The sequence below is a fragment of the Somniosus microcephalus genome, unplaced genomic scaffold (assembly GCF_052327205.1).
Source record: "Somniosus microcephalus isolate GS21.2 unplaced genomic scaffold, FLI_Smic_1.0 scaffold10, whole genome shotgun sequence".
NCBI lineage: Eukaryota > Metazoa > Chordata > Chondrichthyes > Squaliformes > Somniosidae > Somniosus > Somniosus microcephalus.
In genome coordinates, this window is record NW_028225197.1 from 1,729,315 (window position 1) to 1,800,781 (window position 71,467).

At 49.0% G+C, this 71,467-nt stretch overlaps 3 protein-coding genes and 1 pseudogene across 4 annotated transcripts; all 4 read right to left on the bottom strand.

Annotated features, from left to right (window-relative positions):
- Nucleotides 1-3,031: 3,031 nt before the first annotated feature.
- On the bottom strand, nt 3,032-25,733 carry LOC147083980 (uncharacterized; annotated as a pseudogene). Its single transcript, XR_015075942.1, has 5 exons — nt 25,399-25,733; nt 24,366-24,532; nt 11,440-12,749; nt 4,084-4,150; nt 3,032-3,514 (listed from the first exon to the last, which is right to left on the bottom strand). The product of XR_015075942.1 is annotated as an uncharacterized LOC147083980 (transcript).
- A 908-nt stretch (nt 25,734-26,641) lies between these two features.
- LOC147083981 (histone H2A type 2-C-like) lies at nt 26,642-27,757 on the bottom strand. The gene has a single exon (XM_085980003.1). It carries the CDS (start codon nt 27,309-27,311, stop codon nt 26,802-26,804), a length of 510 nt encoding a protein of 169 aa, XP_085836129.1. The 5' UTR covers nt 27,312-27,757; the 3' UTR covers nt 26,642-26,801.
- Nucleotides 27,758-30,448: 2,691 nt separating this feature from the next.
- LOC147083982 (histone H1.3-like) lies at nt 30,449-31,341 on the bottom strand. The gene has a single exon (XM_085980001.1). The coding sequence runs from the start codon at nt 31,339-31,341 to the stop codon at nt 30,610-30,612; it is 732 nt and encodes a 243-aa protein (XP_085836127.1). The 3' UTR covers nt 30,449-30,609.
- A 13,896-nt stretch (nt 31,342-45,237) lies between these two features.
- On the bottom strand, nt 45,238-47,103 carry LOC147083983 (uncharacterized). The gene has a single exon (XM_085980002.1). The coding sequence runs from the start codon at nt 47,085-47,087 to the stop codon at nt 46,452-46,454; it is 636 nt and encodes a 211-aa protein (XP_085836128.1). The 5' UTR covers nt 47,088-47,103; the 3' UTR covers nt 45,238-46,451.
- Between the last annotated feature and the right edge of the window lie 24,364 nt (nt 47,104-71,467).

A 71,467-nucleotide genomic window follows, 5' to 3' on the forward strand; every position in this document is an offset into this window, starting at 1 on the left:
TTTACAATCTATATTAATGACCCAGATGAAGGGACCGAGTGTCATGTATCCAAGTTTGCTGATGATACAAAGCTAGGTGGGACAGTAAGCTGTGAGGAGAACACAGAGAGTCTGTAAAGGGATATAGATAGACTGAGTGAGTGGGCAGTAAGGTGGCAGATGGAGTATAATGTGGGGAAATGTGAGGTTATTCACTTTGGTAGGAAGAATAGAAAAACAGAATATTTTTAAAATGGTGAGAAACTTTCAAATGTTGGTGTTCAGAGAGATTTGGGTGTCCTCGTGCAAGAAACACAGAAAGCTAGCATGCAGGTACAGCAAGCAATAAGGAAGGCAAATGGCATGTTGGCCTTTATTGCAAGGGGGTTGGAGTATAAGAGTAAGGAAGTCTTGCTACAATTGTACAGGGCCTTGGTGAGACCACACCTGGAGTACTGGGCACAGTTTTGGTCTCCTTATCTAAGGAAGGATATACTTGCCTTGGAGGCGGTGCAACGAAGGTTCACTAGATTGATTCCTGGGATGAGGGGGCTGTCCTATGAGGAGAGATTGTGTAGAATAGGCCGATACTCTCTGGAGTTTAGAAGAATGAGAGGTGATCTCATTGAAACATACAAGATTCTGAAGGGGATTGACAGGGTAGATGCTGAGAGGTTGTTTCCCCTGGCTGGAGTGTCTAGAACTAGGGGGCACAGTCTCAGGATAAGGGGTCGGCCATTTAAGACTGAGATGAGGAGGAATTTCTTCACTCAGAGGGTGGTGAATCTTTGGAATTCTCTGCCCCAGAGGGCTGTGAATGCTGAGTCTTTGAGTATATTCAAGGCTGAGATCGATAGATTGTTGGACTCTAGGGGAATCAAGGGATATGGAGATCGGGCGGGAAAGTGGAGTTGAGGTCGATGATCAGCCATGATCTTATTGAATGGCGGAGCAGGCTCGAGGGGCCGTATGGCCCACCCCTGCTCCTAATTCTTATGTTCTTATGGACTTTCAAAAGGCATTTGATAAAGTACCACACAGGAGACCTACTCGGAAAAGAGAAGCACATGGTATTAAAGGGCTGATGGTAATTTGTGTATATAATTGGCTGAGGGATAGGAGACAGTGAGCAGTGCTGAGGGATGTTTTTCTGACTGGAGGGAAGTATGCAGTGGGTTCCCCAGGGGTCGGGATTAGGACCATTGCTTTTCTTGTTATATATAACTGACCTGGACTTGGGTATAGGTGTACAAGTTTGAAGTTTACAGATGATACAAAACTTGGCAATGTAGTAAATAGTGAGCATAGTAGTAGCAGACTTCAGAAGGACAGAGACAGACTGTGAAATGAGCAGACACAAGGCAGATGAAATTAAATGAGGATAAGTGTGAAGTGATGCACTTTGGGAGAAACAACAGGGAGAGGCCGTATAATCTAAATGGGACTATTTTGAGGGGGTGCAAGAGCAGAGGGACCTGGGGGTCCATATTCACAAATCTTAGAAAGTGCCGCGGCAAGTTGGTGAGGCGGTTCAGAAAGTGTGTGGGATACTTGGCTTTGTAAATAGGGCCATTGAATACAAAAACAAGGAAGTTACACTAAACCTTTACAAATCACTAGTTAGGAACATAGGACAGGAGGAGGCCATTCAGCCCCTCGAGCCTGTTCCACCATTCAATGAGATCATGGCTGATCTGTGACCTAACTCCATACACCCGCCTTTGGCCCATATCCCTTAATACCTTTGGGTAACAAAAACCTATCAATCTCAGATTTAAAATTAACAATTGATCGAGCATCAATTGCTGTTTGTGGAAGAGAGTTCCAAACTTCTACCACCCTTTGTGTGTAGAAGTGTTTCCTAATTTCACTCCTGAAAGGTCTGGCTCTAATTTTAGTCTATGCCCCCTAGTCCTAGACTGCCCAACCAGCGGAAACAGTTTCTCTCAATCTACCCTATCTGTTCCCCTTAATATCCTGAAAACTTCGATCAGATCACCCCTTAACTTTCTAAATTCTAGGGACTACAACTCTAATTTGTGAAATCTCTCCTCGTAACTTAACCCTTGAAGTCCGGGTATCATTCTGGTAAACCTACGCTGCACTCCCTCCAAGGCCAATATATCCTTCCTAGGCTGTGATGCCCAGAACTGCTCACAGTGCTCCAGGTGTGGTCTAACCAGGGTTTTGTACAGCTGCAGGGTTTTGGCCTCAGCTGGAGTCTTGTGTACAGTTCTGGGCACCACACTTTAGGAAGGATGTCAAGGCCTTGGAGAGGGTACAGAGGAGGTTCACCAGGATGGTACCAGGGATGAGGGACTTCAGATATGTGGAGAGATTGGAGAAGCTGGGATTGTTCTCCTTAGAGCAGAGACGGTTAAGAGGAGACCTAATAGAGGTGTTCAAAATGATGAGGGGTTTTGATCGAGCAAGTAGAAACAAACTGTCTCCTCTGGCAAGTGGGTCGGTAACCAAAGGTCACAGATTTAAAATAGTTGCTAAAAGAACTAGAGGGAAATGAGGAGAATTGTTTTCACACAGAGGGTTGTTAAGATCTGGAACGCACCATCTGAAAGGATGCTGGAATCAGGTTCCACAGGAACTTTCAAACGGTGATTGGACATGTAGTTGAAGAGGACTAGTTTGCAGAGTTCTGGGGATAAAGCTGGGGTTTGGGACTAAATTGGACAGCTCTTTCAAAGAGCTGGCACAGACACGATGGGCCGAATCACCTCCTTCTATGCTGTTAGATTCTATGATCAGTGTGAAGACGCTGGTGTCTTTTAAGGCTCTTAGAACTTTTAAAGCTCTTCCCACAGTCAGAACATTTGACAGATCTCTCGTCAGTGTGAACAAGCTGGTGTGCCAGCAGGTTGGAGGACCGAGCGAATCCCTTCCTACACACAGTGCAGGTGAATGGTCTCTCCCCAGTGTGAAATCATTGGTGTCCATTCAGCTCCCGGGAGCGTTTAAAGCTTTTCCCACAGTCAGAACATTTAAAGGGTCTCTCGTCAGTGTGAACAAGCTGGTGTGCCAGCAGGTTGGAGGACCGAGCGAATCCCTTCCCACAGACAGAGAAGGTGAACGGTCTCTCACCAGTGTGAGCTCGCTGGTGTCCCTTCAGCTCCCCAGAGCTTTTAAAGCTCATCCCTCAGTGGGAACATTTAAATGGTCTCTTATCAGTGTGAGCAAGCTGGTGTCTCAGCAGGGTGGATGAAGCAGTGAATCCCTTCCCACACACAGAGCAGGTGAATGGGCCCTCCCCAGTGTGAACTCTCTGGTGTATCTGGAGCTTGGATGACTCTGCAAATCCCTTCCCACACACGGAGCAGGAGAACGGTTTCTCCCCAGTGTGAACTCGCTGGTGTGTATGAAGGCTGGATGACTGAGTGAATCCCTTCCCACATTCAATACACGTGAACGGCCTCTCCCCAGTGTGAACTCACTGGTGTATCTGGAGTTTGGATAACTCTGCGAATCCCTTCCCACACACGGAGCAGGTGAACGGCCTCTCCCCGGTGTGACAGCGTCGATGGGTTTCCAGATGGGATAGAAACATAGACACATAGAAGATAGGAGCAGGAGTGGGCCATTCGGCCCTTCGAGCCTGCTCCGCCATTCAATGAGATCATGGCTGATCATTCAAATTCAGTACCCTGTCCCTACCTTCTCCCCATGTCCCTTGATCCCTTTAGCCTCAAGAAATATATCCAACTCTTTCTTGAATATATTTAATGAACTGGCCTCCACCGCCCTCTGTGGCAGAGAGTTCCACAGGTTCACCACTCTCTGGGTGAAGAAATTCCTCCTCATTTCAGTCCTAAATGTCCTACCCCTTATCCTTAGACTATGACCCCTGGTTCTGGACTCCCCGACCATCAGGAACATCCTTCCAGCACCTAGTCTGTCCAGGCCTGACAGAATTTTATAGATTTTGATGAGATCCCCTCTCAATCTTCTAAACTCCAGTGAGTATAAGCCCAATCGACACAATCTCTCCTCATACGTCATTCCTGCCATCCCAGGACTGTGAGATGGGCAATCGAATCCCTTCCCACTGTCCCCACATTTCCACCGTTTCTCCGTGGTGCGGGTGTCCTTGTGTCTCTCCAGGTTGGACGATCAGTTGAAGCCTCGTTCACACACAGAACACGTGTACGGTTTCTCCCCGCTGTGAATGGTGCAATGTTTTTTCAGGCTGTGTAACTGGTTAAACCTCTTTCCACAGTCAGTACACTGGAACACTCTCACTCGGGTGTGTGTTTTCCAGTCACACGGATGTTTGAAATCTTTTCCCACAGACAGAAGAGACAAACGTTTGTCCTTCCATATTCAAAGGTCAATGATATTCAGGTCCTGATGAATGGAGTGACTCTGTCAGATCTTGATGTGATGTTTGGTTTGAGTTTCCCGTCTGTAAATCCTGCCCTTCTCACACCCTGTAAAAGGAGTTTACAAAAGCCATCACTGTAAATACAGGATAGAAATTCAGAACAGACAATTCTAGTTTCTGTGGAACATTCTTTCCTCTCTTGTTCCCCCAAAGCTGTAAATCCCCGTCCCACACACTCTCCCTCCTCCCTGTGCTGAAATCCAAACCCATCGCACCATCTCCAACATTTCTTTCCTCCACTCCCAGTTTTCCCCCTCCCTTTACTCTGGTTGGGTTCAGTTCTACACCCGCTGTGTGCAGAGTGAGAATAAAATCAATGAGTCAATGATTGTCTCTCCTGGTCACGGGGAGCCTGAAGCCCCGCCCACTCGTTGCTCCTGTACCAAGATGGCCACGCATGCGCCGTGCTGCAGGTGGAACCAGTCGGTCTTTCCTCCACCAAGATGGCGGTGCGTAACCCGGGCCTGTCACTGAGAAAAAGCCTCACAGCTGCCGTCCGATGGAACATAGACCAGGCCGCTGGATCTCATTCGGGCCTAAGGCCATTCTCCAACTTTATAAACCCTGCGGCATGGCCTACCCGCAGTTTATTAATCTCCCGACCCCGCTCCTGCCGACCAGCTGCTCCGCCCGGCGACCGCGCAGGACTTTCTTTGTAAAGTTGGTGAGGGACACGTGACTCGGGCCCACGGCCTGATTGACGGGAGCTTCCGACCAATAGGGTGCGAGCGGGGCGGGGCTGGAGGAGCGAGCCGGCGGCGGGTCCTCCAACCAATTGGGGAGCCTGAGGGGCGGGACTTGCGCCGGCTGATTGTCTGATCCGCAGGGCAGCGAGTTTCTCCAGTCCCTTGTTCAGGGCCCGGGGCCAGGGGAGGCTGTGGGCCTTTATTCCCCTCATTGGACACAAGACTCTTTGGCTCACAACACACCGGCTCAGATTGCAATTCAGACTTCTTAAATTTATGAATAAAAGCAGATAAACCTCGTGCTTCTGTGGCACAAACTTTTTAATATTTGGGAGTAAAAGTACAAGTTTTTTTCCCTCTGGGGAATTTATTAGTTTCAGGAAACAACAACAACCACTTGTATTTATAAAGCGCCTTTAATGTAGTAAAACGTCCCAAGGCTGTTCACAGAATCGTTATAAAACAAAATTTGACACCGAGCCACGTAAGAAGACATTAGGGCAGATGACCAAAAGCTTGGTAAAAGAAGTCGGTTTTAAGGAGCATCTTAAAGAAGGAGAGAGAGATGGAGAGGTTTAGGGAAGGAATTCCAGAGCTTAGGGCCCAGGCAGCTGAAGGCACGGCTGCCAATGGTGGAGCAATTAAAATCGGGGATGCTCAAGAGGCTGGAAATAGAGGAGCGCAGATAACTCGGGGGGTGTGGGGCTGAAAGAAATAGGGAGGGGCGAGGCCATGGAGGGATTCACTCCACATGGCCTGACCTTGGTCATCTTGTCGATCTTACATACTGCTTATGGATAACAAGCTGGTTACAGGACAGAAAACCGAGAGTAGGGGTTGGGAGTAGCTACTCAGACTGGCAAAAGGTGGGAAGTGGTGTTCCACAGGGATTACATAGTAACATAGAGATAGGAACAGGAGTAGGCCATTCGGCCCTTCGAGCCTGCTCCGCCATTCAATGAGATCATGGCTGATCTTCGTCTGAGATCATAGCTGATCTTACCAGTTCAGTACCCCGTCCCCGCCTTTTCTCCGTAACCCTTAATCCCCTTAGCCTTCAGAAATATATCCAATTCTCTCTTGAAAATATTTATTGAATTAGCCTTCACAGCCCTCTGTGGCAGGGAATTCCACAGGCTCACCACTCTTTGAGTGAAGAAATTCTTCCTCATCTCTGTTTTAAATGATTTGCCCGCTATTTTTAGACTGTGGCCCCTGGTTCTGTGCTCCCCGGCCATTGGAAACATTCTCTCTGAATTCAGCCTGTCCAGGCCTGCCATAATTTTATATGTTTCGATGATATCCCCTCTCAATCTTCTAAACTCCAGTGAGTACAAGCCCAAACCATTTAATCTCTCTTCGTAGGTCATTCCCGCCATTCCAGGTATCAGCCTGGTGAATCGCCGTTGCACTCTTTCCATGGCAAGAACATCCTTCTGCAGATGGGGCGACCAAAACTGTACACAATACTCCAGATGCGGTCTCACCAGCACCTTGTACAGCTGTAGTAAGGTATCCCTATTCCTATACTCGAACCCCCTTGATATGAAGGCCAACATACCATTTGCCTTCTTAATCGCCTGTTGCACCTGCATGCTCTCCTTCAGTGACTGGTGCACAAGAACACCCAGGTCCCTCTGCACTTCCCCATCTCCCAATCTATTGCCATTTAGATAATAATCTACCCTCCTGTTTTTACCCCCAAAGTGGATAACCTCGCATTTATCCACATTATAGTGCATCTGCCACGTATCCGCCCATTCCCCCAACCTGTCCAAATCGCACTGTAGCCTCCTGACATCCTCATCAGAGCCCACCCCTCCTCCTAGTTTAGTGTCGTCAGCGAATTTGGAAATATTGCATCCAATTCCCTGATCCAGATCATTTATATATATTGTGAACAGCTGGGGTCCCAGGACAGATCCTTGCGGCACCCCGCTGGTCACTGCCTGCCACTCCGAAAACGAGCCGTTTATTCCAACTCTCTGTTTTCTATCCGCCAGCCAGTTCTCTATCCACGTTAATACTTTGCCCCCAATCCCATGAGCCTTAATTTTGCATGATAATCTTTTGTGTGGAACCTTATCGAAGGCTTTCTGGAAGTCAAGGTACACCACATCCACTGGCTCTCCCCCATCTATTTTACCAGTTACTTCCTCAAAAAATTCCAGCAGATTAGTCAAACACGATTTACCCTTTGTAAATCCATGTTGACTCTGTCCGATCCTTTCCCCATTTGTCAAGTGCTCCGCTATTTTATCCTTAATAATGGACTCTAGCATTTTGCCCACAACCGATGTAAGGCTTACTGGTCTATAATTCCCTGCTTTCTCTCTACCCCCCTTTTTAAATATTGGGGTAACATTAGCTACCCTCCAATCCACGGGTACTGTTCCCGAGTCAATGGAGTTCCGGAAGATGATCCTTAGAGCATCTGCTATCTCCAGGGCCACCTCCTTAAGTACCCTAGGATGTAGTTTATCAGGCCCCGGGGATTTGTCGGCCTTCAGTCCCCTCAACTTACCCAACACCATATCCCTAGAGATACTAATTTCTGTCAGCTCCTCCCTCTCATTAGTCCCTATGTTTGCCGATATTCCTGGGAGGTTACTTGTGTCCTCCTTTGTGAATACAGAACCAAAGTATGAGTTTAATTGGTCTGCCATTTCCTTATTCTCCATTATATATTCTCCCGAGTCGGACTGCAAGGGACCGACTTGGGATTTTACCAGTCTTTTCCTCCTGATATACCGATAAAAGCTTTTGCAGTCTGTCTTTATGTTTGCTGCAAGTTTACTTTCGTATTCTATTTTCCCCTTCCTGATTAATCCCTTTGTCCTCTTTTGCTGTATCCTGTACTGCCCCCAATCTTCCGGTCTGGTGCTTTTTTTTGCCAGTTGATATGCCCTTTTTTTTAATTTTATGCTGTCCCTAATTTCCCTCGTTATCCACGGTTGAGTCACCCTTTTAGGTTTATTTTTATGCCAAACCGGTATAAACATGTTCTGGAATTCTTCCATTCTATCTTTGAATGCTTGCCATTGTCTATCCACTGTCAATCCCCCCAGAAACACCACCCAATCAATCTTACCCAATTCCCGTCTCATACCCTCATAATTCCCTTTATTTAAGTTCTGGACCTTAGTCTCTGATTCAATTTCCTCACTCTCCATCTCGACTGAGAGCTCGATCATATTATGATCGCTCTGACCCAAGGGGCCTCGTACAAGAAGATTGCTGATAAGTCCCTTCTCATTGCACAATACCCAGTCTAAAATGGTCTGATCTCGAGTCGGCTCCTCGACATATTGGTCCAGATAACCGTCCCGAAAACATTCCAGGAATTCCTCCTCCTCAGAATTTTTACTAATTTGGGTAGTCCAATCAATATGTAAATTAAAGTCACCCATGATGACAGCTGTGCTCTTATCGCACGCTTCTCTAATTTCCCTTTTTATGCCTTCCCTCACCTCCATATTACTATTTGGAGGCCTATATATCACACCCACTAACGTTTTCCTCCCCTTGCTATTTCTCATTTCTACCCATACAGATTCCGTTTCATCCGAGTTAATATCCTTCCTTTCCATTGCATTAATCCCCTCCTTTACCAGCAATGCTACCCCACCTCCCCTACCTTTTTGCCGATCCTTCCTAAATATTGTATATCCCTGGATGTTAAGTTCCCAGCCTTGCCCACCCTGCAGCCACGTTTCTGTAATCCCAATCAAATCATACTTGTTTACCTCTATTTCCACAACTAATTCATCCACCTTGTTCCTAATGCTTCTAGCATTAAGATACAAAGCCTTCAGGCTTGCTTTTTTCACACTCTCATTATGAATTAGTTTGGCCCTTTGTGTTTCTCTCCTTTGCTTATTGCTTCTCACCTTTCTACCATCTATTTCTAACTTCATATGACTTCCCTCTTTTCCACTACCTAGGTTCCCATCCCCCTGCCAAATTAGTTTAAATCCTCCCGAACCGCCCTAGAAAATATTACCCCGAGGACATCGGCTCCCTCACAGTTCAGGTGTAGACCGTCCCCTTGGTACAGGTCACTCCTCCCCAAGAACTGGTTCCAATGCCTCAAGAATTTAAATCCCTCTCCCTTGCACCACTGCTCAAGCCACGTATTTAGCTTATCTATCTTACTCTCTCTAAACTTATTAGCTCGTGGCACTGGTAGCAATCCAGAGATTACTACCTTTGAGGTCCTACTTTTCAATTTAGCTCCTAACTCCCTAAATTCAGCTTGTAGGACCTCCTCCCTCTTTTTACCTACATCGTTGGTACCTACATGTACCACGACAACTGGCTGATCCCCCTCCCCCTTCAGAATGCTCTGCACCCGCTCCGAGACATCCTTGACCCTTGCACCAGGGAGGCAACATACCATCTTGGAGTCTCGGTCTCGGCCACAGAAACTCCTATCTATCCCCCTTACAATTGAATCCCCTATCACTATAGCCCTATCCCTCTTTTTCCCGCCCTTCTGTGCAGCAGAGCCAGTCATGGTGCCCTGAACCTGGCTGCTGGTGCCTTCCCCTGATAAGTCATCTCCCCCAACAGTACCCAAAACGGTAAACCTGTTTTGGAGGGAGATGACCGCAGGTGACTCCTGCACTACCTTCCTGCCTTTACCCTGCCTTTTGGTCACCCATTTACTGTCTGAGCTAGCCTTTACCTGCGGTGTGACCAACTCACTGAATGTGCTATCCACAACATCCTCAGCATCACAGTGGGACCACTGTGGTTCATAAATGATTTGGACTCGGGAATCAGAAGTACAATTAACACTGAGGAAGACAAAACGCAAGAAGACATTAATACATTGCAGAATGGATCTGTAATTGGCAAATGAATTTCACTATAGATCAGTGTGAGGTGGTGTTAATGAATTTCACTGTAGATCAGTGTGAGGTGGTGTGTTAATGAATGTCACTATAGATCAGTGTGAGGTGGTGTGCTAATGAATTTCATTATTGATCAGTGTGAGGTGCTGTGTTAATGAATTTCACTATAGATCAGTGTGAGGTGGTGTGTTAATGAATTTCACTGTAGCTCAGTGTGAGGTGGTGTGTTAATGAATTTCACTATAGATCAGTGTGAGGTGGTGTGTTTTGGTGGGAAGAATAAGGAGGCCACTCACTACTTGGACAAGGGGGTGAAATTGGGTTGCTTTGTGCCTCCCACGATATTCAGCGGGAGGTTAGTGGCAGAGGTAGTCGGTAGCTCCCCGTGGCACTGCACCGCCGGCAATGATGTCATCACCATGTGCAGCACCCCGGCTGCAACCTTGGGTTGTGACCCCTGACCTATCGCCGGACAATATGTCTGACAGGGTCAGGGGTCGTTCCTGCAGCCGCGGCGGCGTCACTTAAAGGGCAGGTGTCGGGCGGCAACTTTTTATTTCGGCCTTGTGCCAGCACCTGCTCCCTTCCCCTTCTTCAGGGTGTCAGCTGCAATCGCTCAGCCCCGCGCTCCTCTTGATCCGGCACCCCGCTCCCTGGTGGTCCAGCAGGGCCCCGGTGTGCGCAGTGCTAGGCCCCGCCCCTTTAATCAGGGAGGGAGGTCTGCTATGACGCGGTGCTATGTGCCGATGGGCGTGGCGCTGTTACATGAAGTGCCGGGAAATTCACTGGTAGCGCCTCAAGAGGGAGGGGAGTGCTTCCAGTAGCACCCCGCCTCCTGCCTGGGGCGCTACCACTGAATTTAATGCACAGGGGCGCTAACCTTTTCGGGGGACTAAAATTAGCCCCGGCGACATTAGCGACCCAAAGGGGGCGCCACTGAATTTCCCCCTAAGAGTCTAAATGGGCTGGAGGAGCAGAGGGATCCAGGGATACAGATACACAAATCACTAAAAGTAGCGACACAGGTTAATAAGGCCATTAAAAGAAAAGCACTGGGTACATTCCTAAAGGAGCCTTCTGTTCCGTGCCTAGGAGCTCTGAACCATGGCAGAGATCGACTGGGACACGTTTCTCACACGCCTCGAGATTAACCCGCACGGCAACTTTGCTGTCAGTGAAGAGAGACAAGAAAGACCAAAGTGCCGTTTGCCCCTCTCAGTGTGGCCCTGAAGGACTGTGTCCAGGCTGGAGTTCTGTTCCCACCGTACGATCCTCCCCCACATTGTCCTTTCTGAGCTCCAGCCAGGTGATGCGAAACACTCAGGTGGGAAAGACAAAAATCTACAACAATGTGTTTAAAACAAAGTTGATTTATTTGACATATATCCAGAATATTAAACTCCAGCCCAGTTCCCGGAGTTATTAACATCAGCAGAAACAATCCCCAACTGTCAGAATGAACATGGTTCAGTCCTGGATGTGATTAACAGCAGCAACAACAGCAGAATCCACCCCCTGCAGTCACTTGTGAACTCGCTGGTGTCTCAGCAGGTTGGATGACTGAGTGAATCCCTTCCCACACTCAGGGCAGGTGAACGGCCTCTCCCCAGTGTGAACTCGCTGGTGATTCAGCAGGTTGGATGAATTAATGAATCCCTTCCCACACACGGAGCAGTTGAACGGCCTCTCCCCAGTGTGAACTCGCTGGTGTCTCAGCCGGTGGGATGAATTAGTGAATCCCTTCCCACACACGGAGCAGCTGAACGGCCTCTCCCCAGTGTGAACTCGCTGGTGTCTCAGCCGGTGGGATGAATTAGTGAATCCCTTCCCACACTCAGGGCAGGTGAATGGCCTCTCCCCAGTGTGAATTCGCTGGTGTATCAGCAGGGTGGATGACTCGGTGAATCCCTTCCCACATTCAGAGCAGGTGAACGCCCTCTCCCCAGTGTGAACTCGCTGGTGTCTCAGCAGGGTGGATGACTCAGTGAATCCCTTCCCACACTCAGGGCAGGTGAACGGCCTCTCCCCAGTGTGAATTCGCTGGTGTATCAGCAGGGTGGATGACTCGGTGAATCCCTTCCCACACTCAGAGCAGGTGAACGGCCTCTCCCCAGTGTGAACTCGCTGGTGTCTCAGCAGGGTGGATGACTCAGTGAATCCCTTCCCACACTCAGGGCAGGTGAACGGCCTCTCCCCAGTGTGAATTCGCTGGTGTATCAGCAGGGTGGATGACTCAGTGAATCCCTTCCCACACTCAGAGCAGGTGAACGGCCTCTCCCCAGTGTGAACTCGCTGGTGTCTCAGCCGGTGGGATGAATTAGTGAATCCCTTCCCACACCCAGGGCAGGTGAACGGCCTCTCCCCAGTGTGAATTCGCTGGTGTATCAGCAGGGTGGATGACTCAGTGAATCCCTTCCCACACTCAGAGCAGGTGAACGCCCTCTCCCCAGTGTGAACTCGCTGGTGTATCAGCAGGGTGGATGACCCAGTGAATCCCTTCCCACACTCAGAGCAGGTGAACGGCCTCTCCTCGGTGTGAACTCGCTGGTGTGTCAGTAGGTGGGATGACTGAGTGAATCCCTTCCCACACTCAGAGCAGGTGAACGGCCTCTCCCCAGTGTGAATGCGCTTGTGTCTTGATAGGCCAGAAGATCGGCTGAAGCCTCGTCCACACACACAACACGTGTACGGTTTCTCCCCGCTGTGAACGGTGCTTTTTGCTTCCATGTTCAGAGGCCGGTGATATTCAGATCCGATGAGTCGACTGACTCTGTCAGATCTTGATGTGATGTTTGGTTTGAGCTTACCGTCTGTAAATCCTCCCCTTCCAGTGCCCTGTAAAATTAATTTAAAACAGGGAGTGTGAGAGACAACCCACAAGAAAACAAAGGCAGGTTGTGAAATTGAGCTCAATGAATCTGGTCAATTGTGGGGCCGGCACCAGAAAAGTGACCATGAAAGCTGCCGGATTGACATAAAAACCCAACTGCTTCACTGATGTCCCTCAGGGAAGGGAATCTGCCACCTGGTCTGGGCCTACACAAGACTCTGGCCTCCATGGGAGGAGAGAGAGAGAGGGAGAGGTGGGAGGGGGCGAAGGAAAGGAACTTTATACATCAGCAACTCGACCAGAACTTTGATAGAACCTCCAAAACCCACCACCTAGAAGGGCAAGGGCAGCTGTTGTATGGGAGCACCATCACATCCAAGTTCCCCGCCAAGTCACACATCATCCTGACTCAGATTTATTCATCGTTGCTGGGTCATAATCCTGGAACTCCTTACCGAACAACATTGTGGGAATACCTTCACCACACGGACTGCAGTAGTTCAAGAAGGAGACTCACCACCCCCTTCTCAACGGGCAACTGGGGATTGGCCATATTTGCTGCTCTTGCGAGCTACGCCCACATCCCAAGAATGAATTAAAACAAATCTGTAGATGTAAACTGGATTAAAAGCCTGTACAGAAATACTTGTTCCTAAAACAATACTCTTTTACATTGTATGGACAGTGTCTGTGTAACAGCCTGATCTCCCCTAGAATCCACCTCCCTTGACAGTCTCACATTGGAAATTGTTGGGTCCTCCTGGGCTCAGAAGTACTGGGGGTTAAACCCAGCAGCTTCTCCTCCATCTCCACTCCAGCTCAAACTGAAGCATAGAAACATACAAACATAGAAGATAGGAGCAGGAGTAGGCCATTCGGCCCCTCTAGCCTGCTCCACCATTCAATGCGATCATGGCTGATCATCAAAATTCAGTACCCGGTCCCTGCTTTCTCCTCATACCCCTTGATCCCATTAGCCTTAAGAAATATATCCAACTCCTTCTTGACTATATTTAATGTATTGGCCTCTACTGCCTTCTGTGGTAGAGAATTCCACAGGTTCATCACTCTCTGGGTGAAGAAATTCCTCCTCATTTCTGTCCTAAATGGCCTACCCCTTATCCTTAGACTGTGACCCCTGGTTCTGGACTCCCCGACCATCCTTCCTGCATCTAGTCTGTCCAGTCCTGTCAGAATTTTATAAGTTTCAATGAGATCCCCTCTCATTCTTCTAAACTCCAGCGAGTACAAGCCCAATCGTCCCAATCTCTCCTCATATGCCATTCCTGCCATCCCAGGTATCAGCCTGGTGAATCTTTGCTGAACTCCTTCCACGGCAAGAACATCCTTCCTCAGACAAGGCGACCAAAACTGCACACAATACTCAAGATGTGGTCTTACCAAGGCCCTGTACAACTGCAGCAAGACATCCTTGTTCCTGTACTCAAACCCTCTCGCTATGAAGGCCAACATACCATTTGCCTTCTTAACCACCTACTGCACCTGCATGTTTACCTTCAGCGACTGGTGCACAAGGACACCCAGGTCTCGTTGCACTTCCCCCTTCTCCCAATCTATTGTCATTCAGATAATAATCTGCCTTCCTGTTTCGGCCACCAAAGTGGATAACCTCACATCTATCCACGTTATATTGCATCTGCCATGCTTCTGCCCAATCACCCAACCTGTTCTGTAGTTTCCTGTAGTTTCTCGGCATCCTCCTCACAGCACACACGCCCACCCAGCTTTGTGTCATCTGCAAATTTGGAGATATTACATCTAGTTCACTTGTCGAGATCATAAATATATATTGTGAATAGCTGGGGTCCAAGGGCCAATCCCTGCGGTACCCCACTAGTCACTGCCTGCCACTCGGAAAAAGACCCGTTTATTCCAACTCTGCTTTCTGTCTGCCAACCAGTTCTCTATCCAAGTCAATACCTTGCCCCCAATCCCATGTGCCTTAACTTTACACACTAATCTCTTATGCGGGACCTTATCGAAAGCCTTCTGAAAGTCCAAATACACAACATCCACTGGTTCTCCCTTATCTATTTTACTAGTTACATCCTCAAAAATGGAGCAACAAAAAGACCTACACAGGTAGCCAGGGACCGACTTCCATCACCTGCAATAAATGTCTTCCCGACAGCCGCTGACTAATGGCGGCCGCAGCAGCCACAATCCCCCGTGCCCCAGAAACCGCTCTATCCAACGCGCTGATTTCCCCGCTGAGAGTGCACATGCTCCCCGGGGCCGCGGGCCATTCTGGGAGCCTGGCTCCTGTCCTTTTCCCGAGTTGGACTCTGTGGAACCGGCTGAAGAAACTGGGAAGCGGCGGCTCGGATGGGGGAGGCACTGCACCCTGGGTTTCCTGGTGCCAGGGCCCTGGCCGCACGTCCGCCGGGCCCGGCCGCTCTGATTCTAATTGAGTTTTTTGATGAGGTAACAGAGAGGGTTGATGAGGGCAATGTGGTTAATGTGGTGCACATGGATTTCCAAAAGGCGTTCGGCAAGTGCCACATAATAGGCTTGCCAGCAAAGTTGAAGCCCATGGAATAAAAGGGACAGTGGCAGCATGGATACAAAATTGGCAAAGTGACAGGAAACAGAGAGTAGTGGTGAATGGTTGTTTTTCGGACTGGAAGAAGGTATACAGTGGTGTTCCCCAGGGATCAGTACTAGGACCACTGCTTTACTTGATATATATTAATGACTTAGACTTGGGTGTACAGGGCACAATTTCAAAATTTGCAGATGACAGAAAACTTGGAAGTGCAGTGAACAGTGAGGAGGAGAGTGATAGACGTCAAGAAGACATAGACAGGCTGGTGGAATGGGCGGACACGTGGGAGATGAAATTTAACGCAGAAAAGTGCAAAGTGATACATTTTGGTAGGAAGAACCAAGTGAGGCAATATAAACTAAAGGGTACAATTCTAAAGTGGGTGCATGAACAGAGAGACCTGGGGGTATGTGTGCACAAATCATTGAAGGTGGCAGGGCAGGTTGAGGAAGTGGTTAAAAAAGCATACGGGATCCTGGGCTTAATAAATAGAGGTATAGAGTACAAAAGCAAGGAGGTTATGATGAACCTTTATAAAACACTGGTTCGGCCTCAACTGGAGTATTGTGTCCAATTCTGGGCTCCGCACTTTATGAAGGATGTGAAGGCCTTAGAGAGGGTGCAGAAATGATTTACAACAATGGTTCCAGGGATGAGGGACTTCAGTTACGTGGATAGACTGGAGAAGCTGGGGTGGTTCTCCTTACAGCAGAGAAGGTAGAGAGGAGATTTGATAGAGGTGTTCAAAATAATGATGGGTCTGGACAGAGTAGAAACTGTTTCCATTGGCGGAAGGGTCGAGAACCAGAGGACATAGATTTAAGGTGATTGGCAGAAGAACCAAAGGCGACATGAGGAAAAACTTTTTTATGCAGCGAGTGGTTAGGATCTGGACTGCACTGCCTGAAAGGGTGGTGGAGGCAGATTCAATCACGGCTTTCAAAAGGGAATTGGATAAGTACCTGAAGTAAAGAAATGTGCAGGGTTACGGGGAAAGGGCGGGGAGTGGGACTCGCTGAAGTGGTCTTGCAGAGAGCCGACACGGGCTCGATGGGCTGAATGGCCTCCTTCTGTGCTGTAACCATTCTATGATTCTATAAAATATTAGAAAGTTTGTTCCACAGAAGCACGAGGTTTATCTGCTTTTATTGATGAATTAAAAAAGTCTCTATTAAAACCTGAGCCAGTGTGTTGTGAGCCAAAGAGCCTTGTGTCCAATGAAGGGAATAAAGGCCCACAGCCTCCCCTGGCCCCGGGCCCTGAACAAGGGACTGGAGAAACTCGCTGCCCTGCGGATCAGACAATCAGCCAGCGCAAGTCCCGCCCCTCAGGCTCCCCGATTGGTTGGAGGACCCGCCGCCGGCTCGATCCTCCAGCCCCGCCCCGCTCGCTCCCTATTGGTCGGAAGCTCCCGTCAATCAGGCCCTGAGCTGGGTCACGTGTCCCCGAGGAGGTCACGTGCGCCGTCCAACTGACGCCGCTTGGTCCGGGGCCTCGCCGACTCTCAGGTTTTTCTATTTCTCTTTGTTCTCTCCCGATCCACCCCTCCCCCCCCACCCCGCACGAATCTCCACCCAATCGGACCGGAGAAAACTCACTTTGCGTCACCGATCGCGACTCTGGACCCGACACCAAGGACTTTCCCCGGAATGTCCTGCGCCGACTCCGTCCGGCAGGATCCGAGTGCGCAGGCGCAGCTCTGAATGGGGGAGGGGGCTGGTCTCCTCTGGGCATGCGCGGTTGTTGCCCTTGGTGACCGGGAGGGGTCGCTGTGCCAGACTCGGTCCAAACCGCCGCTCCCTGTGCGCATGAGCGGACTCTCGGCTGTCAATCAACCATCAGCCAGTAGAGGTCGCTGATGAGACCAGTGAAGAAAGAAACACTTGCATTTCTATAGCGCCTTTCAACACCACCGGACGTCCCAAAGTACTTTACAGCCAATGAAGTACTTTTGAAGTGTAGTCACTGTTGTAATGTAAGAAATGCGGCAGTCAAATAGCGCACAGCAAGCTCCCACAAACAGCAATGTGATAATGACCAGATAATCTATCTTTTTGTTAACTCTGTTTCTCTCTCTACGGATGTTGCCTGGCCTGCTGAGTGTTTCCAGCATTTCCTGTTGTTATTTCAGATTTCCAGCATCCGCGGTATTTTGCTATTATCCTTTTGTTCCATTGATTGAGGGATAAACATTGGCTTGGACACCGGGGATATTTCCCCTGCTCTTTCCCACATTACAACAGTGATTACACCTCAAACGTACTTCATTGGCTGTAAAGCACTTCAAGACGTCTGCTGGTCATGAAAGCACTATATAAATACAAGTCTTTCTTTCTCAAAATAGTGCCATGGGATCTTTTACATCCACCTGAGAGAGCAGACAGGGGCTCAGTTTAATGTCTCATCTGAAAGACGTCACCTCTGACAGTGCCTCAGTACTGCACTGGAGTGTCAGCCTGGATTTTTGTGCTCAAGTCTCTGGAGTGGGACTTGAACCCACAACCTTACGCCTCAGAGGCAAGAGTGCTACCATAGAGTCATAGATTTATACAGCACAGAAAGGGGCCCTTCGGCCCATCGTGCCCGCGCCTGCCATCAAGCCCTGTCTAATCTAATCCCATTTTCCAGCACTTGGTCCGTAGCCTTGTATGCTATGGCGTTTCAAGTGCTCATCTAAATGCTTCTTGAATGTTGTGAGGGTTCCTGCCTCTACCACCCTTTCAGGCAGTGAGTTCCAGATTCCAACCACCCTCTGGGTGAAAAAGTTTTTCCTCAAATCCCCTCTAAACCTCCTGCCCCTTACCTTGAATCTATGCCCCCTTGTTATTGACCCCTCCACTAAAAGGGGAAAAGTTCCTTTCTATCTACCCTATCTATGCCCCTCATAATTTTGTACACCTCAATCAGGTCCCCCCTCAGCCTTCCCTGCTCTAAGGAAAACAACCCCAGCCTGTCCAGTCTCTCTTCATAGCTGAAGCGCTCCAGCCCAGGTAACACCCTGGTGAATCTCCTCTGCACCCTCTCCAATGCAATCACATCCTTCCTATAGTGTGGCGACCAGAACTGCACACAGTATTCCAGCTGTGGCCTAACTAGCATTTTGTACAGCTCCATCATAACCTCCCTGCTCTTATATTCTATGCCTCGGCTAATGAAGGCAAGTATCCCATATGCCTTCTTAACCACCCTATCTAGCTGTCCTGCTGCTCTCAGGGATCTGTGTACATGCACGCCAAGGTCCCGCTGATCCTCTGTCCTTCCTAGGGTTCTACCATTCATTGTGTATTCCCTTGTTAGTCCTCCCAAAATGCATCACCTCACACTTTTCAGGGTTAAATTCCATTTGCCACTGTGCTGCCCATCTAACCAACCCGTCTATATTCTCCTGTAGCCTGAGGCTTCCCTCCTCGCTATTTACCACTCCACCAATTTTCATGTCATCTGCGAACTTACTGATCATACCTCCTACATTCATATCTAAATCCTTAATGTACACTACAAACAGCAAGGGACCCAGCACCGATCCCTGCGTTACACCAGTGGACACAGGCTTCCAGTCACAAAAACAACCTTCGACCATCACCCTCTGCCTCCTGCCACTAAGCCAATTTTGGATCCAATGTGCCAAATTGCCCTGGATCCCATGGGCTCTTACCTTCTTGACCAATCTCCCATGTGGGACTTTGTCAAAAGCCTGACTGAAGTCCATGTAGACTACATCAACTGGACTGCCCTCATCCACACACCTAGTCACCCCCATTGAAAAATTCAGTCAAATTGGTTAGACATGATCTCCCCCTGACAAAGCCATGCTGACTATCCTTGATTAATCCTTGCCTCTCCAAGTGGAGACTAATTCTGTCCCTCAGAATTTTTTCCAATAATTTCCCTACCACTGATGTTCGGCTCACTGGCCTGTAATTCCCTGGTTTATCCCTACTACTACCCTTCTTGAATAATGGTACTACATTAGCTGTTCTCCAGTCCTCTGGCACCTCCCCTGTGGTCAGAGAGGTTCTGAAAATTTGTGTCAGAGCCCCTGCAATCTCCTCCCTTGCCTCACACAGCAGGCTGGGATACATCTCGTCTGGGCCTGGGGGTTTATCCACTTTTAAGCCTGCTAAAACCACTAGTACCTCCTCCCTCTCAATACTAATTTGTTCAAGTATATCACAATCCCCCTTGCCTGATTTCTATGCCTGCATCGTCCTTCTCCATAGTGAACACAGATGCAAAATATTAATTTAAAACCTCACCTTCATCTTCTGGCTCTACACACAGATTGCCACTTTGGTCCCTAATGGGCTCTACTCTTTCCCTGGTTATCCTCTTGCCCTTAATATACTAATAAAACACCTTGGGATTTTCCTTTATTTTACCTGCCAGTGTTTTTTCATGACCCCTCTTCGTTCTCCTAATTTCTTTTTTAAGTACCCCCCTGCACTTTCTATACTCCTTTAGGGCTTCCAGTGTTTTTAGTCCTTTGTATCTGCCAAAAGCCTCCCTTTTTTTCCTAATCCATTCTTGTATGTCCCTTGACATCCAGGGTTCCCTGGGCTTGTTGGTCCCACCCTTGACCTTTACAGGAACATGTTGGCGTTGTACTCTCTCTATTTCCTTTCTGAAAGACTCCCACTGCTCTGATGTGGATTTTCCTACAAGTAGTTGATCCCAGTCCACTTTGGCCAGATCCTGCCTTATCATATTAAAATTGGCCTTCCCCCAATTTAGATCCTTTATTTCCAGTCCATCTTTGTCCTTTTCCATAACTACTTTAAATCTCACCGAATTATGGTCACCGTCACCAAAATGCTCTCCTACTAACCCTTCTACCACGTGCCCTGCTACATTCCCTCGAATTAGGTCCAGTACCGCCCCTCTCTTGTAGGACTTTCTACATGTTGGCTGAAAAAGCTCTCCTGGATGCACTTTAAGAATTCCACACCCTCTAAGCCTTTCACACTCTGACTATCCCAGTTAATATTGGGGAAGTTGAAATCCCCAACAATTACTACCCTATTATTTCTACACCTCTGAGATTTGCCGACATATCTGTTCCTCTATCTCCCCCTTACTGTATGGGGGCCTATAGTACACTCCCAGCAAAGTGCTTGCCCCCTTTTTGTTTTTAAGTTCAACCCATATGGCCTCATTAGAGGAACCTGCTAAGGTATCATCCCTCCTTATAGCAGAAATTGACTCCTTGATTAATATTACTAACCTGATTTTTGGTCAACTCTTGGCATATTCACGTTTAATAAGTCTCCGGGAGAAGGAGTCGCTTCACTTGTACTGGTTCCTGGGGCCTGATCACCTTCCCCAGGAGCAGGGCCTTGACCCTGACTTTATTCACTTGTACTGGTTCCTGGGGCCTGATCACCTTCCCCAGGAGCAGGGCCTTGATTCTGGGGGTGTTTTATTGCACCGCATGGTGTACTTGAGAAGAGCCCCATCAGGGCGAGTGCAGGAGGGTCAGGGGGCGAGTGCGGGAGGGTCAGGGGGCGAGTGCGGGAGGGTCAGGGGGCAAGTGCGGGAGGGTCAGGGGGCGAGTGCGGGAGGGTCAGGGGGCGAGTGCGGGAGGGTCAGGGGGCGAGTGCGGGAGCGTCCATCTCCAGGACCAGTGTGTATCTGAGTCAATGGGACTCTCTCTGACCTTTCTCCCAAGTCCATCTCCAGGACCAGTGTGTATTGGAGTCAATGGGACTCTCTCTGACTATTCTCCCCAGTCCATCTCCAGGATCAGTGTGTATCTTAGTCAATGGGACTCTCTCTGACCATTCTTCCCAGTCCATCTCCAGGACCAGTGTGTATCTGAGTCAATGGGACTCTCTGACCTTTCTCCCCAGTCCATCTCCAGGACTAGTGTGTATCTGAGTCAATGGGACTCTCTCTGACCTTTCTCCCCAGTCCAGCTCCAGGACCAGTGTGTATCTGAGTCAATGGGACTCTCTCTGACCTTTCTCCCCAGTCCACCTCCAGGACCAGTGTGTATCTGAGTCAATGGGACTCTCTCGGACCTTTGTCCCCAGTCCATCTCCAGGACCAGTGTGTATCTGAGTCAATGGGACTCTCTCTGACCTTTCTCCCCAGTCTATCTCCAGGATCAGTGTGTATCTGGGTCAATGGGACTCTCTCTGACCTTTCTCCCCAGTCCATCTCCAGGACCAGTGTGTATCTGAGTCAATGGGACTCTCTCTGACCTTTCTCCCCAGTCCATCTCCAGGACCACTGTGTATCTGAGTCAATGGGACTCTCTCTGACCTTTCTCCCCAGTCCATCTCCAGGACCAGTGTGTATCTGAGTCAATGGGACTCTCTGACCTTTCTCCCCAGTCCATCCCCAGGACCAGTGTGTATCTGAGTCAATGGGACTCTCTCTGACCTTTCTCCCCAGTCCATCTCCAGGACCAGTGTGTATCTGAGTCAATGGGACTCTCTCTGACCTTTCTCCCCAGTCCATCTCCAGGACCAGTATGTATCTGAGTCAATGGGACTCTCTCTGACCTTTCTCCCCAGTCCATCTCCAGGACCAGTGTGTATCTTAGTCAATGGGACTCTTTCTGACCTTTCTCCCCAGTCCATCTCCAGGATCAGTGTGTATCTTAGTCAATGGGACTCTCTCTGACCATTCTCCCCAGTCCATCTCCAGGACCAGTGTGTATCTGAGTCAATGGGACTCTCTCTGACCTTTCTCCCCAGTCCATCTCCAGGACCAGTATGTATCTGAGTCAATGGGACTCTCTCTGACCTTTCTCCCCAGTACATCTCCAGGACCAGTGTGTATCTGAGTCAATGGGACTCTTTCTGACCTTTCTCCCCATTCCATCTCCAGGACCAGTGTGTATCTGATTCAACGGGACTCTCTCTGACCTTTCTCCCCAGTCCATCTCCAGGACCAGTGTGTATCTGAGTCAATGGGACTCTCTGACCTTTCTCCCCAGTCCGTCTCCAGGACCAGTGTGTATCTGAGTCAATGGGACTCTCTCTGACCTTTCTCCCCAGTCCATCTCCAGGACCAGTGTGTATCTGAGTCAATGGGACTCTCTCTGACCTTTCTCCCCAGTCCATCTCCAGGACCAGTGTGTATCTGAGTCAATGGGACTCTCTCTGACCTTTCTCCCCAGTCCATCTCCAGGACCAGTGTGTATCTGAGTCAATGGGACTCTCTGACCTTTCTCCCCAGTCCATCTCCAGGACCAGTGTGTATCTGAGTCAATGGGACTCTCTCTGACCTTTCACCCCAGTCCATCTCCAGGACCAGTGTGTATCTGAGTCAATGGGACTCTCTCTGACCTTTCTCCCCAGTCTATCTCCAGGACCAGTGTGTATCTGAGTCAATGGGACTCTCTCTGACCTTTCTCCCCAGTCCATCTCCAGGACCAGTGTGTATCTGAGTCAATGGGACTCTCTCTGACCTTTCTCCCCAGTCCATCTCCAGGACCAGTGTGTATCTGAGTCAATGGGACTCTCTCTGACCTTTCTCCCCAGTCCATCTCCAGGACCAGTGTGTATCTGAGTCAATGGGACTCTCTGACCTTTCTCCCCAGTCCATCTCCAGGACCAGTGTGTATCAGTGTCAATGGGACTCTCTCTGACCTTTCTCCCCAGTCCCTCTCCAGGACCAGTGTGTATTGGAGTCAATGGGACTCTCTCTGACTATTCTCCCCAGTCCATCTCCAGGATCAGTGTGTATCTTAGTCAATGGGACTCTCTCTGACCTTTCTCCCCAGTCCATCTCCGGGACCAGTGTGTATCTGAGTCAATGGGACTCTCTATGACCTTTCTCCCCGGTCCATCTCCAGGGCGAGTGTGTATCTGAGTCAATGGGGCTCTCTCTGACCTTCCTCCCCGTTCCATCTCCAGGACCACTGTGTATCTGAGTCAATGGGACTCTCTCTGACCTTTCTCCCCAGTCTATCTCCAGGACCAGTGTGTATCTGAGTCAATGGGACTCTCTCTGACCTTTCTCCCCAGTCCATCTCCAGGACCAGTGTGTATCTGAGTCAATGGGGCTCTCTCTGACCTTTCTCCCCAGTCCATCTCCAGGACCAGTGTGTATCTGAGTCAATGGGACTCTCTCTGACCTTTCTCCCCAGTCCATCTCCAGGACCAGTGTGTATCTGAGTCAATGGGACTCTCTCTGACCTTTCTCCCCAGTCCATCTCCAGGACCAGTGTGTATCTGAGTCAATGGGACTCTTTGACCTTTCTCCCCAGTCCATCTCCAGGACCAGTGTGTATCAGTGTCAATGGGACTCTCTCTGACCTTTCTCCCCAGTCCCTCTCCAGGACCAGTGTGTATTGGAGTCAATGGGACTCTCTCTGACTATTCTCCCCAGTCCATCTCCAGGATCAGTGTGTATCTTAGTCAATGGGACTCTCTCTGACCATTCTCCCCAGTCCATCTCCAGGACCAGTGTGTATCTGAGTCAATGGGACTCTCTCTGACCTTTCTCCCCAGTCCATCTCCGGGACCAGTGTGTATCTGAGTCAATGGGACTCTCTATGACCTTTCTCCCCGGTCCATCTCCAGGGCGAGTGTGTATCTGAGTCAATGGGGCTCTCTCTGACCTTCCTCCCCGTTCCATCTCCAGGACCACTGTGTATCTGAGTCAATGGGACTCTCTCTGACCTTTCTCCCCAGTCCATCTCCAGGACCAGTGTGTATCTGAGTCAATGGGACTCTCTCTGACCTTTCTCCCCAGTCCATCTCCAGGACCAGTGTGTATCTGAGTCAATGGGGCTCTCTCTGACCTTTCTCCCCAGTCCATCTCCAGGACCAGTGTGTATCTGAGTCAATGGGACTCTCTCTGACCTTTCTCCCCAGTCCATCTCCAGGACCAGTGTGTATCTGAGTCAATGGGACTGTCTCTGACCTTTCTCCCCAGTCCATCTCCAGGACCAGTGTGTATCTGAGTCAATGGGACTCTCTCTGACCTTTCTCCCCAGTCCATCTCCAGGACCAGTGTGTATCTGAGTCAATGGGAATCTCTGACCTTTCTCCCCAGTCCATCTCCAGGACCAGTGTGTATCTGAGTCAATGGGACTTTCTCTTACCTTGTTCCACAGTCGATCTCTGGAAGCTCTTTGAATCGGAAGGGTTCTCTCCGGTTGGTGCTCTCACAATCCTGTGCTGGTTCACCTGCTGTCGTTCCTCAGTCTACAATCCCTGTTTACTTCGAGCTGAGCACCTTTCTCAATCACACCATCTCTCACCGGGACATCTAATTGTGGCAAAGCAGAAAATAAGAACAATATTGAAAGCGTGAAATAATATAATGTAGACTTTTAATCTGCTTACTAATAATTCAATTTCAAGGCCGAGTATTTGTTTGATTTTGTGCCTTTCCTCAGATCCCCAGTTGCGGGGCTGTGTGTTCAGTTTGGAGATTTTGCTCAGATCCCCAGTTGCGGGGCTGTGTGTTTAGTTTGGGGATTTTCCTCAGATCCCCAGTTGCGGGGCTGTGTGTTTAGTTTGGAGATTTTGCTCAGATCCCCAGTTGCGGGGTTGTGTGTTTAGTTTGGAGATTTTCCTCAGATCCCCAGTTGCGGGGCTGTGTGTTTAGTTTGGAGATTTTCCTCAGATCCCCAGTTGCGGGGCTGTGTGTTTAGTTTGGAGATTTTCCTCAGATCCCCAGTTGCGGGGCTGTGTGTTTAGTTTGGAGATTTTCCTCAGATCCCCAGTTGCGGGGCTGTGTGTTTAGTTTGGGGATTTTCCTCAGATCCCCAGTTGCGGGGCTGTGTGTTTAGTTTGGAGATTTTCCTCAGATCCCCAGTTGTGGGGCTGTGTGTTTAGTTTGGGGATTTTCCTCAGATCCCCAGTTGTGGGGCTGTGTGTTTAGTTTGGAGATTTTCCTCAGATCCCCAGTTGCGGGGCTGTGTGTTTAGTTTGGAGATTTTCCTCAGATCCCCAGTTGCGGGGCTGTGTGTGTAGTTTGGAGATTTTCCTCAGATCCCCAGTTGCGGGGCTGTGTGTTTAGTTTGGAGATTTTCCTCAGATCCCCAGTTGCGGGGCTGTGTGTTCAGTTTGGAGATTTTCCTCAGATCCCCAGTTGCGGGGCTGTGTGTTTAGTTTGGAGATTTTACTCACTGTGAATTTCCGGCCTCCTGAGACTCCCCCATTCTCACTGCTCTGGGCGGAAATGCGCCATTTTCTGTGCGGAGTTACTAACCGGAGCGGTGACCCTGTGAGCCTCCCTCGCTGTGATCTAAACTCGGGGCTGAGCAGCCGCTGTCGGGCCGAGTTCCCTCAGTCACAGAGCGGGCCCTGTAATCCGGGCAACCAGCCTGTTTCTGAGCGGCCGGCGCCGCCCGGCCCAGCACACAGTAAACCCAGGATCAGCAGTGGAGCGGCACTGCGCCTGCTCGGGAGAGAGAGAGAGAAAGGGAGCGGCACTGCGCCTGCTCGGGAGGGAGAGAGAGAGAAAGAGAAAGGGAGCGGCACTGCGCCTGCGCCGAAGGGAGAGAGAAAGGGAGCGGCACTGCGCCTGCGCCGGAGGGAGCGAGCAAGGGAGCGGCACTGCGCCTGCGCGGAAGATAGAGGCAAGGGAGCGGCACTGCGCCTGCGTGGGAGGGCAAGGAGCGGCACTGCGCCTGCGTGGGAGCGCAAGGAGCGGCACTGCGCCTGCGTGTGAAGGCAAGGAGCGGCACTGCGCCTGCGCCGGAGTTGGAGCAAGGGAGCGTCACTGCGACTGTGCGGGAGAGAGAGAGAGAGAGAACGGGAGCGGCACTGCGCCTGCGCCGGAGGGAGCGAGAAAGGTAGCGGCACTGCGCCTGCGCGGGAGAAAGAGGCAAGGGAGCGGCACTGCGCCTGCGCGGGAGATAGAGGCAAGGGAGCGGCACTGCGCCTGCGTGGGAGGGCAAGGAGCGGCACTGCGCCTGCGTGAGAGCAAGGGAGCGGCACTGCGACTGTGCGGGAGAGAGAGAATTGATCCAACTCCACATACCGGGATCGATCCGAGAGAGAGAACGAGGTGCCTGAAGTCTGATACTCACCTTTAAAACCAGCTCTTAATGCAGGGACAGGTGGGAACTTCAGTTACTATTTGAAATATTTAAAAATTAACCAGAGCTGCAATTCTGGTTAGATCCTGTCTCCCAAATAAAAAGGGAATGTTTGTATGGGTCAGGGTGTATATCGTTCTCCCTATGGAATTATTATCCCAATAAGGAATGGTAGCCGCTCACTCACTTTATACTCGGTTCTTAACATCCGTTCATATTCGGCTCTCCTAACAACGTGTTCATTGAGTGCTGCGCTCACGTTAGGGTTCCGTGTGTTTTGTTTTTCTCAGAAGCCAGTCCTCATCTATATTGAATCACTGATCTGAATATTCGCTCACAGCAAGCCCGCTGCAGTGTTTCTGGATCTGGATTTCTACATGTTGGACAGACAGTTTACCGAAAATGGCTAAATAGTAAGCAGCCCTTTCACAGATACAGTGGGTGGCTCTGAAAAGAGCCTTTGGGTTATTAGATTGAATCTTGTCCACTTTACTTGCTCTTGGAGCTGGCAGTGCTGGTTTTCTTGGGAAGCAGCACCGCCTGGATATTAGGCAGTACCCCGCCCTGAGCGATGGTCACCTTTCCCAGCAGCTTGTTGAGCTCCTTGTCGTTGCGGATGGTCAGCTGCAGGTGTCTGGGGATGATGCTGGTGGTCTTGTTGTCGCGGGCCGCGTTGCCGGCCAGCTCCAGGATTTCAGCGGTCAGATACTCGAGCACAGCAGCCATGTAGACCAGAGCTCCGGCACCCACACGTTCAGCGTAGTTGCCCTTTCGCAGGAGCCTGTGAACACGGCCCACAGGGAACTGCAGTCCGGCCCGGGATGAGCGGGATTTGGTCTTGGCCCGAGCTTTACCGCTGGTTTTTCCTCTTCCAGACATTTCCAAAATCCACTCGTTGAAAGAAATAATGATAAACTCCGCCCACATCTGCCGCCCTTCTACCTTCTGGAGGAATGCAGACAGCAAACTTGTGATTGGTCGCTCTGTGGTGAATTCCATTGGTGTTCTCCGGTGACCAATCACAGTCTGCTTTTCCGCCAATGGCAAGTGTGTGGAAATAACTGTCCTCAACAGTCAGACCGCCAACGATTTTTAATTTCAAAAAGCTCGCCAATATTTTCCTAACCCAGCGAATTAAGTTAATAAATTAACTATTAGCCAAAGATTTCCAGACAGTTTTTTATTCCTTTTGTCTTCTTCCATCTCTCCCTTGCAAATTCCAGGCTGTTACAATCAGGATTAATTCCGGGTTCAATATCGAACTTTAACGGGTGGGATTAAATCCCCATTGATTCTGTAACGGGACACATTCCAGCTCAATCTCTGTAAAAGTGAGGATTCAGATTATCGAGTGATCCTTTGCACAGGCGCTGCTGCGGAAGTGAAACCAGATCTGGGAGTCCTGCTGTGAGAGGAGAAGAGGGACAGAGCGTTCAAACTGACCGCGTTCTGGTCTCTAAGAAACCCCATTCTGGGTTGTTACACTGCAGGAATTCTCTGGTTAATAAAAGGATTGACTCCCAACTGGCATTGAAAAAAATGAAAATGTTTTTGCAGAGATTGAGGTGACTGAAATCAGAGTCTCATCTCGAAAACAAGCTTTTAATTTGTCGGAAGGCGCTGCAAGTGAATGGGTCTGAGATCAAAGGGAAAGAGCGATCACGGACCGTGTTTGTACTTTACTGGACGGGAAATACAACAGCGACGCTAAGGTTGATCCGGGCAGTGAAAGTGCTTATCTGAGAATTCAAAACTAAATCTACGGCTGGAACTTCAAACGTTCTCAAAACACACTTGTTACGGAAATAATTACAGTAAATTGTGTCTAAAGAGAGATGAGTTTGTGTAGCTCTTTCAGAGAGATTTTGGGTAGCTCTTAAAAGAGCCGTTGTGTTTTGGGTTTGTTCTTTCAGGACAGCGTGGAGTTTTACTTGGAGCTGGTGTATTTGGTCACCGCCTTTGTCCCTTCCGACACGGCGTGCTTGGCCAGCTCCCCGGGCAGCAGCAGGCGCACGGCGGTCTGGCTCTCCCGGGAGCTGATGGTGTGCCACTTGTTGTAATGGGCCAGGCGGGAAACCTCACCCGCGATGCGCTCAAAAATCTCATTCACAAACGAGTTCATGATGCCCATGGCCTTGGAGGAGATGCCGGTGTCGGGGTGAACCTGCTTCATCACTTTGTAGATGTAGATGGAGTAACTCTCCTTCCTCGACTTTCTGCGCTTCTTGCCGCCCTTCGCTGCCGGTTTACTGACGGTTTTCTTGGCGCCCTTCTTGGCAACTGCTTTCTTTTCATCAACCATTCTCAAACTCGATTTCAGACACAAAACGACGCAAACCCGCGCCGGGCTCGGAATATATAGGCAGCCCCACAGTCCTATGCTAATGAGGGATGGGTGAAGGCAATGGTTGTGATTGGCTGCTGAAGAGTGATGTCAAATTCCATTGTTCTGCATCTCTATGATTGGCTTCTTTATGTATCCAATCAGATTGAGATTTTGTCACCAGCACGCCCCCTGTAGTCAGAAAGGTAATTGCAAGAGCATATATCCATGCACCAATTCCCAGACCATTATCTGGGGTCCCAAGCACTTCTTCCGGACGAGACAGCAATTTAGATGTACTTCCTCCAACCAGTGCACTATATTCATGTCTTGCAGTGTGGTCTCCACCACTTTAGTTCAGTATCTGCCCGTCTCTAGTACTGTGAGTGTGTGTATTGGAATAGTTCTGTATTATTCAGTCTCTGGTGATTTATGTAAGTGTTGGAATCATTACCAATCTCAGTCTCTGTTACAGTATGTGCGTGTGGGATCCATTCATTTCCTGTCCGTCACTGATACCATGTGTCAGGGTGGGACTCCATCTGTATCCGTCAGACTCTGGTACCGTGTGTCAGTGTTGGGATTCATTCAGAATCTGTCATTCTCTGGTAGTGTATGTGTGTGTGACATTAATTTTGTATCTGTCTGTCACTGGGATGTGCGAGTTTGAGATTCATTCTGTATCTGTCATTCACTGGGATGGTGTGCATGTCTAAGATTAATTCTGGATCTGTCAGTCTCTGGTACTGAGTGTAGTGTGGGATTCATTCCGTATCTGTCATTCACTGGGATGTTGTGCAAGTCTAAGTCTAAGATGTCAGTCCCTGGTACTGAGTGTGAGTTTCATTCTGTATTTGTCAGTCTCTGGGACTGCATGTTAGTGTCATATTAGTGCTGAATCTGTCAGTCTCTCGTACTGTCTTTCACCGAAGAATTCCGCATGTATCTGCTACTTACTCGGTTTATGAAAGTGGGATTCTTACTGCATCTATCAGACTCTGGTACTTGATGTTAGTTTGAAATTAATTCCATTTCTGCTAGTATCTGCTACTGTATCAGAGTGTGGGACTGAATCTATTTGTAAATCAATTATCCACCTCCAGCTATCTGCAACCGCCAATTTCAAACCGTTTATTGACAGTAGAACCGAAACACAGCGCGCCGCACAAACCCTTACAGACTCGGGCTTCATATTCAAGGGTTCCCTGAAACCAGAATATTTTAAGTAAGATCCTGTTACAATTAACAATCGGTAATATTCCCGCCTATATACAGTCCCTTCGATCACAAGTCGACCCGTCTCCTTCCATGTCAATCTCTGACCTTATTCCATCTCCCCACACTTCCCCTCACAGACGGGTTCAGCAGTTTACAAACACCTTATTCCAGTTGATTTGGAGAATCTCATGTGTTGGGGTTCGAGTTGTGATGTGGGGTATCTCCGCCAGTGTCAGCGTCTCAGAGACTTTCACCCTGAACCTGTGAACTGAAAATGACCGTGAACTGAGACTGGAGTCGAACACCCCCCCAGTTAGAGTGAGGCCCGGCCCGGACATCCCATTCTCTCTCTGTTTTATTGCAGACACTGGGGGAGGGGTGGGTGCAGCGAAAATCAGCGAGTCACCAGGGAGCCGGGGTTCATTTGAAATGATTTCAATCTGGAATCTGAGCCCGGCCCCGGGACATGGATCATATGATTCCGCGATCACCTCTTTTTGGAAAGACATGGGTGGCTCTGAGAAGAGCCTTTGGGTTCAGATGTTTACAAGTTGTTGTTAGATCCATGTGTTAATGGAGACACGGAATGCAGGAGTTGATTTAACAAGTGTTTACTGAACAAAGTCTGGAGGTGAACTAACTACACAAGACGCTATACAGGCTTATATACCCGAGTGGTTACTACTGGTACTACAGTATACAGGGGCTTCAAAAACATAGTTCCTCTTAAAGGTACATACACTACAGTTGTCCTTTTTATTTTCTTTTGCTCGCTGTTTTCTGAGACTTTGCTGATTTGGGCTTGGCCTTGGGTTTTTCCACCTTCTTGGCCGCCTTCACCTTTCTGCCTGTGGCCTTCTTGGGGCTCTTGGGCTTCTTCACCACCACCTTCTTCCCAGCCGCCGCTTTCGCTGTCTTTTTAGACGTTGCTGCCTTCTTGGTGATTGTTTTCTTGGCTGCTGGTTTCTTGGCTGGAGATTTCTTGGCTGCTGGTTTCTTGGCTGGAGATTTCTTGGCTGCTGGTTTCTTGGCTGGAGATTTCTTGGCTGCTGGTTTCTTGGCTGGAGATTTCTTGGCTGGAGATTTCTTGGCTGCCGGTTTCTTTACTGCAGATTTCTTGGCTGCTGGTTTCTTCACCTTCTTTCCCTCTTTCCGCTGGGATTCCTTCTTAGCAAGCCTGAAGGAACCCGTGGCGCCCGTGCCCTTGTTCTGCTCCAGGGAGCCGTTTCCCACTTTCATCTTGATACTTAACCTGATCTGGGACCGGAGCTTCAGCACGTCGACGCCGTTGGCAGCCAGAGCCTTCTTTATCGCAACCAGGGACATCCCCTTGCGATCGCTGCCACTCGCCACAACCTTGAGTTTCTGTTCGCCCAACGTGGGACCGGCTGGCTTGGAGTGGGGAGCCGCCTTCTTCTTCTTGCTGGGAGCCTTGGTTTGAGCGGCGGCGGCAGGAGGAGCCATTTTGGCGGCTGCAGCCTCGGTCATGTCGGCGACTCTGTAGAAAATCTCTCTGACAGTCAGAGCTGGGTCAGAAATGAAACGAGAGGCGGCGGCACAGAGCAACTTAAAGGCAGCGAGCGGACGGGGCGGAGACACCCTGCTGTCAGCTCCCGGCCCCTCCAGCCTCTCTCTGTTTCTCTCTCCTCATTAACTCTCCGATTACAATTAAACTCGGGCACTCCACATTCCCAGATTGGTCTCTTTCTGTCTCGAAGACCGGGATGTTTGCTGTCGAGAAAGTTTCATCAGAATTCAAGACAGCAATTTCGATTTAAAACCGTTTCTTTGCTGCACTGATCGCGCTCTCTCACCCGATCGCGGACATGTTCACTGTTTTTCGACTGAAATTTGAAATCAACTAAAACTTCACATTTAATTCCCACATCAGGGGGGAGCAGGTCGATCCTATGACAGGGAAATCTTTGAATTTTACACAAGAGGGTCTCTGAAATCCGGCGATGAGAGCGGGCACACAAACACAGTGACATTAGTCTAACCCACCCGCCCCTTTAACATACTCTCGCTGACACAATGTTCACTCTGCTCATTCACAGCACAATCTGTTCCCAGATTTACAGTTCACAGGACAGGTTTTCCTCTCCGCTCGGCCTGTGCTGCCGATTCTCGGGGTTACTTGGAGTTTCCCAGCTCAGTCAGTGTTAAACACTCTTGAGGCCGGCGCTCCTCACAGTGTCTGTTCCCCAGATTCAGGGGCAGGAGCCAATCACAGCTCTGGCTGTGTTCACCCATATCTGGTTTGAAGGTATTATATTGTTCGCAGGCAGGAATAAGTTTGATTTATATGAAAATAGAAATGATGATCTCACCGCCTCTCTCTGTCTCTCTCTCCCCAAAACTGAGGAACAGAACAGAGCAACTGGTGTCCTGTGCATTCCATTCTCAACACCCAGAGACAGCAACCAGAGAGAGAGAGACTGTATCAGTCTGAATGGTCGTACTCTGAGCCAAGCGGTCCACGCAGTCTGTTACCGAGATTTCGGGGCAGGAACGTGTCATAGTTTGGCTGTGTGGATCCTAGCCTGCTTTTAGATGATAGTATTATTCACAGAAATAGTGAGACATTCTGTTCACCACACATGCCTTGAACTTGGTTTCAATAGACCGAAAACTGAGAGGTTCAGCATCGATCCAGATATAACAGGCAGGGCTGGGGGATAGAGGGACTGGGGATTGATCCTGTACACAAGGCACAGAGAAAGACACAGGGGGTGACAGTCACACAGGCCCGGGAACTTGTCTGGTATCTGTCGCCTACTCACCCACCGGAGACAGGCAGAGACTGATTAAACTCCCCGCTCAGCAGCAGTTCAGTGTCAGAGATTGACAGAACCTGTTCCTCTCCATCCTTCCATACAGTATGGGGAAACAAATTGCTCTGAGGGACAGGATTCGCATCACTCTCACACTCACCGGCAGCAACTGACGTGTGTCCAGGGTTGCTTTCCCCTCTCCTAATATCTCCTTATCTGTCTCGGTGACAATGTTTCTTTGATAACGCTCCTTTCAAGCTCATTGGGACGATTTATTCATTTAAATGTGCTATATAAGTTCAAAGTGTTTTTTTTGCTGTTGCTTCTTTTAATTTGCGTCAGGAGAGAGGTCTGAGCATGCGTGATAAACACTTGCCTGCTCCTCCCCCTCTCTCCACACTGTTTAAAGCGACAGGAAGGATCCTGCAAGCTCCCCTCCCCAAGCTCTGCCAGCGGGGGCCGTTTCCTCTGTGCTCGGCTGAAGATCGCTGACCACATCAGGGAGTGGAGATAGCACGGGCCCGAGTAAGGGAACAAACAGCAGCCTCCTCACAGCAGCACATCGCACTAGGACTGTGTCCGCAGATGGGCTTTGTGTCGGGTAAGTTCAGCGGCAGTCGGGGCTGTTTGTACGAGACAGATTGAAGCAGGAAATATTTCCGGAACATGGAGTGAGTGGGGGAAGGGAGAGGCCATTCTCGGGCTGTGTGTGTACAGTGTAAGGTAACATAGGAAGTAAATCACCTCGCTGCAGTCATCAGCGAACATCCCCATTTCTGACCTCTTGTTGGAGGGAAGGTCGTTGATGAAGCAGCTGAAGATGGTTGGGCCTAGGACACTGCCCTGAGGAACTCCTGCAGCGATGTCTTGGGGCTGAGATGATTGACCTTCAATCACCACAGCCAATCTTCCTTTGTGCTAGGTATGACTCCAGCCAGTGGAGGTTCCTCCCCGCCCCCCCCCAACCGATTCCCATTGACTTCAGTTTTACTAGGGCTCCTTGATGCCACAGTTGGTCAAATGCAGCCTTGATGCCGAGGGCAGTCACTCTCACCTCCCCTCACCTCCCCTTCACCTGACGAAGGAGCAGCGCTCCGAAAGCTTGTGATTTCAAATAAAACTGTTGGACTATAACCTGGTGTTGTGTGACTTCTTACATTTGCCCCTCCCCTCTGGTATTCAGCTCCTTTGTCCATGTTTGGACCAAGGCTGTAATGAGGTTGGGAGCCGAACTGTCTTGGCGGAACCCAAACTGGGCATCATTGAGCAGGTTATTGGTGAGTAAGTGCTGCTTGACAGCACTGTCGATGAGACCTTCTATCACTTTGCTGATCATTGAGGGTAGACTGATGGGGCGGTAATTGGCCAGGTTAGATTTGTCCTGCTTTTTGTGGACAGGACATACCTGGGCAGTTTTCCACATTGTCGGATAGATGCCAGCGTTGTAGCTGTACTGGAACAGCTTGGCTAGAGGCGCGGCTAGTTGTCAGGTGTTTGCTGTATCCAGTATGCTCAACCCTTTCTTGAAATCAGGTGGAGTGAATGGAATAGGCTGGTGGAACAGGCTGGAGGGGCTGAATGGCCTCCTCCTGACAATATGTTCCGATGTAGTCCTCCCACCACTGGGAGCGATAGTGATGCGTTCGTGCGACATCGCTCTCCCGCGCAGGTGCAGTACCACTCCCTTTCTCTCTCCCGCGCAGGCGCTGTGACGCAGACTTGCACTCCCGCGCAGGCGCAGTGCCGCTCCTTGCACTCCGGCGCAGGCGCAGTGCCGCTCCCTTACTCTTTCCCGCGCAGGCGCAGTGCCGCTCCTTACTCTTTCCCGCGCAGGCGCAGTGCCGCTCCCTTTCTCTCTTCCATGCAGGCGCAGTGCCGCTCCTTGCACTCCGGCGCAGGCACAGTTCCGCTCCCTTACGCACTCCCGCGCAGGCGCAGTGCCGCGCCCTTGCTCTCTCTATCTCTCTCTCTCCCGCGCAGGCGCAGTGCCGCTCCCCTGCCCTCCTGTGCAGGCGCAGTGCCGCTCCCTTTCTCGCCCTCCGGCACAGGCGCAGTGCCGTCCCTTTCTCTCTCTCTCTCTCTCTCCCGCGCAGGCGCAGTGCTGCTCCCCTGCTGATCATGGGTTTGCTGTGTGCTGGGCCGGTCAGAAACAGGCTTGTTGCCCGGGTTACAGGGCCTGTTCTGTGACTGAGGGAACTCGGCTCCATTCAGCACCCGGCCCGACAACGGCTGCTCAGCCCCGAGTTTAGATCACAGCGAGGGAGGGTCACAGGGTCACCGCTCCGGGCAGTAACTCCGCACAGAAAATGGCGCATTTCCGCCCAGAGCAGTGAGAATGGGGGAGTCTCAGGAGGCCGGAAATGTAGTGAGGAAAATCTCCAAACTAAGCACACAGCCCCGCAACTGGGGATCTGAGGAAAATCTCCAAACTAAGCACACAGCCCCGCAACTGGGGATCTGAGGAAAATCTCCAAACTAAACACACAGCCCCGCAACTGGGGATCTGAGGAAAATCTCCAAACTAAACACACAGCCCCGCAACTGGGGATCTGAGGAAAATCTCCAAACTAAACACACAGCCCCGCAACTGGGGATCTGAGGAAAATCTCCAAACTAAACACACAGCCCCGCAACTGGGGATCTGAGGAAAATCCCCAAACTAAACACACAGCCCCGCAACTGGGGATCTGAGGAAAATCTCCAAACTACACACACAGCCCCGCAACTGGGGATCTGAGGAAAATCCCCAAACTAAACACACAGCCCCGCAACTGGGGATCTGAGGAAAATCTCCAAACTAAACACACAGCCCCGCAACTGGGGATCTGAGGAAAGGCACAAAATCAAACAAATACTCGGCCTTGAAATTGAATTATTAGTAAGCAGATTAAAAGTCTACATTATATTATTTCACGTTTTCAATATTGTTCTTATTTTCTGCTTTGCCACAATTAGATGTCCCGGTGAGAGATGGTGTGATTGAGGAAGGTGCTCAGCTCGAAGTAAACAGGGATTGTAGACTGAGGAACAACAGCCGGTGAACCAGAACAGGATTGTGAGAGCACCAACCGGAGAGAACCCTTCCGATTCAAAAGAGCTTCCAGAGATCGACTGTGGAACAAGGTCAAAGAGAGTCCCATTGACTCAGATACACACTGGTCCTGGAGATGGACTGGGGAGAAAGGTCAGAGAGAGTCCCAATGACTCAGATACACACTGGTCCTGGAGATGGACTGGGGAGAAAGGTCAGAGAGAGTCTCATTTACTCAGATACACACTGGTCCTGGAGATGGACCGGGGAGAAAGGTCAGAGAGAGTCCCAATGACTCAGATACACACTGGTCCTGGAGATGGACTGGGGAGAAAGGTCAGAGAGAGTCCTATTGACTCAGATACACACTGGTCCTGGAGATGGACTGGGGAGAAAGGTCAGAGAGAGTCCCGTTGACTCAGATACACACTGGTCCTGGAGATGGACTGGGGAGAAAGGTCAGAGAGAGTCCCATTGACTCAGATACACACTGGTCCTGGAGATGGACCGGGGAGAAAGGTCAGAGAGAGTCCCATTGACTCAGATACACACTGGTCCTGGAGATAGACTGGGGAGAAAGGTCAGAGAGAGTCCCATTGACTCAGATACACACTGGTCCTGGAGATGGACTGGGGAGAAAGGTCAGGGAGAGTCCCATTGACTTAGATACACACTGGTCCGAGAGATGGACTGGGGAGAAAGGTCAGAGAGAGTCCCATTGACTCAGATACACACTGGTCCTTGAGATGTACAGGGAGAAAGGTCAGAGAGAGTCCCATTGACTCAGATACACACTGGTCCTGGAGATGGACTGGGGAGAAAGGTCAGAGAGAGTCCCATTGACTCAGATACACACTGATCCTGGAGATGTACAGGGAGAAAGGTCAGAGAGAGTCCCATTGACTCAGATACACACTGGTCCGAGAGATGGACTGGGGAGAAAGGTCAGAGAGAGTCCCATTGACTCAGATACACACTGGTCCTGGAGATGGACTGGGGAGAAAGGTCAGAGAGAGTCCCATTGACTCAGATACACACTGGTCCTGGAGATGGACTGGGGAGAAAGGTCAGAGAGAGTCCCATTGACTCAGATACACACTGGTCCTGGAGATGTACAGGGAGAAAGGTCAGAGAGAGTCCCGTTGACTCAGATACACACTGGTCCGAGAGATGGACCGGGGAGAAAGGTCAGAGAGAGTCCCATTGACTCAGATACACACTGGTCCTGGAGATGGACCGGGGAGAAAGGTCAGAGAGAGTCCCATTGACTCAGATACACACTGGTCCGAGAGATGGACTGGGGAGAAAGGTCAGAGAGAGTCCCATTGACTCAGATACACACTGGTCCTGGAGATGGACCGGGGAGAAAGGTCAGAGAGAGTCCCATTGACTCAGATACACACTGGTCCTGGAGATGGACTGGGGAGAAAGGTCAGAGAGAGTCCCATTGACTCAGATACACACTGGTCCTGGAGATGCACTGGGGGGAAAGGTCAGAGAGAGTCCCATTGACTCAGATGCACACTGGTCCTGGAGATCGACTGGGGAGAAAGGTCAGAGAGAGTCCCATTGACTCAGATACAAACTGGTCCTGGAGATGGACTGGGGAGATAGGTCAGAGAGAGTCCCATTGACTCAGATACAAACTGGTCCTGGAGATGGACTGTGGAGAAAGGTCAGAGAGAGTCCCATTGACTCAGACACACATGTCCTGGAGATGGACGCTCCCGCACTCGCCCCCTGACCCTCCCGCACTCGCCCCCTGACCCTCCCGCACTCGCCCCCTGACCCTCCCGCACGCGCCCCCTGACCCTCCCGCACGCGCCCCCTGACCCTCCCGCACGCGCCCCCTGACCCCCCCGCACGCGCCCCCTGACCCCCCCGCACGCGCCCCCTGACCCCCCCGCACTCGCCCTGATGGGGCTCTTCTCAAGTACACCATGCGGTGCAATAAAACACCCCCAGAATCAAGGCCGTGCTCCTGGGGAAGGTGAACAGGCCACAGGAACCAGTACAAGTGAATAAAGTCAGGGTCAAGGCCCTGCTCCTGGGGAAGGTGATCAGGCCCCAGGAACCAGTACAAGTGAAGCGACTCCTTCTCCCGGAGACTTATTAAACGTGAATACGCCAAGAGTTGACCAAAAATCAGGTTAGTAATATTAATCAAGGAGTCAATTTCTGCTATAAGGAGGGATGATACCTTAGCAGGTTCCTCTAATGAGGCCATATGGGTAGAACTTAAAAACAAAAAGGGGGCAAGCACTTTGCTGTGAGTGTACTATAGGCCCCCATACAGTAAGGGGGAGATAGAGGAACAGATATGTCGGCAAATCTCAGAGGTGTAGAAATAATAGGGTAGTAATTGTTGGGGATTTCAACTTCCCCAATATTAACTGGGATAGTCAGAGTGTGAAAGGCTTAGAGGGTGTGGAATTCTTAAAGTGCATCCAGGAGAGCTTTTTCAGCCAACATGTAGAAAGTCCTACAAGAGGGGCGGTACTGGACCTAATTCGAGGGAATGTAGCAGGGCACGTGGTAGAAGGGTTAGTAGGTGAGCATTTTGGTGACAGTGACCATAATTCGGTGAGATTTAAAGTAGTTATGGAAAAGGACAAAGATGGACTGGAAATAAAGGATCTAAATTGGGGGAAGGCCGATTTTTAATATGATAAGGCAGGATCTGGCCAAAGTGGACTGGGATCAACTACTTGTAGGACAATCCACATCAGAGCAGTGGGAGTCTTTCAGAAAGGAAATAGAGAGAGTACAACGCCAACATGTTCCTGTAAAGGTCAAGGGTGGGACCAACAAGCCCAGGGAACCCTGGATGTCAAGGGACATACAAGAATGGATTAGGAAAAAAAGGGGGGCTTTTGGCAGATACAAAGGACTAAAAACACTGGAAGCCCTAGAGGAGTATAGAAAGTGCAGGGGGGTACTTAAAAAAGAAATTAGGAGAACGAAGAGGGGTCATGAAAAAACACTGGCAGGCAAAATAAAGGAAAATCCCAAGGTGTTTTATTAGTATATTAAGGGCAAGAGGATAACCAGGGAAAGAGTAGAGCCCATTAGGGACCAAAGTGGCAATCTGTGTGTAGAGCCAGAAGATGAAGGTGAGGTTTTAAATTAATATTTTGCATCTGTGTTCACTATGGAGAAGGACGATGCAGGCATAGAAATCAGGCAGGGGGGATTGTGATATACTTGAACAAATTAGTATTGAGAGGGAGGAGGTACTAGTGGTTTTAGCGGGCTTAAAAGTGGATAAACCCCCAGGCCCAGACGAGATGTATCCCAGGCTGCTGTGTGAGGCAAGGGAGGAGATTGCAGGGGCTCTGACACAAATTTTCAGAACCTCTCTGGCCACAGTGGAGGTGCCGGAGGACTGGAGGACAGCTAACGTAGTACCATTATTCAACAAGGGTAGTAGGGATAAACCAGGGAATTACAGGCCAGTGAGCCTAACATCAGTGGTAGGGAAATTATTGGAAAAAATTCTGAGGGACAGAATTAGTCTCCACTTAGAGAGGCAAGGATTAATCAAGGATAGTCAGCATGGCTTTGTCAGGGGGAGATCATGTCTAACCAATTTGATTGAATTTTGAGAGGGGGTGACTAGGTGTGTGGATGAGGGTAGTGCAGTTGATGTAGTCTACATGGACTTTAGTAAGGCTTTTGACAAAGTCCCACATGGGAGATTGGTCAAGAAGGTAAGAACCCATGGGATCCAGGGCAATTTGGCACATTGGATCCAAAATTGGCTTAGTGGCAGGAGGTAGAGGGTGATGGTTGAAGGTTGTTTTTGTGACTGGAAGCCTGTGTCCAGTGGTGTACCGCAGGGATCGGTGCTGGGTCCTTTGCTGTTTGTCGTGTACATTAATGATTTAGATATGAATGTAGGCGGTATGATCAGTAAGTTCGCAGATGACACAAAAATTGGTGGAGTGGTAAATAGCAAGGAGAGAAGCCTCAGGCTACAGGACGATATAGACGGGTTGGTCAGATGGGCAGAACAGTGGCAAATGGAATTTAACCCTGAAAAGTGTGAGGTGATGCATTTTGGGAGGACTAACAAGGCAAGGGAATACACAATGAATGGTAGGACCCTAGGAAGGACAGAGGATCAGAGGGACCTTGGTGTGCATGTACATAGATCCCTGAAGGCAGCAGGACAGGTGGATAAGGTGGTTAAAAAGGCATATGGGATACTTGGTTTCAATAGCCGAGGCATAGAATATAAGAGCAGGGAGGTTATGATGGAGCTGTACAAAATGCTAGTTAGGCCACAGCTGGAGTACTGTGTGCAGTTCTGGTAGCCACAATATAGGAAGGATGCGATTGCATTGGAGAGGGTGCAGAGGAGATTCACCAGGATGTTACCTGGGCTGGAGCGCTTCAGATATGAAGAGAGACTGGACAGGCTGGGGTTGTTTTCGTTGGAGCAGAGAAGGCTGAGGGGGGACCTGATTGAGGTGTACAAAATTATGAGGGTTATAGATAGGGGAGATAGAAAGGAACATTTTCCCTTAGTAGAGGGGTCAATAACCAGGGGGCATAGTTTCAAAGTAAGGGGCAGGAGGTTTAGAGGGGATTTGAGGAAAAACTTTTTCACCCAGAGGGTGGTTGGAATCTGGAACTCACTGCCTGAAAGGGTGGTAGAGGCAGGAACCCTAACAACATTCAAGAAGCATTTAGATGAGCACTTGAAACACCATAGCATACAAGGCTACGGACCCAGTGCTGGAAAATGGGATTAGAATAGACTGGGCTTGATGGCCGGCGCGGACACGATGGGCCGAAGGGCCTCTTTCTGTGCTGTATAACTTTATGACTAACTCTGAGCCGAAGTTCCTCGAGTTGCAGACACTTCTGGTCACCACACTTTAGGAAGGATGTGAAGGCCCTTGAGTGGGTGCAGAGGAGATTTACCAGAATGGTTCCGGGGATGGGGGATCTTAGCTACAAGGACAGGTTGGAGAAGCTGCATTTGTTTTCATTAGAGCAAAGGAGGTTGAGGGGTGATTTGACAGAGGTGTACAGGATTATGACGGGTTTGGATAGGCTAGACGGGGAAAGGCTGTGCCCACTAGTTGATGGTACAAGGACTAGGGGACACAGATTTAAGGTTTTGGGTAAGAGATACAGGGCGGGATGTGAGGAAAAACTTTTTTACGCAGCGAGTGATGAGGACCTGGAACTCGCTGCCGACGGAAGTGGTGGAAGCGGAGACACTCAATGTTTTCAAGGGGAGACTGGATAGACACTTGAGGGAAATAAACTTGCAGGGCTACGGGGATAGAGCGGGGGAGTGGGACTGACTGGATTGCTCTACAGAGAGCTGGCATGGACTCGATGGGCCGAATGGCCTCCTTCTGTGCCTCTATGACTCTGTGTGGTTGCTGTGGATCACACTGGGCTCCACCAGCTCCCACATGCTACAGCTGCAACACATCACCTGCCCGGCCATCTCTATTGTATTTTATTTAACTAATTAGGTTTTCAAGTTTTGAAATACCCAATTGTCTATTAATAGTTTTTAATCTAGGTAATAACCTTGTTTAATTTATTACATTTAGCTATATGCTTTAGGTCTTTACTGTAACTTCGCCCACAGTCCTAATTAAACCCCAGTTGTTTATATTTTTTCACGTATCAAGCAGCCCCTCTTACCCCCACCTCATCGAATTCGCTCACTCACCCAATTCCCGAGTTAAGCACTCTGTAGACGCAGTACTCCATAGAACTGGACTCCATGCTACTTACCTCCCAAACATTTCTCCTTCCGCACTCAAAAGGCCGATGAATTTCAGGTCCTGATGAATGGAGTGACTCTCTGAGATCTCGATGTGAAGTTTGGTTTGAGTTTCCCCGTCTGTCAATCCTGCCCTTCTCACAGACGGTGAAAGGAGTTTCCAAAAGCCATCACTGAGTGTCCAGGACAGAAATTGACAACATTCTCCCCCAGCAACAATTCTCCTGTCCTCACCCAATCACGTTCCCTTAGCAACAAGGTATTGAAACTTCTTTTATACATTCTCGCAAAATATTACACACAGGTGTCTTCAACCAATCTCGCTCCCCCAGCAACAACTCCCCGGTCCTCACAGGATACTAGTTTGGCAACATTAAATGATATGGAACCTTCCAGAACTTTGGGCACTTTTTAACGGTTAATTACAAAATGGCCAGTTTTGCAGCTACCAATTACTGTAACTCATCAATACACACAATTCTGATTCATCGACTTTGCATTATAGAATAGTAGAATTACATTAATACATCCAAAGGGCTTCCAGCAAATAGTTTGCAGAAGGCTGCACCACTGAATAAATGTGAAATATTTAGTGTTTCCCACATTCAATAACTGTTCATTTTATTTTGCCTCATTTGAACACATTAATCTGACTGGCTGAAGGGCACTGATGTAATTTGATTGGAGGCCTTCTATCAATTATCTTGCCTACCCTCAATCTGGCAAGAAACTACTTAAAAATGTCGACTATTCCTCAATTCAATTAATGTCAAGCACAATGGTTTTAATGGGAACAGACACAAACAGTTAATTCCTGCCCCTTGCCCACCACAACAGCACTTAGACATACTATGGGGAATCCTCATGGGACAAAGATGGAAGCTTTGTGAATTTAACACAAAATGAGGGCAGCGAATGTTGTAAAGCCTAAGGGGGAATTACAGTTTGTGTCCCGAGCTCAGCCGCCCCGTCTTAAACTGAGTTTGTTTAGTCTTGTTTCTTATTTACAAGTTCACTTCTTACAATACATTCTTTAATTCTTTATGTTGCTGCTTTAAGCTATATAATTTTCACCCTAACAGATATGTACTTGAAGTGCCGTAACCTACAAGGCTGCGGACCAAGTGCTGGAAAGTGGGATTCGGGTGGATAGCTCTTTGTCGGCCGGCACGGACAAGATGGGCTGAATGGCCTCCTTCTGTGCTGTAAATTTCTATGATTCTATGATTCATTGATCATCCCATTCCCAAGCTGCCTCTGTGTTAACACCTCAGACGAGCCGTCCCACGTAGGGTGACTCCCTCAACCTGTTCTCCCGGTTACAGAACCAGTTTGTCTCTCTCAGGAATGCCCAAGCCTCTGTTGTCTGGGCACCAACTCACTCGTGACCTCATGTTGCAACAAGTCTGCTGCCTGAGCAGTTTGCAGTGTTATTAGGTCTGTGGTTCTCTTAGCAACCACCTCCCTTATCTAGGCAAAGGGCTCATCTCCTGACTTTGGGTGTTATCATTCCAAACTTCAGCATTCTCTGTCTTTTAGCTTCAATCTGTCTGTGTCCACCCAGTGACAACACTGAGCTTCTCCCTCCAACCACTGACACTCGCCCTCTTGCTAAGAAAGAAAGACTTGCATTTATATAGCGCCTTTCACAACCTCAGGATGCCCCAGAGCGCTTTACAGCCAATGAAGAACTTCTGAAGTGTAGTCACTGTTGTAATGTAGGAAACGCAGCAGCCAATTGGCGCACAGCAAGCTCCCACAAACAGCAATGTGACAATGACCAGATAATCTATTTCAGTGATGTTGATTGAGGGATAAATATCGGCCCCAGGACACCGGGGAGAACTCCGCTGCTCTTCTTCAATGTAGTGCCATGGGACCTTTTACATCCACCTGAAAGAGCAGACGGGGGCCTCGGTTTAACATCTCATCCGAAAGACGGCACCTCTGACAGCGCAGCACTCTCTCAGTACTGGAGTGTCAACCGAGATTTTTATGCTCAAGTCTCTGGACTGGGACTTGAACCCACGACCTTCTGACTCAGAGGTGAGAGTGCTGCCCACTGAGCTAAAGTGCCTGGAGCTAAGCCAGCTGGGATACTTGACATAGGATTACATCGGATATACGGCACAGAAACAGGCCATTCGGCCCAACCAGTCCATGCCGGTGTTTATGCTCCACTCGAGCCTCCTCCCGTCTTTCCTCATCTAAATCTATCAGCATAACCCTCGATTCCCTTCTCCCTCATATGCTTGTCTAGCCTCCCCTTAAATGCATCGATACTATTCGCTTCAACCACTCCCTGTGGCAGCGAGTTCCACATTCTCACCACTCTCTGGGTAAAGAAGTTTCTTCTGAATTCCCCATTGGATTTCTTGGTGACTATCTTATATTGAGGCCTCTAGTTATGCTCTTCCCCACAAGTGGAAACATTCTCTCTGTATCCACTCTATCAACATTTTTCATAATTTTAAAGACCTCTATTAGGTCACCCCTCAGCCTTCTGTTTTCAAGAGAAAAGAGACCCAGCCTGTTCATCCTTTCCTGATATGTATACCCTCGCATTTCTGGTATCATCCTTGTAAATCTTCTCTGCACCCTCTCCAGTGCCTCTATATCCTTTTTATAATATGGTGACCAGAACTGTACGCAGTACTCGAAGTGTGGTCTAACCAAGGTTCGATACAGGTTTAGCATAACTTCACTACTTTTCAATTCTATCCCTCGAGAAATAAACCCTAGTGCTTGGTTTGCTTTTTTATGGCCTTGCTAACCTGTGTCGCAACTTTTAGTGATTTGTGTGTTTGTACTCCGAGATCCCTTTGTTCCTCTACCCCACCTAGACTCGCACCCTCCAAGTGATGTGACCTCCCCATTCTTCCTACCAAAATGTAATACCTCACATTTATCTGTTCAGCCTTGGTCACTCTGCAAAAACTCTGAAATGTTTAATAATGAAATCAGGGAGTCAAAAAGCTGAGGTGAGGCAGTTTAAAAAGACAGTCCCTGACCAGAGATTGCTGGATGCTGACACTCGGTGCTCATGAGAATAGAATGTCCCATTCCCCAGGCACGGACATCCAGCACCTCGATCACAGCAACAATTCACAAAACAATGGCAATATAACTTGGAGCAGAGACGGTTAAGTGGAGCTGTGATCGAGGTGCTCAAAATTATGAGGAGTTTTGATCGAGCAAACAAGGAGAAGCTGTTGTCACTGGCAAGAGGGTCGGTAACGAGAGGACACAGATTTCAGATCGTTGGCAAAAGAATCTAGACAGGAAATGAGGAGACTTTTTTTACACAGCGAATTGTGATGATCTGGAATGCACTGCCTGAATGGGAGGTGGAAGCAGATTCAATAGTAACTTTCAAAAGGGAATTGGATATATACTAAAAGCAGAAATTTGCAGGGCTGTGGGGAAAGAGCAGGGCAGTGGGACTAATTGCATTGCTCTTTCAGAGAGCCAGCAGCAGCACGATAGGCTGAAAGGCATCCTACTGTGCTCTATGATTCTATAACATCAGCTTCACTCTGCTCACTAGTACTGAGAGAACAGGGAATAATCTTTAAATCCAGCCCAGTTATTGGGGGCTCTGAACATTAACAAGCCCCAGTTGCCTGAATTAACATGGTTCAGTCCTGGATGTGATTAAAGGCATCGGAAACAGTGGAATCGACCCACCGCAGTCACACTGTGGACACTCTGGTGTGTCAGCGGGTGGGATACACGAGGGAATCCCTTTCCACACACTGAGGTTGACTCTAATGATCGGGAGTCCCAGGGTTTCGGATACCAGATAATCAAGCTCACAAGAAGACAAATTGTCTCTCCAGACTTTATTAAGAGCGCTGCATAACACAGATCGGGTGATAATTCCCTCAATCTGGAGAATAGAAGTACAGTGGATTCGTGCGCGATCTTCTCGAGTCTGTTCCAACTGACAACGGCTTAAGTGGCCTGTTCTTATCACAGAATCACAGAATCACAGAAACCCCACAGTGCAGATAGAGGCTATTTCGGCCCATCGAGCCTGCACCGACACATATCCCACCCGATCCCCGTAACCCCTACACCAACACATATCCCACCCTATCCCTGTAACCCCACGTATTTAATCCCCCTAACACTAAGGGTCAATTTATCATAGCCAATCAACCTAACCTGCACATCTTTGGACTGTGGGAGGAAACCGGAGCACCCGGAGGAAACCCACGCAAACACGGGGAGAATGTGCAAACTCCACACAGACAGTCGCCCGAGGCTGGATTCGAACCCGGGTCCCTGGCGCTGTGAGGCAACAGTGCTAACCACTATGCCACCGTGCTTGGTTACACAAGCTTGGTTACCACTCAGGAAATGGGATTGTTTGGACCCGTCTGTTGACCGCCTCCTGAAATCCTGCTAATTCAGGGAATTTAGTCCATCTGTGACCAGACTATAACCACAAGCCCGTCTGGTTATCACACCTATACGGTCCGTGAGGTTATTATTAGATTCACACCCAGACGTTGTGCCTTCACTTGTCTGGCACTTCATCCCATAACACGGGTACAGGAGCTCAGTAATGTTTCATTCATCAGAAAAAGACAAAGTACAACAACATACTGGTTAGCTTAACAGAATCTCATCATATTTATGTGGCTATAAATATAAAAGTCACTAATAAATTCAGGAGGGAATTCAGGAGAAACTTTATCCAGAGAATGGTGAGAATGGGGAACTCGCTACCACAAGGAGTGGTTGAGGTGAACAGCACAGATGGATTTATGGGGAAGCCACACAAGGGAGAAAGGAATGGGAGAATGTGTTGATCGGGTTAATTGAAGTAGGGTGGGTGTGAGGCATAAACACTGGCATGGACCAGTTGGGCCGAGTGGTCTGTTTCTGTGCTGTACATTCTATGTAACACCATGAACAGTCAATCGAAGGGAATCGTCAGCACAACAGTCTTAAAGATTAAACAGCAGTACAAGAATTTATAAAACATTCAACCATTCCACGTTCATGTAACCCCAGCTGTGTACAGGGCCCTGCGCTACGGAACAGTGTGAATTTGCTGGTGTGTCAGCAGGTGGTCTGACCGAGTGACTCCCTTCCCACACATGGAGCAGGTGAACGGTCTCTTTCCTTCTCTCTCCAGCTGGTGTCTCTTCAGGCCCGTCGAACATTTAAATGTCTTACCACAGTCAGAACATTTAAATGGTCTCTCATCAGTGTGAACTTGCTGGTGTGTCAGCAGGTTGGATGGGTAAGTGAATCCCTTCCCACACACGGAGCAGGTGAATGCCCTCTCCCCAGTGTGAACTTGCTGGTGTGTCAGCAGGTTAGATGACCGAGTGAATCCCTTCCCACACACAGAGCAGGTGAACGGACTCTCCCCAGTGTGAACTCGCTGGTGTCCGCTCAGATTCCTGGAGCTTTTAAAGCTCATCCCACAGTCAGAACATTTAAATGGTCTCTGATCGGTGTGAACTCGCTGGTGTTCCTTCAGATCCCCAGAGGTTTTACAGCTCTTCCCACAGGCAGAACATTTAAATGGTCTCTCATCAGTGTGAACTCGCTGGTGTCTCAACAGGTGGGATGGCCGAGTGAATCCCTTCCCACACACGCAGCAGGTGAACGGTCTCTTTCCTGCTCTCTCCAGCTGGTGTCCCTTCAGCTCCTGGGACATTTGAAAGCTTTTCCCACAGTCGGAATGTTTCACCGGCCTGTCCCCAGTGTGAACTCACTGGTGTGCCAGCAGATTCGAGGACCGAGTGACTCTCTTCCCACACACGGAGCAGGTGAACAGAATCTCTCCTGCTCTCTCCAGCTGGTGTCTCTTCAGATCCTGGGACCTTTTAAATCTCTTCCCACAGTCAGAACATTTAATCGGTCTCTCATCACTGTGAACAAGCTGGTGTCTCAGGAGGGTGGCAGAATGAGAGAATCACTTCAAAAACACGGAGCAGGTCAAAGGTCTCTCATCGGTGTGGACAAGCTGGTGTCTCAGCAGCACAGAGGGTGTAATTAATCCCTTCCCACACACGGAGTGGTGTAAAGGTCTCTCCCTAGTGTGAATTTGTTGGTGTATCATCGGAGCGGATGGCTGAGTGAATCCCTTCCCACACACGGGGCCCGGGTTTCCCCCAGTGTGTGGCCACTGGTGTTGCTTCAGGTATTTGTAGATTCTGAAGCTCTTTCAGAACATTTAAAAGGTCTCTCATCAGTGTGAACTCACGGGGGTGCCAGCAGATTCAAGGAGCAATTGAATCAGGTCCTGAGGAATCACGTAACTCTGTTAGATCTTGAGGTGATGTTTGGTTTGAGCTTCCTGTCTGTAAATGCTCCACTTCTAAAACCCTGTAAAAGGAGTGTAGAAAGGGTAAGGGGGGAAGCAGGAACTTTTTTGGCTAATTTTGCCTCAAAGAACAAACAGGGTAGAGCCGGTCCCACTGGTGTCCAGCCATGCCCACAATAACCAGCGGGCCAGAAACCGCCCAATCCACCTCACTGACTTGGCCCTGAAGTCAAATCAAATTTCATCAAAGTCTCATCAAATGACATCCTTTGTGACTGTGACAAAGGTAAACTATCCCTCCTCATCCTTCCTGACTTGTCTGCAGTCTTTGACATGGTTAACCACTCCATCCTTCTCCCAACGTCTCTCCACCGTCGTCCAGCTGGGTGGGACTGCACTCGCCTGGTTCCATTCTTATCTATCTAATCGTAGCCACAGAATCACCTGCAACGGCTTCTCTTCCCGCTCCCGCATCGTTACCTCTGGTGTCCCCCAAGGATCTATCCTTGGGCCCCTCCTATTTCTCATCTAAATGCTGCCCCTTGGTGACATCATCTGAAAACACAGCATCAGTTTCCACATGTATGCTGACGACACCCAGCTCAACCTCACCACCACTTCTCTCGACCCCTCCACGATCTCTAATCCGGTTCTGGGTGAGCAGAAATTTTCTCCAATTAAATATTGGGAAGACTAAAGCAATTGTTTTCCATCCCTCTCCCTAACATCTCTCTGAGGTTGACCCACGCTGTTCACAACCTTGGTGTCATATTTGACCCTGAAATGAGATTCCGAACACATATCTGCAGCATAACTAAGACGGCCTATTTCCACCTCGGTAACATCTCCCGTCTCCGCCCTTGCCTCAGCTAATCCGCTGCTGAAACCCTCACCCGGGCCTTTGTTACCTCTACACTCAACTATCCCAATGCGCTCCTGGCTGGCCACCCACATTCTACCCTATGTAAACTGGAGGTGATCCAAAATTACCCATGTCGTAACTCAACGCCAAGTCCCGTTCACCCATCACCCCTGTGCTCGCTGACCTACATTGGCTCCCGGTTAAGCAATGCTTCGATTTCAAAATTCTCATCCTTGTTTTCAAATCCCTCCATGGCCTCGCCCCTCCCTATCTTAGTTATTCCCTTCAGCCTCACAACCACCCGCGATAGAATCATAGAAAAATAATGACACGGAAGGAGGCCATTCGGCCCATCTTGTCCGTGCCGGCCGATTAAATGCTATCCACACTAATCCCACTTTCCAGCACTTGGTCCGTAGCCTTGTAGGTTACGGCACTTCAAGTGCATATCCAAGTACTTTTCAAAATGTGATGAGAGTCTCTGCCTCTACCACCCTGTCAGGCAGCGAGTTCCAGACCCACACCACCCACTGGGTGAAAACATTTCTCCTCAACTCCCCTCTAAAGCTCCGACCAATTACTTGAAATCTATGCCCCCTGGTTGTGGACCTCTCTGCCAAGGGAAATAGGTCCTCCCTATCTCGGCCCCTCATACTTTTAGACACCTCAATCAGGTCTCCCCTCAGCCTCCTCGGTTCCAAAGTACTCAACCCTCCTCCCCCCCACCCCCCCGAGACATCTGCGCTCCTCAAATTCTGCCCTCTTGAGCATTCCTGATTATAATCGCTCAACCATCAGTGGCCGTGTCTTCTGTTGCCTCGGCCCTAAGCTCTGGAATTCCCTCCCTGAACCTCTCCGCCTTGGTATCCACCTTTAAGGCATAGAAACATAGAAGATAGGAGCAGGAGTAGGCCATTCGGCCCCTCGAGCCTGCTCCGCCATTCAATGAGATCATGGCTGATCATCCAAACTCAGTACCCTGTCCCTGCCTTCTCCCCATATCCCTTGATCCCTTTAGCCTTAAGAAATATATCTAACTCCTTCTTGAATATATTTAATGAATTGGCCTCCACTGCCTTCTGTGGTAGAGAATTCCACAGGTTCACCACTCTCTGGGTGAAGAAATTCCTCCTCATTTCTGTCCTAAATGGCTTACCCCTTGACTAATGGCGGCCGCAGCACCCACAATTCCGCACGCCCCAGAAACTGCTCTATCCAATGCGCTGATTTCCCCACTGAGAGTGCGCATGCTCCCCGGGCCATTCTGGGAGCCTGGCTCCTGTCGTTTGTCCCAAGTCGGACTCGGTGGAACCGGCTGAAGAAACCGGGAAGCGGCGGCTCGGATGGGGGAGGCGCTGCACCCTGGGTTTCCTGGTGCCGGGGCTCTGGCCACACTTCCACCGGGCCCGGCCGCTCTGATTCTGATTGAGGTTTTTGATGAGGTAACAGAGAGGGTTGATGAGGGCAATGCGGTTAATGTGGTGTACATGGATTTCCAAAAGGCGTTCGACAGCGTGTAAAGTTAAGGCACATGGGATTGGGGGCAAGGTATTGACTTGGATAGAGAACTGGTTTGCAGATAGAAAGCAAAGAGTTGGAATAAACGGGTCTTTTTCCAAGTGGCAGGCAGTGATTAGTGGGGTACCGCAGGGATCGGTCCTTGGACCCCAGCTATTCACAATATATATTAATGATCTGGACGAGGGAACTAGATGTAATATCTCCAAATTTGCAGACGACACAAAGCTGGCTGTGAGGAGGATGCCGAGAAACTCCAGTATGATTTGGACAGGTTGGGTGATTGGGCAGAAGCATGGCAGATGCAATATAATGTGGATAAATGTGAGGTTATCCACTTTGGTGGCAAAAACAGGAAGGCAGGTTATTATCTGAATGGTAATAGATTGGCAGAAGGGGAAGTACAACGAGACCTGGGTGTCCTTGTGCACCAGTCACTGAAGGTAAGCATGCAGGTGCAGCAGGCGGTTAAGAAGGCAAATGGTATGTTGGCCTTCGTAGCGAGAGGGTTTGAGTACAGGAACAAGGATGTCTTGCTGCAGTTGTACAGGGCCTTGGTGCGACCACACCTGGAGTATTGTGTGCAGTTTTGGTCACCTTATCTAAGGAAGGATATTCTTGTCATAGAAGGAGTCCAGCCAAGATTCACTAGGCTGATACCTGGGATGGCAGGAATGATGTATGAGGAGAGATTGGGTCGATTGGGCTTGTACTCACTGGAGTTTAGAAGAATGAGAGGGGATCTCATCGAAACTAATAAAATTCTGGCAGGACTGGACACACCAGATGCAGGGAGGATGTTCCCGATGGTCGGGGAATCCAGAACCAGGGGTCACAGTCTAAGGATAAGGGGTAGGCCTTTTAGGACAGAAATGAGGAGGAATTTCTTCACCCAGAGAGTGGTGACCCTGTGGAATTCTCTACCACAGAATGCAGTAGAGGCCAATTCATTAAATATATTCAAGAAGGGGTTGGATATATTTCTTAAGGCTAAAGGGATCAAGGGGTATGGGGAGAAAGCAGGGACCGGGTACTAAACTTGGATGATCAGCCATGATCGCATTGAATGGCGGAGCAGGCTCGAGGGGCCGAATGGCCGACTCCTGCTCCTATCTTCTATGTTTCTATCTCTTATGCGGGACCTTATCGAAAGCCTTTTGAAATTCCAAATACACCACATCCACTGGTTCTCCCTTATCTATTTTACCAGTTACATCCTCAAAAAATTCCAGTAGATTAGTCAAGCACGATTTACCTTTTGTAAATCCATGTTGACTTTGTCCGATCCGGTCACTGTTTTCCAAGTGCTCTGCTATTACATCTTTTATAATGGACTCTAGCATTTTCCCCACTACCGATGTCAGGCTTACCGGTCTGTAATTCCCCGTTTTCTCTCTACCACCGTTTTTGAACAGTGGGTTAACATTAGCTACCCGCCAATCCATGGGTACTGTTCCAGACTCTATCGAATTTTGGAAGATGACCAGCAATGCATCTACTATTTCTAGGGCCACTTGCATAAGTACCCTAGGATGTAGATTATCTTCTATGTTTCTATGTATTCAATCTTTCCTTGTAGCTGAAATTCTCTAGTCCTGGCAACATCCTCGTAAATCTCCCGTCTCGAGCAGTCACATCTTTCCTGCAATGGGGCGAGCAGAACTGCATGCAGCACTCTAGCCGGTGGCCTAACTGGTGTTTTGTACAGTTCAAGCAGAACCTCCCTGCTCTTACATGAAAGAGGCACTGCCCCATTAAATACCTGGGGTGCACCCATTCCCCTTTAAATGGCCAAGCAATTTTTACTGTTGAAAAGGGGCCGCAGTCCCCTTTGACTCACCCCCCGCCCTCTCACCCACCACAAATACTCACAAGAGAGAGAGGAGGAAGAATGCTGGTCTTTGTCCCTTTAAAAGTGGCTGCCCACCAAAATGTTCACAGCACCAGGGCTCTTTGTTCTGGATAAAAGTCGAAAAGAGAAAAGGTTCACTTATTTTTAAATGAATGCAGTTGATGAATAGCCTTGCAATAAAAGGTAATGTAAAGGAATAAACACTCACAAGCTGGGTTTTTCCACCCCCCCCTTCCCTTTAACAGCTCCTGCAGACAATGAAAGCAGGAAAGCGGCCTGCAGCCCACCGAGGTCCCGCCCCCCTCCCTCCCGCGCCGCCATTGGTTGGAGGACCGTCAGCCCGCCCGGTCCTCCCAGCGTTTTCCGCGCTCCTGATTGGCGGGCGCCTCGCGTCAATCAACCCCCCTCCGATTACGCGCTGACGCAAACACGTAACGCCAAGGGGTCGGTTGGATCGGCGCACGCCACCGCAAGGTAAAAAAAGACACCCCACACAAATGAGGAAAAACAAAATAATAATAATCGCACTTTAGAGGGGAGGAGGTTGGGGGAATTAATAAGTGTTTTCAATTTGTTTCGCAAAAATAAAAGTTGAAAAGCTTCCCAACGGTGCGAGGCGAGCTGCGCATGCGCTCCAGCCAGCCTTTGACTCCCCCACGTGAGCCCGGGGGCCGGACACGCCCACTTGCCTTCCCCTGCACCAATCACAGCGCGGGCAGGCGCTTCTATCAATCGTCATCTGTCAATCACCCTCCCTTCCCACTCGTGGTGTCGATTGACAGCGGCGTCAGCCAATGAGCTGCAGGAAGGGGCGGGACCAGGGCCAGGACTGACAGCAAGCCTGAACTAACTCAATTAAATGCCTGCATGCAGCCAAAAAAAACCTTTTATTTAGTCAGCCAAAAAACAGCAAAGCAAATGAGGTTTGCTGAGTCAGCAAAGCCTATTTTAAAGAATTATAGAGCGATATCGCAGGGATCGGTGCTAGGACCCCCAGCTATTCACAATATATATTAATGATCTGGACGAGGGAACTAGATGTAATATCTCCAAGTTTGCAGACGACACAAAGCTGGGTGGACGTGTGTGCTGTGAGGAGGATGCCAAGAAACTCCAGTATGATTTGGACATGTTGGGTGATTGGGCAGAAGCATGGCAGATGCAATATAACGTGGATAAATGCGAGGTTATCCACTTTGGTGGCAAAAACAGGAAGGCGGATTATTATCTGAATGGCAATAGATTGGGAGAAGGGGAAGTGCAACGAGACCTGGGTGTCCTTGTGCACCAGTCGCTGAAGGTAAGCATGCAGGTGCAGCAGGCGGTTAAGAAGGCAAATGAAATGTTGGCCTTCATAGCGAGAGGGTTTGAGTACAAGAACAAGGATGTCTTGCTGCAGTTGTACAGGGCCTTGGTGAGACCACACCTTGAGTATTGTGTGCAGTTTTGGTCGCCTTATCTGAGGAAGGATGTTCTTGCCATGGAAGGAGTGCAGCGAAGATTCGCCAGACTGATCCCTGGGATGGCGGGAATGACGTATGAGGAGAGATTGTGTCGATTGGGCTTATACTTGCTGGAGTTTAGGAGAATGAGAGGGAATCTCATTGAAACTTATAAAATTCTAACAGGACTAGACAAACTTGATGCAGGAAGGCTGTTCCCGATGGTCGGGGAGTCCAGAACCAGGGGTCACAGTCTAAGGATAAGGGATAAGTCATTTAGGACAAAGATGATGAGGAATTTCTTCACCCAGAGAGTGGTGAACCTGTGGAATTCTCTACCACAGAAGGCAGTTGAGGCCAATTCATTAAATATATTCAAGAAGGAGTTAGATATATTTCTTAAGGCTAAAGGGATCAAGGGATATGGGGAGAAGGCAGGGTCCGGGTACTGAGTTTGAATGATCAGCCATGATCTCATTGAATGGTGGAGCAGGCTCGAGGGGCCGAATGGCCTACTCCTGCTCCTATCTTCTATGTTTCTATGTTGCTATACAGTGCAGGAGGAGGCCATTCCGTCCCTCGAGCCTGCTCCGCCATTCAATGAGATCATGGCTGATCTTCTGCCTCAACTCCATTCTCCGGCCCTATCGCCATATCCCTTGATGCCCTTACTAGTCAGAAATCTATCAACTTCTGTTTTGAATATACCCAATGACTGAGCCTCCACAGCCCTCTGGGGTAGAGAATTCCAAAGATTCACCACCCTCTGTGTGAAGAAATTTCTTCTCATCTCGGTCCTGAATGGCCAACCCCTTATCCTGAGGCTGTGGCCCCTGGTTCTAGACTCCCCAGCCAAGGGAAACATTCTCCCAGCATCCACCCTATCAAGCCCTGTAATAATTGTGTATGCTTCAATGAGATCCCCTCTCATTCTTTTGAATTCAAGAGAATACAGGTCCAGTTTACTCAATCTCTTCCCATACGACAGTCCCGCCATCCCAGGAATCAATCTCGTGAACCTTTGTTGCACTCCCTCTATGGCAAGTACATCCTTCCTTAGGTAAGGAGACCAACATTGTACACAGTACTCCAGGTGTGGTCTCACCAAGGCCCTATATAATTGGAGGCAGTGTTGGTGGTACCTCTCCAGTGCTTTGAGGTGCACTGGAGAGGTACCACCAACGCTGCCTCCGCAAGATCCTGCACATTCATTGGCAGGATAGACACACCAACGTCAGTGTTCTTGCTCAGGCCAACATCCCCAGCATCGAAGCTTTGACCACGCTCAATCAGCTCCGATGGACGGGTCACATTGTCCGCATGCCCGATACGAGACTCCCAGAATAAGCGCTCTACTCGGAGCTCCGGCACGGCAAGGGAGCCCCAGGTGGGCAGAGGAAACGCTTCAAGGACACCCTCAAAGCCTCCTTGAAAAGGTGTAACATCCCCACTGACACCTGGGAATCCCTGTCCCAAGACCGCACAAAGTGGAGAAGAAGCATCCGGGAAGGCGCCGAACACCTCGAGTCTCTTCGCCGGGAGCAAACGGAAGCCAAGCGCAAGGAGCGCACGTCAACCCAAGCACCCCACCCACCCGCCCCTTCAACCACCGTCTGCCCCACCTGTGTGGACTCATCAGTCACACGAGAACTAATTTTTAATGTGTAAGCAAGTCATCCTCGGTTCCGAGGGACTGCCTAAGAAGAAGACATAACTGGAGTAAGACTTCTTTACTCCTGTACTCAAATACTCTTGTAATTAAGGCCAGCATACCATTTGCATTCTTAACCACCTTTCAGGACCACCAGACGTCCCAAAGCGCTTTACAGCCAATGAAGTACTTTTGAAGTGTAGTCACTGTTGTAATGTGGGGAACGTGGCAGCCAATTTGCGCACAGCAAGCTCCCACAAACAGCAATGTGATAATGACCACATAATCTGCTTTTTCATCATGTTGATTGAGGGATAAATATTGGGCTCAAAACACCGGGGATAACTTCTTCGAAATAGCACCACGGGATCTTTTACATCCACCTGAGGGGGCAGACGGGGGCCTCGGTTTAACGTCTCATCCGTAAGACGGCACCTCCGACACTGCAGCGCTTCTTCATTACTGCCCCTCCGACAGTGCTGCCCCTCCGACAGTGCGGCGCTCCCTCAGTACTGCCCCTCCGACACTGCAGCGCTCCTTCATTACTGCCCCTCCGACAGTGCAGCACTCCCTCAGTACTGCCCCTCCGACAGTGTGGCGCTCCCTCAGTACCACACTGGAGTGTCAGCCTCGCTTTATATGCTGAAGTCCCTGGAGCGGGATTTGAACCCACAACCTTCTGACTCTGCTATCCACTGAGCCACAGCTGACTCCAGTCTTTTACACAGTTTCATCATAACTTCCTTGCTTTTGCACTCTACGCCTCTCCTAAAGCAGGGGAGTTATGATGAATTATTAAACAGTTTTTTTTTGCAGCGTGACCAACGCTGTGTGTAGGAAACAATTGTGCATTTGAAAGCAGCTTGTATTGTGAAGCTTGTGCCCCTTTGCCAGGCCCGCTGCCTGCGGCCCCTCTCCCAGATTTCAGCCCCAGCTCTGTGCTGACTGAGCTGCTCTCACCTGGGGACAGCGCGTCACAATCGGCCCCAGCGCACCTGAGCTGGAGAGAAGACCCCGCCCCCTTGCCGCGTCGCCATTGGTTGGAGGACCAGGCCGCCCAGGTCAGTCCTCCCACCTCCGCCCTCGTCCTATTGGTCAGCGCTCCCGTCAGTCAGAATCACATTGTTCCGGCTCACTCCGCCCCCCCCGCGCGGGTCAATCCGCTCCGTTCGGTGTCCGCGGAGGTCCCGCCCGCCCGACTCTCAGGTTTGGTTTTTCTCGTATTTTACTTTATAATCTCGCTCTCCGCTCCCCCCTCACCTCGATTTAAATCGATTCCCCAACACTTGACTTTACCCCGGCCGCTGATTCCGCCTCTTCCCCGAGCCCGGCCTTCGGTCTGTTTCCCGGAGGCCCCGCGCAGGCGCACTGTCAGCCTCGTGTTGGGCCTGCCCGCGCTGTGATTGGTGCAGGGGAAGGCAAGTGGGCGTGTCCGGCCCCGGGCCCACGTGGGGGAGTCAAAGGCTGGCTGGAGCGCATGCGCCCGCCTCGCACCGTTGGGAAGCTTTTCAAATATTTTTTTTTGCGAAACAAATTGAAAACACTCATTAATTCCCCCAACCTCCTCCCCTCTAAAGTGCGATTATTATTATTTTCGTGTTTCCTCATTTGTGTGGGGTGTCTTTTTTTTACCTTGCGGTGGCGTGCGCCGATCCAACCGACCACTGGGCGTTGCGTGCTGGCGTCAGCGCGTAATCACAGGGGGGGGTGATTGACGCGAGGCGCCCGCCAATCAGGACCGCGGAAAACGCTGGGAGGACCGGGCGGGACCTCGGTGGGCTGCAGGCCGCTTTCCTCCTTTCATTGTCTGCAGGAGCTGTTAAAGGGAAGGGGAGGAGGGGGTGGAAAAAACCCCAGCTTGTGAGTGTTTATTCCTTTGCATTACCTTTATTGCAAGGCTGTTCATCAACTGCATTCATTTAAAAATAAGTGAACCTTTTGTCTTTTAGACTTTTATCCAGAACAAAGAGCCCTGGTGCTGTGAACATTTTGGTGGGCAGCCACTTTTAAAGGGACAAAGACCAGCATTCTTCCTTCTCTCTCTCTCTCTCTCTCTCTTGTGAGTATTTGTGTGGGGTGGGGGGTGAGTCAAAGGGGACTGTGACCCCTTTTCAACAAAAGAAATTGCTTGGCCATTTAAAGGGGAATAGGTGCCCCCCAGGTATTTAAGGGGCAGTGCCTCTTTCTTTCTGTATCATGTAAGAGCAGGGAGGTTCTGCTTGAACTGTACAAAACACCAGTTAGGCCACCGGCTAGAGTGCTGTGTGCAGTTCTGGTCACCCCATTGCAGGAATGACGTGACTGCTCTAGACGGGAGATTTACGAGGATGTTGCCAGGACTAGAGAATTTCAGCTACAAGGAAAGATTGAATACATAGAAACATAGAAGATAATCTACATCTTAGGGTACTTAAGGAAGTGGCCCTAGAAATAGTAGATGCATTGCTTGTCATCTTCCAAAATTTGATAGACTCTGGAACAGTACCCATGGATTGGAGGGTAGCTAATGTTACCCCACTGTTCAAAAAAGGTGGTAGAGAGAAAATGGGGAATTACAGACCGGTAAGCCTGACATTGGTAGTTGGGAAAATGCTAGAGTCCATTATAAAAGACATAATAGCAGAGCACTTGGAAAACAGTGACTGGATCGGACAAAGTCAACATGGATTTACAAAAGGTGAATCGTGCTTGACTAATCTACTGGAATTTTTTGAGGATGTAACTGAACTGGTAAAATAGATAAGGGAGAACCAGTGGATGTGGTGTATTTGGACTTTCAAAAGGCTTTCGATAAGGTCCCGCATAAGAGATAGAAACATAGAAGATAGGAGCAGGAGTAGGCCATTTGGCCCCTCGATCCTGCTCCGCCATTCAATGCGATCATGGCTGATCATCCAAGTTTAATACCCGGTCCCTGCTTTCTCCCCATACCCCTTGATCTCTTTAGCCTTAAGAAATATATCCAACTCCTTTTTTAATATATTTAATGAATTGGCCTCTACTGCCTTCTGTGGTAGAGAATTCCACAGCTTCACCACTCTCTGGGTGAAGAAATTCCTCCTCATTTCTGTCCTAAAAGGCCTACCCCTTATCCTTGGACTGTGACCCCTGGTTCTGGATTCCCCGACCATCGGGAACATCCTCCCTGCATCTAGTGTGTCCAGTCCTGCCAGAATTTTATAAGTTTCAATGAGATCCCCTCTCATTCTTCTAAACTCCAGCGAGTACAAGCCCAATCGACCCAATCTCTCCTCATACATCATTCCTGCCATCCCAGGTATCAGCCTGGTGAATCTTGGCTGGACTCCTTCCATGGCAAGAATATCCTTCCTCAGATAAGGCGACCAAAACTGCACACAATACTCAAGATGTGGTCTCACCAAGGCCCTGCACAACTGCAGTAAGACATCCTTGTTCCTATACTCAAACCCTCTTGCTATGAAGGCCAACATACCATTTGCCTTCTTAACTGCCTGCTGCACCTTTTTTTTAATTCATTGATGGGATGTGGGCGTCGCTGGCTGGCTAGGCCTGCATTTAGTGCCCATCCCTAATTGCCCTTGAGAAGATGGTGGTGAGCCGCCGCCTTGAACCGCTGCAGTCCATATGGTGTAGGTACACCCACAATGCTGCTAGGAAGGGAGTTCCAGGATTTTGGCCCAGCGACAGTGAAGGAACGGCGATACAGGTCCAAGTCAGGATGGTGTGTGGCTTGGAGGGGAACTTGTAGGTGGTGATGTTCCCATGCGTCTGCTGCCCTTGTCCTTCTAAGTGGTAGAGGTCACGGGTTTGGAAGGTGCTGTTGAAGGAGCTTTGGCGAGTTCCTGCAGTGCATCTTGTAAATGGTACACACTGCAGCCACAGTGCGCCGGTGGTGGAGGGAGTGAATGTTGAAGGTGGTGGATGGAGTGCCAATCAAACGGTGTCGAGCTTCTTGAGTGTTGTTGGAGCAGCACGGTGGTATAGTGGTTAGCACTGTTGCCTCACAGCGCCAGGGACCCGGGTTCGAATCCGGCCTCGGGTGACTGTGTGGAGTTTGCACATTCTCCCCGTGTTTGCGTGGGTTTCCTCCGGGTGCTCCGGTTTCCTCCCACAGTCCAAAGATGTGCGGGATAGGTTGATTGGCTATGATAAATTGACCCTTAGTGTTAGGGGATTAAATACGTGGGGTTACGTGTTGGTGTAGGGGTTACGGAGATCGGGTGGGATATGTGTCGGTGCAGGCTCGATGGGCCGAAATGGCCTCTATCTGCACTGTGGGGTTTCTGTGATTCTGTGATTCATCCAGGCAAGTGGAGAGTATTCCATCAGACTCCTGACTTGTGCCTTTTAGATGGTGGAAAGGCTTTGGGGAGTCAGGAGGTGAGACACTCGCTGCAGAATTCCCAGCTTCTGGCTTGCTCTTGTAGCCACAGTATTTATATGGCTGGTCCAGTTCAGTTTCTGATCAATGGTAACCCCCAGGATGTTGATAGTGGGGGATTCAGCGATGGTAATGCCATTGAATGTCAAGGGGAGATGGTTAGAGTCTCGCTTGTTGGAGATGGTCATTGCCTGGCACTTGTGTGGTGCGAATGTTACTTGCCACTTGCCAGCCCAAGTCTGAATGTTGTCCAGGTCTTGCTGCATATGGACACGGACTGCGTCAGTATCTGACGAGTCTCGAATGGTGCTGAACAGTGTGCAATCATCAGCGAACATCCCCACTTCTGACCTTGTGATGGAGGGAAGGTCATTGATGAAACAGCTGAAGATGGTTGGGCCTAGGACACTGTCCTGAGGAACTCCTGCAGTGATGTCATGTGATTGAGATGAATGAACTCCAACAACCACAGCCAACTTCCTTTGTGCTAGGTATGATTCCAACCAATGGGGAGTTTTACCCTTGATTCCCATTGACTTCAGTTTTGCTAGGGCTCCTTGATGCGACACTCAATCAAATGCTGCCTTCATGTCGAGGGCAGTCACTCTCACCTCACCTGCATGCTTACCTTCAGCGACTGGTGCACAAGGACACCCAGGTCTCATTGCACTTCCCCTTCTCCCAATCTATTGCCATTCAGATAATAATCTGCCTTCCTGTTGTTGACACCAAAGTGAATAACCTCACATTTATCCACATAATATTGCATCTGCCATGCTTCTGCCTAATCACCCAACCTGTCCAAATCATACTGGAGTTTCTCAGCATCCTCCTCACAGCATACACGCCCACCCAGCTTTGTGTCGTCTGCAAATTTGGAGATATTACATCTAGTTCCCTTGTCTAGATCATTAATATATATTGTGAATAGCTGGGGTCCAAGGACCGATTCCTGCGGTACCCCACTAGTCACTGCCTGCCACTCGGAAAAAGACCCGTTTATTCCAACTCTTTGCTTTCTATCCGCCAACCAGTTCTCTATCCAAGTCAATACCTTGCCCCCCAATCCCATGTGCCTTAACTTTACATGCTAATCTCTTATGTGGGACCTTATCAAAAGCCTTCTGAAAGTCCAAATACACCACATCCACTGGTTCACCCTTATCGATTTTACTAGTTACATCCTCAAATTCCAGTAGATTAGTCAAGCACGATTTACCTTTTGTAAATCCATGTTGACTTTGTCCGATCCTGTCACTGTTTTCCAAGTGCTCTGCTATTACATCTTTTATAATGGACTCTAGCATTTTCCCCACTACCGATGTCAGGCTTACCAGTCTATATTTCCCTGTTTTCTCTCTACCACCTTTTTTGAATAATGGGGTAACATTATCTACCCTCCAATCCATGGGTACTGTTCCAGATTCCATCGAAAACCCAGCAGCTTCTCCTCCATCTCCACTCCAGCTCAAACTGCTGCAACAAAAAGACCTACACAGGCGGCCAGGGACCGACTTCCATCACCTGCAATAAAACTCTTCTCGACAGCCGCTGACTAATGGCGGCCGCAGCACCCACAATTCCCCGCACCCCTGAAACTGCTCTGTCCAACGCGCTTATTTTTCCACTCCGAGTGCGCATGCTCCCCGGGGCCGCGGGCCATTCTGGGAGCCTGGCTCCTGTCCTTTGTCCCGAGTCGGACTCGGTTGAGCCAGCTGAAGAAACCGGGAAGCGGCGGCTCGGATGGGGGAGGCGCTGCACCCTGGATTTCCTGGTGCCGGGGCCCTGGCCGCACGTCCGCCGGGCCCGGCCGCTCTGATTCTGATTGAGGTTTTTGATGAGGTAACAGAGAGGGTTGATGAGGGCAATGCGGTTAACGTGGTGTACATGAATTTCCAAAAGGCGTTCGACAGTGTGTAAAGTTAAGGCACGTGGGATTGGGGGCAAGGTATTGACTTGGATAGAGAACTGGTTAGCAGACAGAAAGCCAAGAGTTGGAAGAAACAGGTCTTTTTCCGAGTGGCAGGCAGTGACTAGTGGGGTACCGCAGGGATTGGTGCTAGGACCCCAGCTATTCACAATATATATTAATGATCTGGACGAGAGAACTAGATGTAATATCTCCATGTTTGCAGACGACACAAAGCTGGGTGGGCGTGTATGCTGTGAGGAGGATGCCGAGAAACTCCAGAATGATTTGGACAGGTTGGGTGATTGGACAGAAGCATGGCAGATGCAATATAACGTGGATAAATGCGAGGTTATCCACTTTGGTGTCAAAAACAGGAAGGCAGATTATTATCTGAATGGCAATAGATTGGGAGAAGGGGAAGTGCAACGAAACCTGGGTGTCCTTGTGCACCAGTCGCTGAAGGTAAGCATGCAGCTGCAGCAGGCGGTTCAGAAGGCAGATAGTATGTTGGCCTTTGTAGCGAGAGGGTTCAAGTATAAGAACCAGGATGTCTTGCTGCAGTTGTACAGGGCCTTGGTGAGACCGCACCTTGAGTATTGTGTGCAGTTTTGGTCGCCTTATCTGAGGAAGGATGTTCTTGCCATGGAAGGAGTGCAGCGAAGATTCACCAGGCTGATACCTGGGATGTCAGGAATGACGTATGAAGAGAGAGTGGGTCGATTGGGCTTGTACTTGCTGGAGTTTAGAAGAATGAGAGGGGATCTCATTGAAACTTATAAAATTCTAACAGGACTAGACAGACTAGATGCAGGAAGGATGTTCCCGATGGTCAGGGGTCACAGTCTAAGGATAAGGGGTAAGCCATTTAGGACAGAGATGAGGAGGAATTTCTTCACCCAGGGAGTGGTGAACCTGTGGAATTCTCTACCACAGAAGGCAGCAGAGGCCAATTCATTAAATATATTCAAGAAGGAGTTAGATATATTTCTTTAGGCTAAAGGGATCAAGGGATATGGAGTGAAGGCAGGGACAGGGTACCGAGTTTGGATGATCAGCCATGATCTCGTTGAATGGCGGAGCAGGCTCGAGGGGCCGAATGGCCTACTCCTGCTCCTATCTTCTATGTTTCTATGTGTCCCCATGTATTTAAAGGGGCAGTGCCTCTCTCTCTCTCTGTATCATGTAAGAGCAGGGAGGTTCTGCTTGATCTGTACAAAAACAGCAGTTAGGCCACCGCGTGCAGTTCTGGTCGTCCCCATTGCAGGAAAGATGTGACTGCTCGAGACGGGAGATTTACGAGGATGTTGCCAGGACTAGAGAATTTCAGCTGCAAGGAAAGATTGAATACATAGGAACATAGAAGATAGCAGCAGGAGTAGGCCATTCGGCCCCTCGAGCCTGCTCCGCCATTCAATCTGATCATGGCTGATCCCCCAAACTCGGTACCCTGTCCCTGCCTTCTCCTCATATCCCTTGATCCCTTTAGCCTTAAGAAATATATCTAACTCCTTCTTGAATATATTTAATGAATTGGCCTCTACTGCCTTCTGTGGTAGAGAATTCCACAGGTTCACCACTCTCTGGGTGAAGAAATTCTTCCTCATCTCTGTCCTTAATGGCTTACCCCTTATCCTTAGACTGTGACCCCTGGTTCTGGACTCCCCGGCCATCCGGAACATCCTTCCTGCATCCAGTCTGTCTAGTCCTGTTAGAATTTTATAAGTTTCAATGAGATCCCCTCTCATTCTTCTGAACTCCAGCGAGTACAAGCCCAATCGACCCAATCTCTCCTCATACATCATTCCTGCCATCCCAGGTATCAGTCTGGTGAATATTCGCTGCACTCCCTCCATGGCAAGAACATCCTTCCTCACATAAGGTGACCAAAACTGCACACAATACTCAAGATGTGGTCTCACCAAGGCCCTGTACAACTGCAGCAAGACATCCTTGTTCCTGTACTCAAACCCTCTTACTATGAAGGCCAACATACCATTTGCCTTCTTAACCGCCTGCTGCACCTGCATGCTTACCTTCAGCGACTGGTGCACAAGGACACCCAGGTCTCGTTGCACTTCCCCTTCTCCCAATCTATTGCCGTTCAGATAATAATCTGCCTTCCTGTTTTTTGCCACCAAAGTGGATAACCTCACATTTATCCACATTATACTGCATCTGCCATGCTTCTGCCCAATCACCCAACCTGTCCAAATCATACTGGAGTTTCTCAGCATCCTCCTCACAGCACACACGCCCACCCAGCTTTGTGTCATCTGCAAACATGGAGATATTACATCTAGTTCTCTCGTCCAGATCATTTATATATATTGTGAATAGCTGGGGTCGTAGGACCGATCCCTGCGGTACCCCACTAGTCACTGCCTGCCACTCGGAAAAAGAGCCGTTTATTCCAACTCTTTGCTTCCTGTCTGCCAACTAGTTCTTTATCCAAGTCAGTACCTTGCCCCCAATCCCATGTGCCTTAACTTTACACGCTGTTCTCTTATGCGGGACCTTATCGAAAGCCTTCTGAAAGTCCAAATACACCACATCCACTGGTTCTCCCTTATCTATTGTACCAGTTACATCCTCAAAAAATTCCAGTAGGTTAGTCAAGCACGATTTACCTTTTGTAAATCCATGTTGACTTTGTCCGATCCTGTCACTGTTTTCCAAGTGCTCTGCTATTACATCTTTTATAATGGACTCTAGCATTTTCCCCACTACCGATGTCAGGCTTACCGGTCTATAATTTCCCGTTTTCTCTCTACCACCTTTTTTGAATAGTGGGTTAACCTTAGCTACCCTCCAATCCATGGGTACTGTTCCAGATTCCATCGAATTTTGGAAGATGACCAGCAATTCTGTCCCTCTAGTGCTATTTGTCTCTCCCAGTCCTCTCTTCACCTTGTTTCCCCTCTAATGTTTCATCCTGGTGCCCATCCCCCTGTCAAATTAATTTAAACCCTCCCCCACAGCATTAGTTAACCGTCCCATGAGGACATTGGTCCCAGCTCTGTTGAGGTGCAACCTGTCCACCTTGTACAGGTCCCTCCTGCCCCAGAACTGGTCCCTCCTGCCCCAGGAATCTGAAGTCCTGCAATATTTCTCTTTCAGGTACTTATCCAATTCCCTTTTGAAAGCGGTGATTGAATCTGCCTCCACCACCCTTTCAGGCAGTGCATTCCAGATCCTAACCACTCGCTGCGTAAAAAAGTTTTTCCTCATGTCGCCTTTGGTTCTTTTGTCAATCACCTTAAATCAGTGTCCTCTGGTTCTCGACCCCTCTGCCAATTGGAAGAGTTTCTCTCTATCTACTCTGTCCAGACCCCTCTTGATTTTGAACACCTCTATCAAATCTCCTCTCAATCTTCTCTGCTCCAAGGAGAACAACCCCAGCTTCTCCAGTCTATCAATGTAACTGAAGCCCCTCATCCCTGGAATCATTCTCGTAAATCTTTTCTGCACCCTCTCTAAGGCCTTCACGTCCTTCCTAAAGTGCGGTGCCCAGGATTGGACACAATACTCCAGTTGAGGCCAAACTAGTGTTTTATACAGTTTCATCATAATTTCACATTTTTGTACTCTATACCTCTATTCATGAAGCCCAGGTTCCTGTCGGCTTTTTTAACTGCTTTCTCAACCTGCCCTGCCACCTTCAATGATTTGTGCACATATACCCCAGGTCTCTCTGTTCGTGCACCCACTTTAGGATTACACCCTTTAGTTTAGATTTCCTCTCCTCATTCTTTCTACCAAAATGTATCACTTATCATTTTTCTGCATTACATTTAATCTGCCACGTGTCCGCCCATTCCACCAGCCTGTCTATGTCCACTTGAAGTCTATCACTATCCTCCTCACTGTTCACTATACTTCCAAGTTCTGTGTCATCTGCAAATTTTGAAATTGTGCCTTGTACACCCACATCCAAGTCATTAATATATATCAAGAAAAGCAGTGGCCCTAGAACCGACCCCTGGGAAACACCACTGTGTACCTTCCTCCAGTCTGAAAAACAACCGTTCACCACTACTCACTGTTTCCTGTCACTTAGCCAATTCCGTATCCATGCAGCCACTGTCCCTTTTACTCCATGGGCTTCAACTTTGCTGGTAAGCCTATTATGTGGCACTTTGTCGAACGCCTTTTGGAAACTCATGCACACCACGTCAACCGCATTGCCCTCATCAACCCTCTCTGTTACCTCATCAAAAAACTCCATCAAGTTGGTGTAGTGTATGTGCCTTTAAGAGCCCCAGGTGTGCTGTAATGCCGGTAATGGCCACTCGGGCTATATAAGCCTGTATATTGTGTATATCCGTTAGAACCCCCCCCCCCAGACTTTGCTTAGTAAACACCTATGAACCAACTCCTGTCTTCAGTGTCTCTATCAACACACGGACACTACAGTGGCGACGAAGTGGAAACGGACTTACCTGCAATTCGGCAGCACCTCAAGGACATCGATTCCTCGGGTGTCCAGAAGACTCAAGAAAGTGAGAGAAGCTGTGGTTTCACCAGCGGACCAAGCTGGTGTCAGGTACAACGCTAATCCTTCCTGGGCGTCAGGCTGGGGCTCCAGCGGCGGGCTCTACAGCTGAGACAGGCAGCAAAATCGGAGGCAAGCAATAACGGACTGGGAGGGAGCACTCGGGAGACGGCTGGCGCGGCAAGCAGGTCAGCGTTCAGACCTGGAGAGAAAGTTCCGCGGGAACGAGTCTCCAACTGTAAATAAATTTAAAAAAAAAACGGGAATCGCGGGAAACAGCGTTGTCATCGGCAGCAGCGGCGGGAAAGTGCGGGAAACGCCATATCTTTGCTGCAGAAAAGAAAGAAAAGCGCGGGAAGCGCCATATCTTTTCTGAAATGCCTAAGTCTGGCAATATTGATGCTTTTGATAGTGAAATAGAGGATTGGACCACATACGTGGAAAGAGTAGAGGTATATTGCACTGCAAATGGAATAGAAGATGAAAAAAAGCTTCAGTACTGCTGAACCTAATGGGCACAAAGGCATACGGGCTGTTACGAAATGTAATCACTCCAGCCAAACCAAAGGACAAGAATTTTAAATAAATTGTTGATACCCTGCAGGAGCACTTAAACCCAACACCGCTGCTGATAGCGGAACGATTCAAATTCTTCAAGAGAAATCAACACAAGAATGAAAGTAACGCTGATTACCTGACCGAATTAAGAAAGCTATCAAAGTACTGACAATTTGGGGCAGGACTAGCAGATTATCTTCGAGACAAATTCGTTTGCGGTCTCTTAAGTGAAGGAACACAAAAAAGGCTGCTTTCTGAAAAAGATTTAGCATTGGACAAAGCTTTCAGTATGGCTGTATCATACGAAGCAGCAGCAAGAGGAGCTGCAGAGATACAACAAAAGACACACGACTTCGGCACCCATGAAATGACACAGGGTTTCGAAAGATGTTATCGCTGCGGCAGATCCACCCATAACCAGAAGGACTGCTGGTTCAAGGACAAAGCATGCAGGCAATGCGGAAAAATTGGACACATTGCACGGGTATGCCGATCTGGACAAAATAAATCCACGGACAGCAAAAAAAAAATCAATAAAGGAAAGTACAGGAAGGTACAAATGATGACGGACAGTAGCTCCGAAGACCAGAAGAGCGATCGCGACTCCGAAAACAAGAGACTAAGCTGTCTCAAATTACATAATGTACTTGCCAAAGATGATTACCAAACCATTTGGGTTACCCTCACGATAGCAGGGTCCCCAGTTAAAATGGAGCTAGATACAGGATCAGCTCTAACCGTAATAAATCGACGGGATTACGAGAGGCTATTTTCACATATACCTCTAAAAGACACATCCATTATCTTAAAAACATATACGGGGCAGAAAGTATACCCCAAAGGAAAAATAAGGGTGCCTGTTGTATACAACGGCAAAGAAATACAAAAGTTGTATTTATACATTCTACAAGATGGTGGTCCACCGTTGTTGGGACGTGAATGGATCAGAAAGATACATTTAGACTGGCACTCCATTCAGGCACTGACGGTGACCAGGAAGAAAAAAAACTGATGACATCATACCTGAACGATTAAAAGACATCTTGGCCAACGCCAAAGAAGTGTTTCAGGAGAAACTAGGAACCTTGAAAGGCATCACCGCCTCAATAAAAGTGGAAGATGCAGCAATTCCCAAATTTTTTAAGGCAAGACCGGTGCCATACGCAATTCGTCCAGCAGTCGAGGCAGAGCTGGAGAATTTGGAAAAGGCAGGCGTATTATCCACAATAGATTGGAGCGAGTGGGCAACACCCATCGTTCCAGTCATGAAAAAAGCATTGAATAATGATAAATCTGAAGAACAGAGAAAAATTCGCATCTGTGGAGACTTCAAGGTGACTGTAAACCCCGTCCTTCACACAGTACAGTATCCTCTTCCGAGGATAGAAGATATTTTTGCCTCACGATCCGGAGGGAAACGTTTCACCAAAATTGACTTGGCACAGGCATATCTACAGATGGAGGTTGAGGAGGCCTCTAAAAAGTATCTCACGATAAACACACACAAAGGCATGTACCAGTACAATCGACTGGTTTTTGGAGCAGCATCAGCTCCAGCTATCTGGCAAAGAGCTATGGAGCAAGTCCTGCAAGGGATTCTGGGGACTCAATGCTACCTAGACGACATCCTTGTAACAGGAGAAAACGACAACGAGCACCTTGCCAATTTGGAGCAGGTGCTCACTAGGCTGAAAGAACGGGGCCTACGAGCAAATCGCCCCAAGTGCGAATTTTTCCAAAATCAGATATCATATTGTGGCCACATAATTAATAATGAAGGGTTGCATAAGTCACCTGAAAAAATTGAAGCGGTCATAAAAGCCCCAGCACCTGAAAATGTTTCACAATTAAGGTCGTTCCTGGGATTAATAAATCATAAATTTTTACCGAACTTATCAACTCTTCTACACCCTCTTAATGAACTTCTACAAACAGGAGTGATTGGGAAATGGAACGAAGACTGTAAACATGCCTTCCATAAATGCAAAGACTTAATCACATCCGAAGAAGTTTTGGCTCATTACAACCCATCACTGCCAATCAGACTGGCGTGTGATGCATCCCCTTACGGCATAGGAGCAGTATTATCCCATAAATTCCCTGATGGCTCAGAACGGCCGATAGCTTTTGCGTCACGCTCATTAAACTCAGCTGAGCGTAACTATGCCCAAATCAACAGGGAAGCACTCAGCCTGGTATGGGGAGTGAAGAAATTCAACCATTACCTACACGGACAAAAATTTACCTTGTTGACTGACCATCAACCCCTCGTCTCCATATTCAACCCTAAAAAGGGTGTTCCCATTATGACGGCGCAAAGGCTACAGAGGTGGTCCCTTTTTCTAGGGGCACACCAATACAACATAGAATACAAAGGATCAAAACAGCATGGGAATGCTGACAGTTTATCGCGCCTACCGTTGCCAGCGGTAGAAGAGGCACCTACAGTAGACCCAGTAGAGATGTTCCACTCTACCATAGTGGAATGTCTACTAGTAACAAATTCTGCCATTGAAAGGGAGACGAGAAATGACCCGACTCTCTCTCGGGTCTACGATTTAACAGTGAAGGGATCTCCAGCACATGGCGAACTACTGTTGTCAGCATTCTCGCAAAGAAGAGAACAGCTGTCAGTATGCCGAGGAACCTTGATGTGTGGATCCAGAGTGGTGATTCCACCCAAACTCCAGGATAAAGTGCTAAAGGTGCTTCACGAGGGGCATCTGGGTGGAGTGAAAATGAAGAACCTAGCCAGGGCGTTTGTATGGTGGCCAGGTATCGATGGAGACATTGAAGAAATGACCAAGAGCTGCCTAGGATGCCAGAAGGTCCAAAACGCTCCACCACAAGCCCCTCTACATCCATGGGAGTGGCCCTCATCTCTCTGGAAAAGGGTACACATCGACTTTGCTGGTCCATTTATGGACTCAATGTTCTTAATCGCGGTTGATGCACACTCCAAGTGGCCGGAAGTAATCAAGATGTCCTCCACCACCACGGAAAAAACCATCACAGTATTAAGAACCATATTTGCCAAGAATGGGCTGCCGGAACAGATCTGTTCTGATAATGGACTGCAATTTGTGTCCGAAGAATTCAGGAAGTTCTTAAAAAACAATGGGGTTAAGCACTACACGTCCGCCCCATACCATCCCGCCAGCAATGGATTGGCTGAAAGGTTTGTCCAGACATTCAAGAAGGCCATAAAGGCCATGGGTAATGAAGACATAAAACTTCAGCACAAGGTGGATAACTTCTTGTTCGCATACAGGAATGCAACACATATGGTTACCAACCAAACTCCCGCCATGATGTTCTTCAATAGAAACCTAAGATGGCTGGATTTGTTCAAGCCCAACATCAGAAGGGACGTGGAGAACCGGCAGTTTCAAGGCATGAATGAAAGGCCAACTAGAACCTTCCAGATAGGTCAACAAGTTTTGGCCCGGGACTACCGTACCGAGAAATGGCAGCCTGGAACAATCTGCACACGACTAGGACCACTGATGTATACCGTGGACATCGGAGAAAGCATAATAAGGCGCCATGCTGACCAAATCATAGTCATCCAAAAAGGGACAACCTACACCACAACTCTATACGCCTAACGATGAAGTAGAGATACCCATATCTACCTCCGATCCGGTGATACTGGAACCCGATGAACCCGACACTGGCATTCAAGCCGAATCAACCTTGCCAAAAGAACCTACTACACCACCGAGGCGTTATCCAGACCGAGTCAGGAAGCCTCCAGAGAGACTGACTTATAATTAATTAACTACAGCAATGTGTATATTATTTTTCTTATAATATGTAATTAATAATTACTTAAAATATGATGTACTGGTTAGCTAAAAGGGGAGGAATTGTAGTGTATGTGCCTTGAAGAGCCCCATGTGTGCTGTAATGCCGGTAATGGCCACTCGGGCTATATAAGCCTGTATATTGTGTTATATCCGTTAGTACCCCTCCAGACTTTGCTTAGTAAACACCTATGAACCAACTCCTGTCTTCAGTGTCTCTATCAACACACAGACACTACAATTGTGAAGGGGTTGGATCGGGTGGATGTGGGGAGGATGTTCCCGATGATGGGTGAAACTAGAACTAGGGGGCATAGTCTTAGAATAAGGGGCTGCTCTTTCAAAACTGAGATGAGGAGGAACTACTTCACTCAGAGGGTGGTAGGTCCATGGAATATGCTGCCCCAAAAAGCTGTAGAAGCTACATCATTACATAAATTTAAAACAGAAATAGACAGTTTCCTAGAAGTAAAGGGAATTAAGGGTTACGGGGAGCGGGCAGGAATTTGGACATGAGTCTAGGTTCGGATCAGACATGGCCCTGTGGGTAGCGGAGCGGGCCCAGGGGCCGTGTAGCCTGATCCTGCTCCTATTTCGTGTGTCTAATTCTGTTAGATTCAGGAGATGGTTCTGTGATAGTGGATTGGCGGTTAGGATCAGATCAGCCATGATCTTATTGAATGGCGGAGCAGGCTCGAGGGGCCGATTGGCCTACTCCTGCTCCTATTTCTTATGTTCTTATGTTCTGTATCTAACCCGTGCTGTACCTGCCCTGGGAGTGTTTGATGGGACAGTGTAGAGGGCGCTTTACTCTGTATCTAACCCGTGCTGCACCTGCCCTGGGAGTGTTTGATGGGAAAGTGTAGAGGGAGCTTTACTCTGTATCTAACCCGTGCTGTACCTGCCCTGGGAGTGTTTGATGGGAAAGTGTAGAGGGAGCTTTACTCTGTATCTAACCCATGCTGTACCTGCCCTGGGAGTGTTTGATGGGAAAGTGTAGAGGGAGCTTTACTCTGTATCTGACCTGTGCTGTACCTGCCCTCACGAGCAAATTTAGCTAGGGTAAGTAAATCAGAGAGTTAAATGCGTGGCTCAAAGACTGGTGTGGGAGAAATGGGTTTTGCTTCTTGGGACACTGGCACCAGTACTGGGACAGGAGAGAGCTGTTCCTTTGGGATGGACTTCACTTGGCCAGTGCTGGGACTTGAATCCTGGTGAATCAAATAACTAGGGCTGTAGAGAGGGCTTTAAACTAATTAGTGGGGGGGGGGGGGAGGTTTCACGAGAACAAAAAATAAAAATGTCAGCGGAGAAG

Excerpts from the sequence above, each read along its gene's own strand:
- LOC147083981 (XM_085980003.1), bottom strand. The coding sequence starts at position 27,311 with ATGGAATTCACCACAGAGCGACCAATCACAAGTTTGCTGTCTGCATTC.
- LOC147083982 (XM_085980001.1), bottom strand. The coding sequence starts at position 31,341 with ATGACCGAGGCTGCAGCCGCCAAAATGGCTCCTCCTGCCGCCGCCGCT.
- LOC147083983 (XM_085980002.1), bottom strand. The coding sequence starts at position 47,087 with ATGTCCCAGGAGCTGAAGGGACACCAGCTGGAGAGAGCAGGAAAGAGA.